Below are 72,089 nucleotides of genomic sequence, written 5' to 3' on the forward strand. Positions count from 1 at the left end.
CTAAAACACAATAGGAGTTTCATAAATTCTTAATGACTATTTGACTCTGAAAAAATACAACTGAGAATTATTATCTCTAGTGATAATCAAAGAAGAAAACAAATGTAGAAAATTAATATGTAAGAAAAAAGATATTTTAAAATACTTGACTATATTAAATACTTCAATAAAATACAATATCAATACAAAAGCAAAGAATTTCTGATTTCAAGTAAAATTAATTCTAATAAAGAAATAGTGATCAGGAAAGAGTACTTACATCTGAAAAGGTACTGAGATAATGTATAGGGCAATAGGGGAGGGTTTTGCCACACCCTGTCCAGGAACAATGGTAAAGTAGATTTGTACCAGGTCCATTGCTATGGAAAGAAACATTGGATTGGGGTTTGGGAGTGGAGTACATGTCTTAGAGTGGTGACTGAGGGGAAAGATCCACAGAGAAAGGGGTTAATCATAGAATAACTAGCCTGCTTCTGAAATAATGTGATACTTGTCCTTCATTCTTGAAAAAGACCAAAATCAAGAAGTTGATGAGACAAGCACATGAATTTTCAGGGATTTGAATGAGAGGGTGCTGTCCTAAAGCACCAGCCTCACTTTCTCCTCCAGAGCCATCTGTGTCCAATGACCAGATATGTATCAGGATGACTAGAGATGGCCCTGGATGTGAGACAATCAGGGCTGAGTGACTTGCCCAAAGTCACAGAGGTATTAAGTATATCAAGTGTCTAAGACCAGACGAACTCCTGTCCTTCGGACTCCAAGGCCAATGCTCTATCCTCTATACCACCTATCCCATACAGCAGTCCAGAAAAGGAAGTCACCAATCAGTACAAATTCCTCTAGGATTCATCTCTGGTATGGATAGCAAAGTGCTTGGTGATTCTATGATGAAGATAAACTGAAATATAAGGAATGGATTGAAAATTCCTGGCATGGAAATTCAGGAAATTGATAATATTTGAACTTTTCTTATTTGTTTTCTCTCTCAAAATGGGGATTTGATATTATATTATGATCTCATCACTTATCAAGAGATAAATTGCTGTCTCTTTAAGAGGATTTTCACTTCCCTTGATTAGTACTTCTAGCAACTAGAATGTATACATTATTTTCTGCTCAATTGAATATAAGCTCATGGAGAGGAGCTAATAAAAGTTGGGGTTAGGTTTTCATCATCCAGTCATATCTGACTCTGATCCATTTTTTGGCATTTTCTAGAATAATTGCCATTTCCTTCTCCAGTTAATTTTACAAATGAGAAAACTGAGGCAAACAAGGTTAAGTAACTTGTCCGGAGTTACACAGTTAGTAAGTATCTGAGAGTGGATTTGAATCCAAGTAGATGAGTCTTCCTAACTTCAGGCACAGGGTTCTATCCACTGAACCACCTAGCTGCCAAAGGTGTCATTTAATGGTTATTAAATCAAATTTCAGTCATTCGCTCCAATTTGAAGCCCAAAGCTGAGTGAAGTGACTGAAGAATGATTAAAAAATGTGTTTGAGCATAAAGTAATAGTTTTTGGTGTGTATTCAGTGTTCAGGGAGGAGTAGCACCTCTGGTGAGAGGGCTTGCTGAGCCCTTTTTAGGACTGCTTACTCACCTTTGGAGTCTACCTGTTATCTATCTCTTATTTGCAGCTCCAAGAAACTGTGGCATGCTCAACAGCCACAATTCAGCAGAACCATTTCAACTGTTGGTTTAAAACAGTTTGAGGTTGCCAGTAAGTTGTCTGCTCCAAGCAAATAGAGATTTCTTCTCACAGAAAAGGCTGAACAGAACAACTTATTCTAATGTCCATGAAGGTGGCTGAAAGAAGCTCTGTTTAGTGTTGAATTTGGTCAGACATCAAAGATGCCAATGTAATTCACTGCCTGTGGCCAGTCAGGCTAGCATTCTTTTTTTCCCCACTGGACTTTAATGACTGGAGGAGAGAGTGGGGCAAACAACTTTGCCTAGTTCTGCCTCACTTAAATCCACTTAAATACTTAAGTCAAGAATATTCCAGGGATGTCATTGGCCTTTCTTGAAAATGAAAGACAAACAATAACTATAGCTTCCATGATATGGAAGACTTCTGTACAGTAAATGATTTCAACAATCATGGCACAGTACAATCAATGGTTACTAAAAGCATAAGATCAAGGAAAAATCTTATCAATGAAACAGTTAACTTTTGAATCTTGAACCTAAAAATATATGGAATTTTACCTAGTATAAATAAATAAGAAATTCAATGCTACAAATCTTTATTGCTGAAAGAGAAAACCCTGAGTGAACAGTGCTCTTGGAGGGACCTCAATTCTAATACATATTATGATCACTTGAAGAAGCCCAAGATATTCAGTTAAAAGATGGAAATGTTCAAGAGATTTGCAAACATTTGAAGAAGTGTTGAAGAAAAATAGACTTGAATGTTTTGCTCAGGAGATCAGACCTCTAAACAGTGAAAGAAAAGGCAGGTTAATGCTTGATATAGGGGGAAAAACAAATAAACCCTTTCTGATATTTGAAGCTAACTAAAAATAAAATAACAGAGGGAAGCATAAGCCTTTTCCTCAATGAAGAACAACCAGCAGAGGCTAGAAGACATCTAGAGAAGGTATGCTAGAGAAAAATCTTAGTCAAATATGGGTTGAGCTAAATAGTTTCCAAAATGCCATTTAATTCTTAGTTTCTGTGATTTAATAACTCTATAATCACTTTAGCCTATCATAGGAACATAAATGTGATGAAAACATTATGAGGAGCTCAGAAAAGAATAAAATTTCATTGTAGTGCTCCTTGGAAGTACATAACAGATGGATCATTGTGCATTTCCTAATTGCTCTTCTCATCTTTAGTCATTAGCTTGTCCTGGCTGGTATTTAGCAGTGACTTATACAATTTTAAATTTGTCAAGCCCCACTTTTGGTACAAAGCATAAATACTTATAAAATATTTTTTGTTTTAATAAGTGCACCTGGTTTTGGTATTACCTCAGACTAAACTTGTGATTATCTGACTGGAAGAACAAGTAAAGTAGTTGCCTAATTAAGTTAATTTTATGAATCTAATGAAATATTTAAAGCTTTCCTAAATTATATCTTTATATGAGAAAGAATGCTAGATTACTATATTAATAATCACAAAATACATAAAATGTCCCTGTTTTCCAATCACATACTGATATTAATCACATTTGAAATGATCAAGAATATAACATCTAAGTTTCTATGTTTGCAATATTGATTATACTCCAAAGGCATAAGGAGAAAGGATGATCTATTACATTTTCATAAGGTATCAAATCATTTTGTTGACAGTGATTCATGTGAAAAATAAATACTATACATTTCTTTAATGGATAAAAGAAAAATTAACCTTGAAAATAAGATATAAAAATCTCATCAATTTTCAATTGCTTTTTCTTTACACTAAATTGTTATGTCAAAAAAAAATAAAAGTCAAGATAGAAAATACTGTAAACCAAGGAATAACAATAAATTTTAAGGATGTGCTTTTCATCAAGGGTCTTGTAGTGTGGAATATACAATCCCAAAGCTAAATAAATATTCCTCTGTACCTTATTTAGGAGCAAAGATCACACTGAGTTTGCCTATTGCAGCATAAATAGTTAATGCTTATTTTCTTCCCTTATTGCCTTAATGGGTGTTCCCAGCAGCCAGAAGGACACAGTTCAAATATCGTGGAGCTTCAGTCAGGATCACACAGGACTTAACAGCTACATTGGAAGCTCATAGGGCTTGGAATATAATATACCGAAAGGCAAAAGACCTTGGAATGCAACCAAGAATCAACTACCCAGCAAGGCTGAATATCCTCTTCCAGGGAAAAAGATGGACTTTCAATGAACCAGGGGAATTTCAAATGTTCCTGTTGGAATGGCCAGAGCTGAACAGAAGGTTTGATCTTCAGATACAGGACTCAGGTGAAGCATAGAGATTGGAGGAGAGGGGGGAAATATGAGGGACTTGATGATGAACTGCATGTATTCCTGCATAGAAAAATGACACTGATAATACTCATATGAACCTTCTCAGTTAATAGAGAAGGTAGAGGGAGCTTTTATAGTTGAAGCACAGGAGAAAGCTGAATTCGAAGATAAAATATGGTGTAAAATGGAGTCAATAGAAAAAAAGGGGAATGTAATGGGAGAAAGAAAAAGGAGAGGGGGAATAGGCCAAGATATTTCATATAATAAGATTTTTCTTTATTATAAGGAGCTATTGCAATGATGTGGAAGGGGAGAAGGCAAGGGGGAATGAGGGAAACTTCTCTCTCCTCAGAGGTGGCTAGGAGAGGAAACAGCATATATACTCAATGGGGTATAGGCATTTGGAGTAAGAAGGAGAGAGGGCAACAGGGGAAAGGGGGGGAATGTGAGTGATGTAGGAGAGGATGGACCATGGGGGGAGAGTGGTCAGATATAACACATTTTCTTTTTTTACTTCTTGCAAGGGGCTGGATTAGATGGCCTGTCCGGGACCACAGGGCCAGGTGGATTCTAGGCCTAAGGAGTGGTATGGGGACTCAGGGCTTCTTGGCCCCAGGACCAGGGATCTGTCTGCTGTGCCACTCAGCGACCCATAATCAGAGAAGGAAACTAAGGGACCCCCATGAGAGGTTGCAGAATAAGGTTTACTAAAATAAGAAAGAGGTTACTTGGGGGCTCATACTCCCCCCATAGTGGGCTAGCTTCACAGGAAGACAAAGCTCATTTAAGGACTGATTGACCTTTTAAGGATATAGGGAAAGGAAGGTGGGGGCAGGTAGATCCTAGAGCAGAGATTAAGCTAATGAAAGATATGTTGATGAGGGGCAGTTACTCAAAGAGCAAAGATGAGGTAATTAGAAATATGCAGACAAAGGATGGTAGTTCAAAGATTTAATCCCTTCAGGTTAAGTCAGGGATTCATTATTTTACTGATAAAGGCTTGTCTTTTACCTGGGTACAAAGTTTACTGAAGTCTTGCCAAGGTGGGGCAAGATACTTTACTAAAAGTTCATTGGCCTCATCTTATAGCTTGGACAATGGGAAGGGGCAGGGTATCCATGTCAATGTAAGGCATATGGTCAGCACAGAGAGAACAGATTAATTGTAGAACATATTTTTCTTAACATTTCCCCTACTTCAGTGGAACTTGTTGACCCATACATATCCTCTATATGTGTACCCTCCACACATATACTCTGACCACACATTTCTCAAGCTGTCTCCATTTTCACACTGATGCCATATGTATTTGAAAGTCTGTTCCAAATTTATAGTGAAACTTATCCATTTCTTTTTCTTACTGCAGTATGCTATTCAATGCCTCTGATTTGTTTGGGCCTTTTGAGCTATTATTTATAAATTAAATAGTCTCCTATACTTGTCACCTCCCCCCCAAAAATACTGCTCACCTTTGGTATTACACTGTTTAAAATTTCCAACTGTGTTATTCAATGTAGACATACCTTTTCTCCTTAAGAGGAAAAGTATATTTTATTATTTCTCATAACTTAGGAGCTGGAGGTTTAAGCTTTGTCCAGAAGTAGTAGAATATTAATAATGATTATTATAATAAAAATTATAATAGCTAATATTTATATAGTAATTACAATGTACCAGGCACTGTGCTAAAGGTGCAACAATTATTATCTCATTTGATCCTCACAACAACTCTAGGAGGTAGGTGATATTATTATCTCCATTTTACAGATGAATAAACTGCTTCAGGGAAAGGTTAAGTTATTTGCCTAACCTCAAATTAGAAGAAAAAACCCCTCAATAGTCTAGCTGTCAACCATGCCATTCATCATTTCCTTTAAGATTCAGTTAAACTCCCATCTTTGTTATGTGACCTTTCCCTGTCCCTCCCCACCTCCAATTTTCATATTAATGTAATCTATTTTGAATATACTTTGTATTTGTCTAGTGTGAACATTGTTTGCCCTCTCAAATATATGTGTGTGTGTGTGTGTGTACATATATATATATATATATATATATATATATATATATATATATACATATGTGGTTAATTTCACTTTTCACATAAAGCCTTCAATAAATGAATTAAATTAATATTTGTAAAAGATGGAACCTTATTAGTCTTCCTCTTCCCAGATCCCATCAAGATAAGACCTACCCCCTATGCTTTATGAAGGTCTTTTAGCATAATTGATAAATCCCAAATCAGTAAGGAGGAGCCCTGATGGACAAGACTCACCAGAAAAACATCAGGAAATTCCTTTGACAAACACCAAAGATACCATCTACTTTAGATCCAGTCTTCTGATTAAGTATAAAAATTCTATCCCCCCAAAATCTCCCTGAGCTCAGTTTTCTGAGCTCCTTTTCATGGATGATTGATTTCAGGTCTAGTAAGTAAATAAACATGTGCTATTAATTTGTTTGTCTTTTATTAAAGTCAAACTCTGGGTAATTTTTCACACTTGTAATTTAAATGTTATCTCCCCATTAGAATATATGCTTCTTGAGGCCATAGCTTGTTTTTGTTATTGTTTTCTTTTCTTTTAATTCCTAATTACATGCTGGGATACTTGATTCTAATCATAATAGCAGGGAACTTTTCTGTCAAGAATGATAGAATTTCTAAAAATCAAGAAGTTTTAAAATAGAGACAACCTGTAAGAGGAGATTCTATAATTACTCACTTTTTTTTTGAATCTGCTTTATTCAGTAAGGAAAATTTATGACTTTATCACAAGTCTCTCACTAATCTGTGGTTAAAAAAAGACCTTTCTAACTGCTATCTAATTAACTTGTTGTTATATTCTGCCCTGAAACCTATATCAGGGAGGTCTACCCTATATATTCCATAGAGTGGTATTGGTTTGACACTTCATTCCCTCCAACTTTCCAACTTCCATTGACTTTCCATAAGAAAAAATGTGGAAGGAGAGGGCAAGGAACAAGCCTTTGCTGGAATGTTAGGATCACATTTCTTTTCACATCCATCCTTTGCTTCAAATTCCTCCCTTTATTATGTATGTATAGGATATCAACAAGCCATTTGAGTTTTGAGTTTCTCATCTTTCTTCTTAGAAATTTGTCTCAATACTGAATAATTAAGTAAAAACTAATTTATGTCAGAAATAGGACTTGAATCCAAATCTTTTCAATTTTGATTTCAAATATCCACTACTACTACTACTACTACTACTACTACTACTACTCCTACTACTACTACTACTACTACTACTATTACTGTGAGGTAATTTTTTAATAGTCTGTTTATCTAAAAACATATCAGATTATCTGATATTCTAACAAATGGGAACCTTTGTTAAGTAAAACCATGATCACTAGTTCATAATAATTATCCTAGCATAATGGAGCAATGCAAGTGAAGAGAACTTCAAGAAAATTTATATCAATACTCTGAATGTTTTAGATGAGAATGTTTACTTAATTTAGAATCTAGTTCCCCTTTAACAACATCATTCTTCTTGGCAGAGAAAATGCAGAGAAAAAAACCTGGATTGGACAACTCTGGCTTCTCTTTCCCTTATAACCTAAATAGTATTCTTATTCTTTTTCTTACTCTCTTCTTTTCCACATGAGAGATTTTTAAAACATCTTCTTTGGTGTTTTTGGCTTTCCTCAGTTCTTCTTGAACTTTAGGAGAATATTCTAACAGTTTTGATACTGTTTTGAATTGTTAAATTAAGAGATTGTATGAACTGTTAAAATGGAAAAAACCCCAAGTCCAATCACAGTTTACAAAGATTATAATTGTATTTATTGCCTGAGATGGAGCTTGCAAGCTGGAAAAGTGTCCATATCTTTTCAAAGGGGTATAGGAAAGAATGAAATATTTATACTTTTCAAAAGAAGGCCTAGAAAGAATGAGGCAGGGAGTCCCATTCCCAAGAGGAAGGGGAGATCCAGGAATCTGGGGAAATGAGGAATTCCAGGTATCAGAACTGTGATGTTTGGATACATAAATCAGAAGGCATTCCTGGTGATAAGCAAGTCATACAGGGAATATCTCCAAAAAGTCATAGTGTGTGGTATGTACCCCACCCAATAAATTTTGGAGATCTCTCTCAAGATATGAAGAAAAAAGGTTTTATTCCATTCCCATGGGAAGTAGGCACCAACTCCACCATGCATATGGTAGAGGGAGGCAATGGGCACAAACAGCAGAAGCAATATATGTGATTTCTAATGTGTCCCACCCCACCCCACTGACCTTATTCTCAGTGACTGAAAATGTGGTCTTACATTCTAGGTGTAAAATTTAATTCAAAGTGGTGAATTGGGAGGGGCAGTTAGGTGGTGCAGTGGAAAGAGCACCAGCCCTGGAGTCAAGAGTACCTGAATTCAAATCCAGCCTCAGACATTTAATAATTACCTATCTGTGTGGCCTTGGACAAGCCACTTAACCCCATTGCCTTGCAAAAACTTAAAAAAAAGAAGTGATGAATTGGGCAGCAAATAAACAAGTTTAAATGAAAACATACTTGCCCCTTGGAGCCCAGCTGTTTAATGGACATATGGCAAGGGGATAAGATAAGATACATTCTGAGAAATATTCCTTCACTTGCTCTCTAAGAATTGTTTGTTCAGTAAGGCAGGAGGAGGGAGAAAGGAGAAGGGCAGGGTGTCAGGGGAGACCCTGTAAGAAATTTCACAGCTTAACCTACTCTGTCCCTCCTCTTTTATTTTGATGAGATTTCTTCAAATTTCTTCAAAATTTCACAATTCAGGATCTTATCAATCTGGTGGTGTTGAGAGGAATCCATCCCTATCCTTTTAGGATTAGCATTTTTGTCTGACTGGATGTTACTGTTACTATTTTATTAAGGCTGTCCTGAGCTACTTGAATTATCAGTTGAATTAAGCAAGGCAAGCATATTGGTAGCAGGATAATTCCACTGAAGAGCTATTAAGGCAAACCAGAGGATCTGTTTGCACCAACTTCGCCCAAACCATGACCATGAAGTGCTGATAGGAGAGTTCCAGGTCTGCACCTGAATATGTGCTAGTTTCCTAATATCTTTGGTGATTTCTTTTACCAACTTCCCATTGTCATCAATCTTAATATAGCAGGTAGATAAATTCAGTTTCCCAGATACTCCTCCTTCATCAGGTAACAAGTAGTCTAACACTAATCTATGTTGCTCAAACTGTTTCTCAGCTCTGAGTGGCTTGGTCAGCCAGGAGCTCTAGTGCCCTAGTGGTTTGTTAGTAATAATTTCTACAACTGCTTGGAGTCTAATTATTCTGTTCAACATAGAAAGAGTGGTCCTATAACTCCAGCTCTCATCTTCCACCCAAGTTGCTGTACCATACATCCAGATAATTCTCTCAGGTGGCCACTCATTTCCCCATCCATTAGCATCTCCTGTCTGAGTGACAGATGTATCTAGACTATGTTTCTCTCTCCTTAGGTCATCATATAACTGTAGAGTCAAATGTTTCCCTCCCTGGTCTGGTAGGAAGAAGAATTTAGGTCTAAGCAATCCTATATAGCAGTTACTGGCCCAGTTCACAGGAAGATGAGTATAAGACTTAAATCCACATATTCAGTAATGGTCCTTTAGTACTGGTTGGTCTCCCAGGATTATAGCTTCCCAGTTTACAACAAATAAATAATACTGTTCATCCTTACTTCTAAGAGGCCCTCCCAAATTGACCATATAATCATCATGACAATAGGTACACTTCCAAAGCTGCTGTACCTCATTCCACTGGCAAGTTTTTATATCAATGTCTTTAGATAGGTCTTCCTTGTTCAAAATTGATTAAAATAAATCCCTGATTTTGTGCCATTGAACCAAGCTCAAGAATAGCTAATATATCTAGTGATGTTCCTTAGATTATTTTTCTTGCAAATAGCCATTTCAGCACTTTTCTTGCAAGTCCACATTAACTCATAATCACAGTTTCCCTTAACAAGTCACCCAATTTGTGCATCTTTATAAGGGATCCAGGTACCATCATTACAGCTTACATGAGTCTCAGTCTTATCTATCTCTTTAAGCTGTACAGTCCAGCTAAATCAGAGATAGGGCGTTCCCTAGACAGGATATAAAGACTCATGTAGGATATAATCATGCTACCCAATAATCTCTCTCCTTTTCTCTCAATGGAGAACATGTTCATCCTGCCTCTCTTCTTCCTTTTCATAAGGAGAAGAGCATAAGTAGGGGTGTCACACTTACAGAATTAAGGGGTGGTTACAGATACAGATCCCCTTAGTATACAATGTATACATAGGTGAGAGATGGTAGAGATAAGCTGGTCCAGTATCTCTCCTCTCTTCTCTTTTCCCCTCCCCTGGAAACATCTGATGTCTTTCTGCATCTTCCAAAAAGAACTCTCCAGCTAGTTGAGACCTTGTCTTCTGGTAAAGAAACTGCTTAACATTTTACTCAGATCAAAAAACATGTTTTCATCTCAAGACAATGAGATTTTGAACTTATTACAATTTACATTTTGCCTTATTGCCATATTGATGCATAAATTTTCATTAGTGTTTTACTACATGAGCAAACTCCTAATGAGAATTATCACATTGACTTAAGCTTGTAACATATACATTCAAGAAATCATCTTAGTTCAAAGAGTACCCTGCATATAGTTTAAAAATAAAACCATCTTAGCCTTTTCCTCTTACTACAATAATGACTCAAATATCCTTAACTAAAATGAATTTTTTCAGTGAATTTTTTCCCAAAATATTCCCATATATACCATAGATTTTCCCTTTCCTGATAAACTTATCTAACTCATTTTCCTTTCCCTAAATCAGACCTTGAAACTGTAATTATCCTAAGAATTTCCCATTCTTCTACTTACCTAAATAAAAATTAAGGAAACTTAATTCCAATCTTAACATGTAGCGGATAGTAGGTATCAGAACCACACCCCAACCTATCTGGCTATTAAATCCAATTCACCTAAAACTTTTTTTCTGTTTTGCTTAGTAGCTATAAAGATCCAGGGCATTAAAAGAAAATTCTTCCATAGATATAAGTATTGGATATCAGTGTCCAGGCAGAGGTCATGTGGGTAGTCAAATGTCTTAAGCCAGATTTATTCTTCCAAGTGAGCCATTATCCAAATGTCATTTTGTGGAAATCGGGTCAAAAGTGTTCAACCTCAGGTCATAGTGAAAAGCTATCCCTTTGGCTGCACATCCCTATCACCTGACATCTTTAGCCCATTGGCTTCTTTGGCTCCAAGAATATGACATTTACTGAGTAGCATTTCCTTTTGCCGAACTTCCTGGTATCTGACATAAAAAAGAGAAAATTGATTAAAAAGTCCCATGATCTAAAATAGTTGGTTACCTAATTAGAACTTCCAATGAATAAAATTCACAAAATTCCAATTATAGTCTTAATGGAATCCCAATTAATGAAACCCCCTACCTAAAATTCTGAGTGTCCTTCCTGGGTCTTTGCTAAAACCAGGTATTCTAACTATGACTGGCTCTACAGGACTCATTTCCTACCTCTTACTAGAGGCATCCCTTTTTATAAACTTAAATTTATTTTTATTAAAGATATTATTTGAGTTTTACATTTTTCCCCCATCTTGCTTCCCCCGCCCCCAGAAAGCACTCTGTCAGTCTTTACTTTGTTTCCATGTTGTACTTTGATCCAAATTGGGTGTGATGAGAGAGAAATCATATCCTTAAAGAGAAGTCTAAGAGGTAACAAGATCAGACACTAAGCTATCTGCTTTTTTTCTAAATTAAAGGGAACAGTCCTTGCACTTTGTTCAAACTCCACAGCTCCTTATCTGGATACAGATGGTACTCTCCTTTGCAGACAGCCCAAAATTGTTCCTGATTGTTGCACTGATGGAATGAGCAAGTCCTTCAAGGTTGAACAACACTCCCATGTTGCTGTTAGGGTGTACAGTGTTTTTTCTGGTTCTGCTCCTCTCACTCAGCATCAGTTCATGCAAATCCCTCCAGGCTTCCCTGAAATCCCGTTCCTCCTGGTTTCTAATAGAACAATGGTGTTCCATGACATACATATACCACAGTTTGCTAAGCCATTCCCCAATTGAAGGACATTTACTGGATTTCCAATTCTTTGCCACCACAAACAGGGCTGCTATAAATATTTTTGTACAAGTAATGTTTATACCCTTTTTTCCTCATCTCTTCAGGGTATAGACCCAGTAGTGGTATTGCTGGGTCAAAGGGTATGCACATTTTTGTTGCCCTTTGGGCATAGTTCCAAATAGCTCTCCAGAAGGGTTGGATGAGTTCATAGCTCCACTAACAGTATAATAGTGTCCCAGATTTCCCACATCCCTTCCAACAATGATCATTATCCTTCCTGGTCATACTGGCCAATCTGAGAGGTGTGAGGTGGTACCTCAGAGAAGCTTTAATTTGCATTTCTCTAATAATTAATGATTTAGAGCATTTTTTCATATGACTATGGATTACTTTGATCTCCTCATCTGTAAATTGCCTTTGCATATCCTTTGACCATTTGTCAATTGGGGAATGGATTTTTGTTTTAAAAATATGACTCAGTTCTCTGTACATTTTAGAAATGAGTCCTTTGTCAGAATCATTAGTTGTAAAGATTGTTTCCAAATTTACAACATTTCTTTTGATCTTGGTTACATTGGTTTTATCTGTGCAAAAGCTTTTTAATTTAATGTAATCAAAATCATCTAATTGGTTTTTGGTGATGTTCTCCAACTCTTCCTTAGTCATAAACTGTTCCCCTTTCCATAGATCTGACAGGTAGACTAGTCCTTGATCTTCTAATTTGCTTATAGTATTTTTTTTATGTCTATGTCCTGTAACCATTTGGATCTTATCTTGGTAAAGGGTGTGAGGTGTTGGTCTAAGCTAAGTTTCTTCCATACTAACTTCCAATTTTCCCCAGCAATTTTTATCAAAGAGGTAGTTTTTATCCCAATGGCCAGACTCTTTGGGTTTATCAAACAGCAGATTATTATAATCATCTCCTGCTTTTACACCTAGTCTATTCCATTGGTCCACCATTCTATTTCTTAGCCAATACCAGACAGTTTTGATGACTGATGCTTTATAATATAATTTTAGATCGGGTAGGGCTAAGCCACCTTCTTTTGCACTTTTTTTTTCATTAAGCTCCTGGCAATTCTTGACTTTTTATTTATCCATATGAATTTACTTACAATTTTTTCTAACTCATTAAAGTAATTTTTTGGAATTTTGATTGGTAGGGCACTAAACAGATAGTTTAGTCTTGGTAGAATTGTCATTTTTATTATATTAGCTCTACCTATCCATGAGCAGTTGATATTTGCCCAGTTATTTAAATCTCATTTAATTTATGTGCGAAGTGTTTTATAATTGTTTTCAAAAAGATTCTGAGTCTGTCTTGGCAAATAGACTCCCAAATATTTTATATTGTCTGAGGTTACTTTGAATGGGATTTCTCTTTCTAGCTCTTCCTGCTGTTTCTTGCTAGATATATATAGAAAAGTTGAGGATTTATGAGGGTTTATTTTATAACCTGCAACTTTGCTAAAATTGTTAATTGTTTCCAGTAGTTTTTTAGATGATTTCTTGGGATTCTCTAGGTAGACCATCATGTCATCTGCAAAGAGTGAGAGTTTTGTCTCTTCCTTCACAATTCTAATTCCTTTAATTTCTTTTTCTTCTCTAATTGCTGATGCTAACATTTCTAATACAATATTGAATAGTAGTGGTGATAATGGGCACCCTTGTTTCACCCCTGATCTTATTAGGAATACCTCTAGCCTCTCCCCAGTGAATACAATGCTTGTTGATGGTTTCAGATAGATACTGCTAATTATTTTAAGTAACAGTCCATTTATTCCTACACTCTCTAGTGTTTTTAATAGGAATGGATGCTGTATTTTGTCAAAGGCCTTTTCAGCATCTATTGATATGATCATATGGTTTCTGATAGGTTTGTTGTTGATATAATTGAGTATACTAACAGGTTTGCTAATACTGAACCAACCCTGCATTCCTGGAATAAATCCTACTTGATCATAATGTATTATCCTGGTGATGACTTGTTGTAATCGTTTTGATAAGATTTTATTTAGGATTTTTGCATCTATATTCATCAGGGAAATAGTTCTATAATTTTCTTTCTCTGTTTTAACTCTTCCTGGTTTAGGTAACAGTACCATATTGGGTTCATAGAAAGAGTTAGGCAGAGTTCCATCTTTCCCTATTTTTCCAAAGAGTTTATATAGTATTGGAACCAATTGTTCCTTAAATGTTTGGTAGAATTCACTTGTGAATCCATCAGGCCCTGGAGAGATTTTTTAGGGAGTTCAGTAATGGCTTGTTAAATTTCTTTTTCTGAGATAGGGTTGTTTAGGTATTTAATCTCTTCATTTAACCTGGGCAACTTATATTTTTGTAAATATTCATCCATTTCAATTAGATTATCAAATTTATTAGCATAGAGTTGGGCAAAATAATTTCAAATTATTACTTTAATTTCCTCCTCATTGGTGGTGAGTTCACCTTTTTTCATTTATGATACTAGCAATTTGGTTTTCTTCTTTCTTTTTTTTAATCAAATTGACCAGAGGTTTATCAATTTTATTGGTTTTTCCTAATACCAACTTTTGGTCTTATTTATTAATTCAACAGTTTTTTTGCTTTCAATTTTAGTAATTTCTCATTTAATTTTTAGAATTTCTAATTTGGTACTTAATTGGGATTTTTGATTTGTTCTTTCTCTATTTTTTTTAGTTGCATGTTTAGTTTATTGATTTCCTCTTTCTCCAATTTATTCATATAAGCATTTAGAGCTATAATATATCCCCTGAGAGTTGCTTTGAATGAATCCCATAAGTTTTGGTATGTTGTTTCATTATTATCATTATCTAGGATAAAATGGCTAATTCTTTCTATAATTTGTTTTTTGGTCCACTCATTTTTTAAAATAAGGTTATTCAGTTTCCAATTTGTTCTGGGTCTATATCTCCTTGGCCCAGTATTGCATATGACTTTTATTGCATCGTGATCTGAGAAAGATGTATTCACTATTTCTGCCTTTCTGCAGTTGATCATTAGGTTTTTATGTCCTAGTACATGGTCAAATTTTGTATATGTTCCATGTACTGCAGAGAAAATAGTATATTCCTTTCTATCCCCATTCAGTTTCCTCCATAAGTCTGCCATATCTAATTTTTCTAACAATCTATTTACCTCCCTAATTTCTTTCTTGTTTGTTTTATGATTCGATTTATCTAGATCTGATAGCGGGAGGTTGAGGTCTCCCACTAGTAGAGTTTCGCGTCTATGTCTTCCTGTAATTGTTTCAGCTTCTCCTCTAAGAATTGGGTGCTGTCCCACTGGGTGCATATATATTCAATATTAAAATGACTTTATTGTCTATGGTACCTTTTAGGAGGATAAAGTTTCCTTCCTTATCTCTTCTAACGCTATCTATTTTTGCTGAAGCTTTGTCTGAGATAAGGTTTGCTACCCCTGCATTTTTACTTCAGCTGAAGCAAACTATATTTTGCTCCAACCTTTTACCTTTACTCTATATATATCTCTCTGGTTCAAATGAGTTTCTTGTAAGCAGCATATTGTAGGATTCTGGGTTTTTAATCCAATCTGCTATTTGCTTAGGTTTTAAGGGAAAGTTCATCCCATTTGCATTCAAGATTATGATTACTAATTCTTTATTGCCCTCCATGCTATCTTCCCTCTTTTTGTATTTCCCCCTTTCCCCCTTTTATCCATATTCCCTAGTCTTTTGTTTCTGAAAACCAACCCCTTCAGTGTGTTTGCCCTCCTATATCATACCCTCCCCTTTCTTTCCCCTTTCCCTTTTTTTCCCTTTTCCCTTCCCTTCTTTTTATTATTTCCGCTTATTTCCCCCCCTCCCCTTTCCCCCTTTTAATACTTGAAAGGTTAGATGTCTTATAAGTTAACTGAGTATGTGTAGGTTCACTTTAAGCCAAGTCTGATGAGAAGAAGATTCAGGTGTTTCTCCTCTGCTTCCTTCTTCCCCACTATTACCATAGGATTTTTGTACCTCTTAGTGTAATGAGATTTAACCCATTCAATCCCATCCCTCTTCCCATCTCTTTCCTGTCCCCCTTTTTAGGGTGGTAGTGTTTGTTTTAGATCATTCTATCTAAGTCATAGAAAATTCTGAGTGTCTGTTCATTCTAGTTCTGTATATTCTATCTAATAGAGTCAAAATTCCTGAGAGTTATTAGAGTCTTTCTCCCAAGTGGGGTTAAAGCCAGTTACATCCCATTAAATAGTAGTCTCATGGATAGATCATGAATGTCCATCATTTCTGGATAGGTGTTTTCTCTCGGTTAGAGTTACATTTCTCAAGGTTTATGAGAATCTTTTTGGTTTTTTACCCCCATGCTGGGATATAGCCAGTTTCAACTTACTGGATTGCATTTTTTTTTCTTTTACTGCCCCCCCCCTTTTTTTTTTACCTTTTCATGTGTCTCTTGAACCTCCTGTTTAATGTCCAAATTTTCTGTTTAGCTCTGGTCTTTTCATCAGAAATTTTTGGAATTCTTCCATTTCGTTAAATGTCCATCTTTTTCCCTGGAAGAGAAGGCTCAGCTTTGCAGGAAAGTAGATTCTTGGCTGCATTCCAAGCACCTGTGCTCTTTGAAATATCTCATTCCAGGCCCTTTGATCCCTTAAAGTTGATGCAGCCAGGTCCTGAGTGATCCTTACTGTGGCTCCTTGATATTTAAATTGTTTCTTTCTGGCTGCTTACAGGATTTTCTCTTTTATCTGATAGTTCTTCAGTTTGGCCACAACATTCCTTGGTGTTTTCAATTTAGGATCTTTTTCTGGTGGGGGATTGATGGACTCTTTCAATAACTACTTTGCCCTCCAATTCCATGATATCAGGGCAGTTTTCCATCACTAGATCCTATAATATTAAGTCCAGGCTTTTTTTTCTCTTCAATGTTTTCAGGAAGTCCTATAATTTTCAGGTTGCTCCTCCTCAATCTATTCTCAAGGTCAGTGGTTTTGTTGATCAGGTATTTTACATTTTCTTCTATTTTTTCTATTTTTTGATTTTGTTTAACTGACTCTTGCTGTCTCGTGGTGTCATTAGTTTCTGTAGACTCCATTATTTTTGGGGGGGAGGAGGCTTCTTCATTAACCTTTTGCAACTCCTTTTCCAATTGGTCAATTCTACTTTTGAAATTGCTTTCCATTTGACCAATTGAGGTTTTGAGAGAATTAATTTCTTTTTGCATTTGCTCATTTGAGGATCTGAGAGATTTAGTCTCCTTTTGTGTTTGTCCAATTGTACTTTCTAAGGTTTTGTTTTCTTGTTGCAAGGTATTAATTGTCTCTCCCAAATTTTTAAGCTCCTTCCTTATTTCTTCAAGGAAGTCTTTCTGTGATGGAGACCAGATTGTATTCTCCTCAGAGGTTCCAGGTCTCTCTGAGTCGGGGTCTTTCCCTTCCAGGAATTTTTCTATGGATCCACCTTTCCACTGCCCCATCTTCATTATGCTAAGACCTTGAGTTGGGGGGGGGGGGAGGGTCTGGTTCACCTGGGCTTGGGATCGGTAAAGGCTTTACTGAGTGGAGTTTCTCTGGCTGGACAGTAGGAGGTGCTTGTTGCCCTCTCTGGAGTGTCTGTGACCTTGGTTGAGAGGCCTTCTCCCTTTGCCCGAAGGGAGGAGTTGGAACTATTGAATTTTTTTGCCTTCATTCAATGGTGGGCTTTACCCTGGCCTGAGGTCATTCCTCAGCTAGGCTGGTTCTTCTGCTCATACACCTGGGCCTAAGGCAGAAGTAGTTTGCATTTATTGCGCAATGGAGGCGTGCCCTCAGAATTTCTCAGACCCGAGGAACCTAGGGATGGTGTCTGCATCTCTTCTGCACCAGAACTCTTCCCCCAGCCTGGTCCCCAAGCTCCAGGGGGACAGCACCAACACCAGTGTCTCTGCTTCCCTGCGGACCCAAGCCCCCCTCATCCAGCCCCACCGCTGATCCAGCAGGTCCGGCTTTCTGGCCCTCAGACTCCCGGTTCCAATTCACCTGTTAATCTGGCTGATCCGGGGCTGATCCTCCCTCTGAGCCTAGACTCATCAGCCTGAATTCACCCAAAGCTATTGCAGGAGACAAATCCTGAGGTAGATGTTCTTTCTCCTGGCTTTTCTTTCTGGGTTTTGTGGGTCGGATTTCTTTTAAGAGGTTTGTTTCACGTGATAGATGGGGAAGAGATCAGGAGACTTTAGAACTGTGCCTGTCTTTTCTCCACCATCTTGGCCAGAAGTCTAGAGGCATCCCTTTGTCTGAAATCATATCTACTTTATCTCTATATAAAGGTAGTATATCAGATTCCCCTTGGCTAAACAAGCCTCCTTCTAACCTGTTGTATTTTACAAGAAATAAACACCTCCTTTTTGCCAGGAGATTGCACAGAAAAAAAATCTCAAATTATCTTGTGTTTATCTTTCTCATAATACAAAGGTGCCTTTACTTCAAAGCAAATACTCACAGCTTTGGAACACACACACACACACACACACACACACACACAAACACACACACACATACATACTCTAAAGTACTCCTAATTCACATATATATACATACATGTATGTATATGTATACCTAGAACTTCTACACATAAACTTGTTTACCTACTAGTTGTGTTTAACATACAAATTATTTTTGTTTATGCAAGGCAATAGGATTAAGTGACTTGCCCAAGGCCACACAGCTAGGCAAATTATTAAATGTCTAAGGTCCAATTTGAACTTAACTAACCTAACTCCAGGGCTGGCTCTCTATCCACCTAGTCACCCCTTCTAACATACAAATTAACTTTCAGACTTATTTAAAACCATTAGAACATCTTAGGTGGCTTTAAATTTCCAACATGTGTTATTAATTTCAACAGCAATAAGAGTAACAGTAACACACAAATTACTAGATTGTACAAAGCAATCCTTCCATTATTACATTATTCATGAACCCACAGATTTATCCCAGGAGGGGTCATAATTTTTGATATTTCCTTTATTATCCTCCAATGCAATCACATGTTAATCCCAGGCTTTAACAATACAGTATTTAAATAACATATATTCACAAGAGATAACTAAATATTGCAAATATAATTTCTTTGCAGTTACATGAGAATATCACAAAACTGATAAATACAACTTTTTTCATCAATAAATTACCTTACAGTGGGAAAGTTTTCATCAGAGCTCCTACATTAGCTGTCTGTCTGCAGTTACCAAGAGACAAGTCCACATTCTTGACTTCTTTAAAATTAAACATACATTATTAATATACATTAAACAAAAGATTCTTAATCATCTCATTCCCCTTTGAACAGCAAAGTGAATATCCCTTAATCTTTACACTTTTCTCTTCCATACCTCTTTACCCAGAATCCAATCTCATACATATGATACATTTAAAATCCCAATGCTATTACAACTAAACTTACCAATAGTTTAGTTTGATAAAAGCTTTAAACTACCTTATACAGAGAATCCAGCATTCATATTCCAAGAACTCCATCCAAGATAAAAAATACAATTGTTAGCATTATTATACTTAACATTAAAACAAATTAGAGCTTTTTCCCAAAAAATAAATCAGTAAATATACCCAACAACATAAGTATTTCTCTTCTTAGTAACACAATACCACTTTTCTTTAACCCAAAGGTGTTACAATAAAGTTTAAAATACCAAACCTCTTAATTCCTTGCAATAATTTCAATAGTGTTAAAATAGTTTATAATCCCAAACTAATTTAACAATCTAGGTTATTTAATTCCTCCCATTCTGTACAAATTTTGACAGAATGTAACAACACTAATATCCCTCTTCGAAAAACCTCAAAACGATTTTTATTTATGCTCTAAATGCTAGGCACTATTAATACATTTTCTTATTTAAAAAAACAGATGTTAAGTATATTTTACTTTTAATTATATGCATATATATGTGTATTTGTGTGTGTGTGTGCGTGCATATATTCCCTTCCATAAACATGTGATAAGGCAAAATTATTACAAACTTTCTTACTTTCCTAACAAAATGCCTTATGGGATTGTTGACAATGTATTATCAATTTAACATCAAAACAGATCAGATTATAAAATTTAGTGCAATTTCTCTTTCCCAAAAGAAATCAGTAAATATATTATATATGATTCAATATTCCCAAATTCCTTGATATACAATTTATCCCAATTGCATTTTCCTTCTTAATAACACACACAAATTCTCAAGATTTGTTATACAACTTTCAAAAGGTGACTAAATTAGCTCCCAGATAGTTTTTTTTCCCCCAAACACAAGGTGATGTCCTTTTCCTATCAAAGACCTTCCTGCCCTCTTTTCAATGAATCTTGAAGGCAAGAAGTCTACATTTACTAAACCTTAAAGTCTCAATTAACCTAAGTTGAATGCAGCCTTCAATGAATATTAGGTTAACAAAAACTTACCTCACAGCTGAAATCATTTCACTAACTTTGCCACTTACAAACTTTCAAATGGTATAAGGGGATAGGCACAGATTCCAACTTCATTAATTACTTAAAATTAGATCCTTTTTAAGCAATTAAATTCAAAACTCAAACTAAAAGGAGTAGCATTTAACTCAGATAACTGTTAACTATTTCAGATCTGAATTACACACACACACATACACATGCAGATACAGAAACAAATAATACAGAAATAACTCTTTTGTATCATTAAATTTTGAAGTAGCCAATCAATAGTTAAAATTGAATGCATTCTTAAGTAACTTTATAACATTCAAATCCAATTACTCTATTACAGAAAGAGATTAATTATTAGCACAGGCTTAATTAAAAGATGAACCCACAAAAAACACACAACAGCAATATTTTATCATTTTCTTCTTATCTTTTCCCCTTATATTTTGGTAATCTATTTTATTTTTCCCTGAGGGGGAGGCTTGGACTGAGCCCTTTCCCATTCTAAATATTGACAAGACCTCTCAGGATCAAGTGCCTATAGATCTAATCATCTTATGCATAATGATAGGGTCACCCTCAACCTTTACTCACAAAAACTGGTCCTGACCCTCCAGGAAACTAGTGCCTTTCAGATTCCAAGATCTAAGCTTACCTTTTGGGTCTCTGTGTACAGACATTGCCAACTGCTGTCCTCACTGACCAGTCAGAGTTTCAGCTGGGATTTACTTTTCTCTTCTCACTGAGTTTCTCTGCTTCAGGTCATTTTCCAAGAAGAGGACCAAAGCTCTCAGACAATGGCAAATTGCTAAACTTGGGCAGGGCACCTTTTTGCTAAATTCTGAGAGAGCAAGGGATCCCCAATGGTCACATGATCCTGAAGCAGGCCCCAACTGTGAGGTATGTACCCCACCCAATATATTTTGGAGATCTTTCAAGATATGAAGAGAAAAGTTTTATTCAATTTCTATGGGAAGCAGGCATCAACTCCACCACGAGTATGGTGGAATGAGGCAATAGGTACAAGCAGCAGAAGTAATATATGTGATTCCTAATGTGCCCCCCCACCCCTGACTTTGTTCTCATTGAGGAAAAGAGTCCTTGTATTCAAGGAGCTCACCCTGTTCTCAACAGTATGCTCTGTAAATACTAGGTGAAGACAACATAAAATATAAAAGTATAAATATTCTCAGAGGGAGGGAAGTGTTCTTAGAGAGGAAGGAACTGGCAATAGTAGCACTGGGAAAGCCTCCTACAGAAGAAGCCATGGAAACTAAGAGGCAGAGTTGAGGAGATAGAGCCCTCCAAGCAAAAGTTTTATATGAAAGGAACAACAACAAGGCTAATGTAGATGATCATTCTGGAAAGGAATAATATATACAAAAAGTGGAAAAGTGACTAGTCAGGAGATGAAATATTTTATTTGAGCAGTAGCTATGATGTCTGTGGTACTGGATGGCATAATGTGTGGGAGGCAAAAGTGGAAGAACACTGAAAAGGTGGGAAAACTCAAGATTCATCACTGTCCTTATTGTTTTCTGCTAGATATTTTATTGTTTATCAGTGTCCTTTGTATACTGTGAAGACAAGAAATGAACCCAGTTCTCCAGATGGGATCTGATGAGGACTAAGCACAATGGTGGACTTATGGAGGGAGAACTTATTGAGATGTGGTTAATATTTCTAGACATTGAACTTAAGTTTTTAGAATTTCAGTCCATCACTCTTTCTGCAACTCTGTACAGATCAAATATCATGTTCCCTTTAAATCTTTTCTTCAGAAGAAAAAAATTACTTCTTTCAATTCATATTCATACACATACAAATTTCATAGCACCAATTTATCAACCATCAGCTTATCGATCTTTTTTCAATCATCCAGCACTTAGCACAGTGCTTTATACATAATTTAATAAATGCTAGCTGATGGCTTAATTTATTGATGTGCCTTTAAGAGTGTTACTCTCAAAATATTTCCAAATGCATTTTTCCAGATGCAACCTGGTTTCCACAGAGCATGGTGACACCATTTCTCCTTTGATCCAAGCACTAAATTTCCATTAATGCAATCTAGGATTAAATTAATTTTTTAATCAAATTAGTTTATTTTTAATCTGATCCACTACTGATCATTTAATTTTGAAAGATTTTTAATTTTTAAAAGTGCCCTTTTTGTGCTTAAAAGTGATGGACTATTGTACAATATTCCTTCTTTGTGGGGCAGTATTCACTCTGGGCATAGTATGAAGCTTATAGGAACTAGTTTATAGTGAATGCAGCAAGAAAAGCAAGATTGTATAGATCTAACAGTTGGTTACCATAATTTTTGACATACGAATGTAAAGAGCAGAGGCTGTTCATATAAGAAAAGATTGCACATTTATTGAGGGGATAAGATAATTTTATTTTTGTCTTTTTCTGAGTATTCCTACTGCCAAGTACAGTGCCTTAGTGTCCTATATAAACTTTGTTCCCAATTGAAGCTGCAGTCCCTTGCTCTGGTTAAAGACCACTATTTTATTGCATTGACTGTGCTTATTAAGGTTGTTAGGGTCAATTGGGAAAGACCTAGAAGGGGAGATAGCTTTGAAACTGTTATATGTGTGTATGAATGTACATATGTGTGTGTACATGTGCACATATATTATGTATAGATGTGTACATTTTATATATATATATATATGTGTGCATATGCGCTTATGGGTAAATTTATATGTATGAATATGTATATATGTATGTGTATATTTAGGGAAAAGTGAGTGGGTGTGTATGTATTTATGTGTATTTTTCTTTTTTAATTTATTTTTTATTCTCATGTTGTACAAATGTTTTTCTTTACATTAATAAAATATACTTGTTTACAAGTAAACAAAATACACCTCCCCCCATGAATATAGATAGACTTGCTTGGGCAAAAAAGTAAAGGGAAGAAAAGAAAATTAAAATTAAAAACAATAAGAGTAATAATTGTAGGTATGGCCAGGTGGCGCAATGGATGAAGCACCAGCCCTGTAGCCACGAGCACCCGAGTCCATATCCAGCCTCGTAAACCCAATAATCACCCAGCCATGTGACACTCAAGCCACCCGATCCCCACTGCCCTACGAAAACCAAAAAGAAAAAAAAAATACCCCAAATAAAATAAAATAGTAATAATAGTAGGGGTGGCTGGGTGGCAGACAGAGCATAGGCCCTTGAGCCAGAAGCACCTGGGTCTGAATCCCACCGCAGACACCCAAAGATCACCCTGCTATGTGGCCCAAGGCAGGCTACCCAGCCCCACTTGCCCTGCACCCTCCCCCAAATAATGTGCTTCAGTCTTTGTTCCAACACCATCAACTCTGTCGTGAGTGGATCACATACTTTATGATAAGTCCATCACAAAAGTTACTTCCATATTTTTCCAACGTTGCCATTGCTGATCGCAACTCCCTCCTTTCTTATTTCTCCACTACCATGTACTAAATTTTCTCTCTCCTTTCACTCTGACTCTACTGTAGGGTCACTGAGTGGCGCAGCAGACAGATCCCTGGTCCTGGGGCCAAGAAGCCCTGAGCCCCCATACCACCCCTTAAGCCCAGAATCCACCTGGCCCTCTGGTCCTGGGCAGGCCTTCCAATCCTAGCCCCTTGCAAGAAGTAAAAAAGAAAATGTGTTATATCTGACCATTGCCCACCATGGTCCATCCTCTCCTCCTTTATTCACATCCCCACCCCTTCCCCCTGCTCCCCCCTCCTTCTTACTCCAGATGTCTATACCCCATTGAGTATATTTGCTGTTTCCTCTCCTAGCCTTCTCTGATGAGAGCAAAGGTTCCCTCATTACCCCTTGCCTCCCCCCTTCCATATCATTGCAATAGCTTATTGTAATAAAAAAAATGTTATTATGTGAGATATCTTGGACTATTCCCCCTCTCCTTTTTCTTTCTCCCTTTCCATTTCCCTTTTTTTCTTATTGACTCCATCTTTACACCATATTTTATCTTCGAATTCAGCTTTCTCCTGTGCTTCAACTATAAAAGTTCCCTCTACCTGCTCTATTAACTAAGATGGTTCATATGAATATTATCAGTATCATTTTTCTATACATGCAGTTCATCCTCATTAAGTCCCTCATATTTCCCCCCTCTCCTCCAATCTCCATGCTTCACCTGAGTCCTGTATCTGAAGATCAAACCTTCTGTTCAGCTCTGGCCATTCCAAAAGGAACCTTTGAAATTCCCCTGGTTCATTGAAAGTCCATCTTTTTCCCTGGAAGAGGACATTCAGCCTTGCTGGGTAGTTCATTCTTGGCTGCATTCTAAGCTTTTTTTCCTTCCGGTATATTGTATTCCAAGCCCTATGAGCTTCCAATGTAGCTGCTGCTAAGTCCTGAGTGATCCTGACTGCAGCTCCACGATATTTGAACTGTGTCCTTCTGGCTGCTTGTAATATTTTCTCTTTGACTTGGGAGTTCTGGAACTTGGCTATAATATTCTTGGGGGTTGTTTTTTTGGGACCTCTTTCTCAGGGGGACCAGTGGATTCTCTCCATTTCTATTTTGCCCTCTGCTTCTGGAATATCAGGGCAATTTTCCTGTAGTAATTTGAAAATGATGTCAAGGCTCTTTTCCTGATCATGACTTTCAGGTATTCCAATAATTTTCAAATTATCTTTCCTAAATCTGTTTTCCATATCAATTGTTTTTTCAATGAGATATTTCACATTTTCTTCTAATTTTTCATTTTTTTGTTTTTGAAGTATTGATTCCTGATTTCTGGTAAATTCATCAATCTCCCTGAATTTTATTCTTTGTCTGAAGGATTTGTTCTCCTCAGACAGTTTTCTTATATCTTTTTCCATCTGGCCAATTTTGCTTTTTAAAGCATTCTTCTCCTCAATAACTTTTTTGAACTGTTTTATCCATTTGACCTAAGCTGTTTTTTAGCATGCTATTTTCTTCAGCATTTTTTTGGATTTCCTTGACTAAGCTGCTGACTTCATTTTCATGTTTTCCCTGCATCTCTCTCCTTTCTTTTCCCAGTTTTTCTTCCAACTCCGTCATTTGATTTTCAAAGTCTTTTTTGAGCTCTATCATAGCCTGAGCCCAATTTCTGTTTTTCTTGGAGTCTTTAGATGCAGGAGCTTGTGCTTCCTCATCTTCAGACTGAGTATTTTGATCCTTCTTGGGGTCATCTGCAAAATATTTCTCAATGGTCTTCCTCTTGTTTCTTTGCTTGTTCATTTTCCCAACCTAAGCCTGTTTTTTGGGGTGCTTCTTGAGCTTTTGGGACACTCCCACAAGTGTCTCAGTGTGTGAAGCTCTGTCCTCCCTCCTGGTCTGTGAATGACCACATGCGCCCCCCCCCCCCTGCCACGGGGCTGAGGTGGGGAGGGGCCCTGCTGTTCTATGGGGGGGGGGGGCCTAGACTGGGATCAGGATCTGAATGTGGTCAGAGCCCCAGAGTCCTGTTCCAGGGGCAGAGGACCTAGCTTGCAGTTTCTCTTCACTCCCCTCCCTCAACTCAATGGGCTCATGCCCTGGGGGCTCCTGCTTACCTGCTCCACCTGCTTCTGTTTCCTGGTCTAGGCTGCTGAAAGACCAAGCTGCTGCCTGTGTGCCCTGAGGGCTGGGTTCCATGTACTCGCTCTGGAAGTGGTTCCCCGGCTGTTCCCCCACTTTGTGCCGGTGCTCCCGTGGTGCAGCTCAGGAGACTCCCCCACTGCTGTGAGCCGTGGCTCCCAGCACCCTAGGGCTACCTCCGGGAGGCTGAAGTTCTTTGGCTCTGGCAGGCCACCCCTCTGGTGGGGCGCCCCTCCGACCCCAGGGAGCAGAGCCTTTCTGCTCTTTTCCAGGTTACCTTGAGTAGGAGAACTGCCTCACTGGGTCCCTTTGTGCATTCTGTCTCTCGAAAGTTTAGTTAGAGTCTTTAGTTTATGAGTTTTTATCAGAGAGCTCCTAAGACTCTATCCCTTCATGTCGCCATCTTGGCTCCACCCCTGTGCGTATTTTTCTTGTCAACTTTAATCCTTGTAAAAGAAGTTTTGGGTTCAAGAATATGAGATTTTTAATCCTCTATTTACAGAATTCTCAGTTGCTTTCAAAAATTATTCACAGTCCCACCATAAAACACTGTATTTCCAGATTCCCTCCAAAATTTCTTATTTATTTTTTGTAATTTCCCAGAACAGAGATAAAAGTATAGCAAAGCAAAAGAAACATTGCTTTGGGGTGGCTAGGTGGCTCACTGGATAGAGCACTGGCCCTGGAGTCAGGAGTACCTGAGTTCAAATCTGGCCTCAGACACTAAATAATTACCTAGCTGTGTGGCCGTGGGCAAGTCACTTAACCCCATTGCCTTGCAAAAAAAAACCTACCAAAAAAAAAGCATTGCTTCTGTGGTTAGAGGACCTGACTTCAAATCTATCTCTAAAATTTAATATCTAAGTGACCTTGGACAAATGACTACATCTCCCTGCACCACAGTTTCCACATCTGTAAAATGAAGATTTGTACTAGATTATTTTTTATTGATCTTTTGGCCCTTTACAATCCTAAAATCCTTTAGACACCAACCTAAGTCAATAACATCATACAAGCCTTAGTTGAGTGAGGCATGATAAAGGTTTTTTCCTACTTGAATGATTTGAAGAAAAAAAAGAAAACGAAATGCTCCAAAAGGAAACGTACCAAAGGTGTAGCTAGGGAGAAAATTGTACATCAAAGGGAATGATTTCTCTAATAGCCCACGTAAAAAAAAAGACAGAAATATTGGGGGAGGGGAAATGAAATGATTGACAGCTCTCCCGGTTTACCAGTTCAGTAAATAATTACATAGAAATAATCTAAGGAAAGATTTGCTCAGGATTCTAAGAGGACATCCACTTTTACAACAGTAGAACTAACTTTTTATAATATGGGGGTGGTGTTAATAACTATAAACTTTCATAGTCCTCTTTTGTGTATTTGTTAGTAGATCCTGTTGTGAACAGCAAAGGAATTGGCAACAGATACATTGAAAATTTAACTTCCCTTCCATAGCTTCCATCGTCAACAATTATATGAATGACCCTATTTGCAATAATAAATTGCCACAGATGAAAACTCTTTGGTTCAAGTGATTGGGTTGAATAAGAGTGAGTATTGTTTAGGGAAAAAAACAACTTCTTTGGGCCTGAAGGGTTTTTTTTCCACTTCTTATTCTTATTTCAACATATTCAGACTATTTACTTTAAATTTAAGCTGCTTTCTGAGTTCTTATACACTATTTGTTTTTTCTGTACTAAATACTGTCATCATTCTTTTTACATTGCATGTATTTATTACAGAATTATAATACTAAAATTAATTTTCCTTTGGATGGTGAAGAGATTGCCCTTATCCTTTAACTAACAAAGAATTTCTCTCTCTCTCTCTCTCTCTCTCTCTCTCTCTCTCTCCACTTCAATTAACACTTCATATGAACCTTCTCTTTTATACTTAAGTTTCAGTTATTTATATATGTGTTTTTTTCTCTCCTACAATATATGAACATATTTTTCATCTTGGTATTCCAAAAACCCAGGATGGGTCCCTGCATATGAGGAACTTAGTAAAAGTTTGTTAAATTGAGTTGAATTACCTTTTATTATTACTTATAACTTCATTCTTGAATATATATATGTATGTATGTATGTATGTATGTATAGTTGAATTGCTTTCACAATTTTGCTATTAAAAAAAAAGAAGAATCAGTGGGACAGAAAGGAAATAGCAACAATCCCAAAGAGGACATCACCCTGTTTCCCTAGGAGTTACCTATAATTGGACCAATTTTTCTAAACTGGACTTTGTCCTGTAGACTTGACTGTGTTAATAGGAAGCAGAACAAGAGAGTCAGGTTAGATATCTTAGTAGCAGAACAGTAGATCTCTTAGGCAGGCTGGTTACCTGGGTGATTTTCTCTGTATATTTGTTTATGTTCTTCTGTGTTTTGTATTTACCTAGGAAGAGCTTTGTATAGTGAGCTGTAAAGAAAGCTTCAAGGTCTTAAAAGACAGCATATATCAGTAATCCTCAACCATTTCAAAGTATAAGGATTATTTTTTAATATCCCAAAATATTGTTAATCTCTGCATGATAATCTACATTATGATACAGAATGACAAAATTTGTAATGAAATCTATGAAAAAAATTGTATTTTATTCATCAGGATATTTTTTCATCATGAAAAATAGCATAATAGGTACTTGATATCCTTATTTAAACAAAAAGTTATGGTTGATCATTTATAATTTGAATCATTTCATCTTTACCTGTTTCATATGTGCAATCTATCCCTCTCCTTACTCTTCACTTTTTCTCTGAGAACTGAAATCAAATCAACCCTGCAAGTGCCTCTGAAAAAGAGTTTCTCAGTTGGTTTCCTATTGTTCTATTTAAAATCGTTATGATTTCCAAGACCATAATCCTTTTCCCTGAATTCTTCCGCACTAGAAAGAAAGTAAGGAACATATTTTTGCATCTTTATTGACAGTGGGGTGTATGGAGTATACAAGGAAGACTGGTATCTCTGGTGTGAAGACTTGCTGAGCACTTTTCAGATACTTTTGGTATCTAACTGGCTGTGGAATGGGAAGATGAGAACAATTTGTTCCAGTGACCAAGAAGATAGTTGAAAGCAGGCAATATGGAGCTCTTTGAGTTTGGTCAGACACCTAAGAAGCTAAGATTATCCCTGAAACCTGGGCTATCATCAGTTGTCTTGACTTACCTTGCTAGTGGACTTTGATGAGTCTGGAAGGGAAATAGAATCTCACAACTTTGTGCAGTTCTACCTCACTTAAATCCCATTCTCTCATGAATCAATCTATCACCCAATGATGTCATTGGTCTTTGTTGCACAGTGGTTCATAATGTGATTAATAAATTATTTTCATTTATTCATTCATAATGAGATAAATGGTGCTATTTTATAGCTTTCAGAGATTAGAAAACTAGAAGTGATACAAGTTGCTGTCTTACATGTAATTTTTTCAAACTTTGCATTAATCCTGTTATCATTCCTAAAGAATTTAGTAACAACATGAACCATCCAACATATACCAAAAGGTATACTGTGTCATAATCATTAGCATTAACTGAATTCATGACTCGCTATTCTGTAATATATAGATGTGCTTATAGATCTTATTTTTCAGAAATACTATGGATTATATTGGGTCCTAGTCAGTATATATTGGAAACTATTCCTTCTTTCCCCTCCTTGAGAAGGCTTGCAGAGGTCAAATGGGACAGAACAAATAGTCGCAAAGAATTCCAGAGTGATGATTGCCTAGTCAGTGGCATTTGTCATGAACATACAGAGAATCTATCAGGCTGTTCATTCTTTGCAATGTTGGTGCTATTCTAGTTATTAGAAGAAGACAATGACTGACATTTCTAGACCAGAGTGAGTCTGTTAGTTTCTGCTATTATTCTCACAGAATTTTTGAAATAAACCTGTTAATGATGATCTTAATCAAAGACAAATGGGCTAGACCCGTTAGAAGGAGGACACCAAATACTGGGTAGTTCTGAGTAGAATTTTCAGTTGACAACCTGCCAAGAATTTAGAGTAGTTTCTTATTTAAGAGTAGCCCATCAAAAATATAATGTGACTATATTTTTATGGGAACTAAGAGAGATATTCATTATTCATCCAAAACTACATGTTTTATTAGCTGAAAACTTTTCAGACTGGGAGGACAATGAATGGAGAAAAATAATTTTTAATTGCTCAGATTAGGACTTAAAGGACTTAAGATTTCTAAGTAGGTAAATTTGGTGTCTTTAATTGGTATTACCATAAAAAATATCATACTGAAAAAAGGAAAAGTGGATGACTCAATGTTTTCAATGTAATGGACTGAATCATCTGGTAAAGTCCTATAACCTGAACATAAATAAGTGTTTAAGAAATAATGGTAGGTTGGTTGGTTCTTGTCCTCCATTATTGAACACCAAAATGACATCACTATGTTTGAGACAAACTACAGTGTATCCAGCTGTGACTAATCAGACCAAAACTAGCTCAGAATGCTCTCCCACAAGTTGGGTACTCTACACTTTCCGATGTCATGTTTCCTTTGAGCTGCTTCAATTCTGTCTTCCTTATAGAATTCATCACCTTTCCTGATGAGGGCACATCCTACTCAGAGGTCCCATGCCAATGTCTCTGATGCTGTGCAATCAATTCTAAAGTTCTTCAATGAGACCTTCAGAGTGTCTTGGTATAACTTCTTCTGACCTCCTTGTGAACACTTGTCCTGTGTGAGTTCTTCATAAAATTGTTTTTTTGGTAAGCGTACCTTTGGCATTCTAACAATGTGTCCAGCTCATCGTAGTTACTCTCTTGTTAGTAATGCTGGAATGCTAGGCAGTCTAGCTTAATAAAGGACCTAAGTGTCTGGCATCTTCTCCTACCATGTGATTTTTAGAATCTTCCTAAGACAATTTAAATGGAAGTGATTCAGTTTCCTGACATGATGCTGGTACACTGTCGTATATAGCAATGAGGTCAGCACTATGGTTCTGTAAACCTTCAGTTTGGTCGTAAGTCTAATACCTCTTATATACCACACTTTCTTTCAGAACCTCCAAAATACTGAGCTAGCTCTGGTAATGTGTGTCAACCTCATTGTCAATGTGTACCTCCTTGGAAAGGACACTGCCAAGGTAAGTGAACTTGTCCACAACACTCAGAAATTTTCCATTTGCTGTAACTGATAGTTCCATATATGGATAGTGTGGTGCTGGCTGATGAAGCACCTGTGTTTTCTTGGTGTTAATTGTTAGACAAAAATTAACATAAACAGCAGAGAATTAATCCATACTTTGTTGCATCTCAGCTTCAGAGGTTGCATTGAGTGCACAATCATCTACAAACAGATCATGCACCAACACTCCCTCTACTTTGGTCTTGTTTTATAGCCTTTTCAAGTTGAAGAATTTGCCAAAGGGGCAGTAGCTGACCTTGAGACCATGCTCTTCCTTAGTGAAGGTAACATGGCTAAAATATCATTATAAAATATCATTATATAAATATAAATAAAAATATAAAATATCATTATAAAAAGTATGGGAGCAAGGTTTACTTGTTTTACTCCATTGGTGACTGGGTAATCTTGATAGCATTGTCCATTATCTAGAACCAGGGAATTCCTGCTGTCATGAAATTGACATACAATACTGATGAACTTCTCTGGGCAATCAAATTTTGACATAATTTTCCATAAACCCACATGACTAATGCTATCAAAGATTGACAAAAGACCCCTGTTCTCTTCCTGGCATTTTTCCCTGGAGTTGTTGGGCAGCAAACACCATATTGACTGTTCCTTTACGCTTTCTAAAACCACACTGGCCCTCGGGAAGGTGACCATCTTCCAGGTGAAGGATCAGCCTACTAAGAAGGACTCTGGCAAGAATAACTAAAAGAGAAATACCCCTGTGATTGTCACAGGACTATGTATTCCCTTTACCTTCATAGAGAAGGACAATGGGGGCATCCTTGAGTTCTTGAGGGATAACCTCTTCATGCCATATTATCTGGAAATTTCAGTCAGTTTTTGGATGAGCAATCTTGTTGATCTCAGCTGGAACAGAATCAGCACCAGGTGCTTTGCCACTTGAAAGGAACCTAATGGCATTCAAAACCTCCTCTTCAGTTGGAACTTCAGCTAGGGACTGATTGACTTCAACTTGAGGAAAATTGTCTATGGCTTCTGCATTGATTGATGATGGTCTGTTAAGAACATTATGGAAATGTTCAGCCCATCTCTCTAGGCTCATATCCCTATCGTTAATAAATGTGAATCCATCAGTACTGAGTAGTTGAGATGCATCATATGTCTTTGACCCATAAATAGCCTTCAGGGCATCATAAAAGCATTTTGGTTTGTTACTGTCTGCATAAAATTGAATTTCATCTGCCTTCATACAGAACTAAGAGTCCTGCATCTCTCTAAGCTTAGCTTGGCCTTTATATTTGATGGAATTAAGTGCTGCTTTCTTGGAAATAGATAAGGCTATCTTGTTAATAAACCCTCTGGAGTTCTCATTTTTCATTTAGCAGCTTCTGTATATTTCCATCATTTTCAGCAAACCAGTCTCCTGTTTGTGAGTGTTCTGGCCCAGATGAGCAATGCAGTGCTATATCTCTGAAAGCTGCCCAGTCCTTTTCTGCTCCACTGTTGTCAACTGTGTGCTGACTCAGTTTTCCCTCCAAGTTAGCAGCAAATTTTTCCTGCTCAGAGAAACACTTTAATCTCATTGACATTAATGCTTCTAGTATTCATTTTGCCTTGGGGCTGCTGCTTTGGTTGAATATGAAAAGTTAGCTTAGAGAGGATAACTCTGTGAACAGTCTAGCACTCTGCACCACACATTGCCTTTGTCACTCTCACATCCTGTCTGTCTCTTCTATTTACAGTCACATAGTCTAATAGATGCCAATGTTTGCTGCAAGGGTGCATAAGAGGAATTTTATTGTGTTTAGGTAAATGGAAGACAGTGTTTGTGCTGAGAAGGTCACGAGATATATGTCTTCAGTAGAAGGTGATCATTATTGTGCTGTTTCCAACTCCTTTCCTCCCAAGGACTTCCTGCCATGTGTGGTAATCTCACCCTACTGTAACATTAAAATCACACAGAATTATAATTTTGGAACATTGGTGATATGGGTCTCCAGTTTTTCATAAAATTCTTCTTTAACTTCATCAGTGTTTATCATGGTGGGAGTATAGGCACTGATGATGGTGGCGTGACATTTTCCTGGAAGTTGCAATATCATTGTCATGAGCCTGTCATTCTCTCCTTTTGGTAGGCATTCAAGAATGTTGACTAGATTAGTTTTTTTTTAAATTTTATTTAAGGCAATGGAGTTAAGTGACTTGCCCAAGGTCACACAACTAGATAATTTTTAATTATCTGAGACCAGATTTGAAATTAGTTGCTCTTGACTCCAGGGCTGGTGCTCTATCCACTATGCCACCTAGCTGCCCCTAGAATAGTTTTGATTGCAAAATCTACCTCAGCTTTATGATGTTCCCTTTCACTGTGGCCATTCCAGAAAAAAATGCATCCAGTTCTGACTTCAGTAAGTTGGCTTTCATCTATCAGCCTTGTTTCAGGGCTGCTATTTGAATACCATACCTGCTGAGTTCTCTCACAACAAGAGCTGTTTGTCTTTCACGTCTATTGGAGCTTGTATTGTCTATGAGTATGCACATGTTCCATGCACCAATGGTGAGTGGAATCTTCTTTGAAGAAGTTTTTGTAGATTTTTTATATCTCTACTACACTGTGGGATTCCCCACCTGCCTTAGTAATCAGGTCAGGGTTAGGTGAGCAGATAACTTTTAGGGCATCTTTTGTATCCCCTTCCTCGAATCAGGAGGTGAACATTGTGCTCCTTAATAGGGCTGCTTAGTAACCAGGAAGCTGCTGAATTCCACTGCTGTTTTCAGTGGAGAAAGGACCCTAGGACCAGCAGGGTTGTGACTACAGTTCCCAGTGTATCTGCACCTGCTCTTCATCACTTGCCTGTTACCACAGGTCTTTGAGGAATGGTTAGGAATGATGTCTTTTGTAATGTGCATAAATTGGATTTAAGTGAGGCAGAGTTGCAAAAAAATCAGCCACCTCACACTCTCTTCCAAAGTCATCAAGATCCAGCATAGAGAGACAGAGTCAAGACAACTGGCGATGGCTCCACAGTGTCTGCTTCATCTGGGTTCGTGGTCATTGGAACAAATTATTCTCCTCAGTCCATTCTACCACTGGAAGACTTCACATGCTTGGAGTAGACATCCTCCCCTACTTACCAATGAGTTTGAGACTCCCTCATTTCCCTCAACCTGGTTTAGCCTGCCTACCAAAATGGTTTACCGAGGTGTGGCCACTGTGCATGCTACAACTTCTTGGAACCACAGGTGAGAATTAAGTGACATCAAAGGTGGAAAGCAGCCCTGAAGAGGGCTCTGCAACCCTCACATCAACAGTGCTGGTCTTCCTTGAACACACTCTACACCCTACACTATGCTCAGACAGACATAGCCCTGGGAGAAACCTGAGAGAAATGATAGGGACAGGATGAAAAGATCCAGGGGAATGATCATCTTATCTTTAATTATATTTGAAGGAGTGATTACCTGGGAATAGGGGTGAGGTCAAGAACAAATAGAAACAATGCTTCATTAATTCTTGGAATTCCAAAATTGTAACCCTTTCTCTGAGCAGGTGTACATATTTTTCATGGGCTGGTTAGACAGCTGAAGTCTAGGAGGAAAATCTTAGAATAAATTATCATTACAAACCCCGACCTTTAAAGAAATTTACAAATTCTTCTTCTGCTTATTATTATTATTATTATTATTATTATTATCATTATTATTATTGGTGTTTAACACATGTATTTTCATTCATTGATTCATATTATGGGCACCATTGTAAATGTAAGGACTTGAAGTAAATGATCCAGAAGCCCTATGAGTTCTAAATCTGATTTTACAACTGGCCTATTATGTCAGCCTTGTTTCTTTTTAGAGTATGGAGCTCCTTCTCAAATACCATATTAGCTATTTTATTTAGAAAACAAACATCAAAACAAAGAAACAAAGAAAAACTTCTACTTCTCTGACCTTAGAATTTTTCATTACAGGGACCCAACATATATTTCTAAAAGAACTACTTTGCCATTTCTTTTTATATCCAATTCTTTCTTATATCTGGCCCTCTTTTCCTTCTTCCATGCTATTTATTATCTTTGTCTGGCTTATAGTTTTAAAGTACCTAGAATAATGGGGTAGCAGATAGAATACTGGATTTTATAAAGGTTAGCAATTTACTCTAATTTTTTCTGAATGTTCCCTCTATCCTACCCCCACTTACCAAACACATGCATCTTACTATCAACATTGTGACTGAGAGAATTTATTGTAATGCAACTTTTCAGTTCTAAAAATGAAAATCTTACTTTTAATTGTTTGAATTATTGGATTATCTTTAGGGGGTTTCATTTTGCTCTTATTTGTATGTGTAAACACACACACATATACATTTAGAAACGCCTACATATACATACTTAACACCTTTACATCTGACAATATCCTTCTCCTTAGTCTACATGTATTATTTTGTTTTGAATTAAAACAACTATGCTTTTTAACTGATCACTAAGTAAGAGAGAACATAAGATACTACTCTGTCTCTTCTATTACAACTGATCTAGTGCAAGCCCTTAATTTTGTAGATTATGCAACTGAAGCCTAAAGAAACTTGCCCAAAGTCATTTTACTTGTTGAAAGTAAAACTGAGACTAGAACTCTGATCTTCTGATTCTAAACCCCATTCTGTTATGTTGTCTCCAAAATCAAACTTCTATTAAAATCAGTATAAAACTACCTCTAATGATACTTAAGCATGAAATTATATTTTGGTTGAGAGAATTTTTTTTCTGAATAGGACCCACACACGGAAATCTCATCCCTTCTCTTCCCTCCAACCCTCCATAGTATTCATGTACCATAACTTGTTTAACCATTCCCAAAATGTTGGGCATCCCTTCAATTTCCAATTATTTACTATTACAAAAAGAGCTGCTACAAATACTTAGGAACATGTGGGACTTTTCCCTTTTTATAAAATTTCTTCAGGATATAGACCTAGAATTTGAATTGCTGGATCAGAGTATGAAACAGTCTTATTGTTCTTTGAGCATAATTCCATATTGCTCTCCCGAAAGGTTGGATCCATTCACAATTCCACCAGTAATGTATCAATGTCCCTACCTTCCCACAACCTCTCCAACACTGATCATTTTATCTTTTTCTCATCTTGGCCAATCTGATAGGTGTGAAATGATACCTCATTGTTGCATGAATTTGCATTTCTCTGAGTAATAATGATCTGGAGTATTTTTCATATGATTATATAAATTTAGCTTTAATTTCTTCATTTGAAAGATATCTATCTATTCACATCCTTTGACTATTTATCAATTGGGAAATGACATATGACCTTATAAATTTGATGCAATCCTCTACATATTTTAGAAATGAAACCTTTATCAGAACTCCTAGGTATGAAGATTAAAACTTGTAATGTTCTTTAATGCTCTTGTCAAATGAAGGACCACTTCTTATACACATAGCTCTTCCTGAATGTCTATTTCTATTTCCTTTCATTTGACCCAAAGAAGATGTAAGACCTGGGAAAAACATAGGCAGGTGTCTACTTTCTCTCCCATGGGGCAGCTAGGTGGTGCAGTGGATAGAGCACTGGCCCTGGAGTCAGGAGGAATCTGAGTTCAAATATGACCTCAGACACTTAATAATTACCTAGCTGTGTGACCTTGGGCAAGTCACTTAATCCCACTGCCTTGAATAAATAAAAAATTTAAAAAACTATAATTTCTCTCCCATTATAATTAACTCTTTTTTCTAATGTTAAAAAGGAAACTGATCTGACTATAAGAAAAATTTTCTACTTTGTGGTGATCTGTGAATAATGTGGAAAACTATTTTGATAAACATACCCTACTTATGGCAGTGTTAATGGTGGACCATTATTCTGGCTTATTTTTTTTAAAATGATTCTAGTTCTACCAGTTTGGGCAGTATCAAAATATCCTTTTTTTTTCTAGTTTCTAAGAAGATCAGACATACATCTGGTATCTTCAGATTCAGCAAAAGAATAGCCAGCAGGGTTTCTTGCAAACTGTAAACTTCAGTTGTCATTACTCAGTCATTTCAGTCATGTCTGTCTCTTTGTGACTCCTTTTGGGTGTGTTCTTAGTTATTGTTGTTGTTATTTTTGTTTTTTGGTAAAGAAGTCAGGGTGGTTTGTCATTTTCTTCTCCAGTTCGTTTAATAGATGAGGGACTGAGACAAAATTAAGTAAGTGACTAGCCCAGAGTCATACAGCTAGTAAGGGTCTGAGGCTAGATTTGAACTCTGGAAAATGAGTTTTCTTGGTCTGCCAAGAAGCTACTAGATATTTACCCAAAAGGATATATAACCCAAAGTGGCCTATAATATCCAAAAGCTTGTCCCAATTCTGTTTTTGACTTGATTCTCAAAGTTACCTTTAAAAACCTTATTTTCTAGTAAATAAAAGTTATGATGAATATCAAATGTAATTCTGTCCTTAACAGGGAGAGATCCAATTTCTTCCACTCTCCTGGATTTTTCCAGTTTCTCCTGGCTCTGTCCCATATATAAAATGATGACTTTTTACTCTGCCATATAACTTGTCTTTGTTTCTTTTTCTTAAATAAGACAGAGTAAACATTCTTACTAATGAAACAGATCCTCTATGTTTTTCCGTCCCTGTCTCCTTGCAATGCAAATATGATGAAACCTGCTTAGGAAACCACATGCATTCATGGACTACTCTCTCAAACAAATTTGCTGGCATTGATTTTATTCCCTGGAGGAGTAAGATATTTGATCCCCAACGGTTTGATACAACTGTGAGCAGCTTAGAAAGTACATCAGTGATAAAATTACCTCCTACAGCAGGAGAATAGTATAAAATGCAATTAACAAAGTCATAGAAAATGGAATCTTTAAGATAAAAACATAGATATACTTGACAAAATAACTTAATTGAATTCTTAACTTAAGTAATGTCAAGTCACAAATTTACCCTAAGAAATTATACTCTATGAACGATATACATTTCTATTTATGATTCGTGTTTTGAAATATGCATTCCTCCCTACTGTGGATTCATAGGTTTTTTCACAAATTATGTTTTTTTATTCACCTGAGACCATTGAGAGATAATGAAAGTATAGTTATTTCTATTTATTGGGGAAAAAATATTGATTTCAGAAAGATTAGACAAGTTATCTCTTTCCCAAGCTAGAGTTTTTTCCATTGAGGCAGTTCCCTACTATAGTATTTCTTTGCCCTTCATAGAAATTTTTACAGCAAACATTCAATCTTAGGCAAGAGTATCACTTCTCTTCAGTTAAATAATTAAGATAGAATAGTCAGTCAAGTAATTATCTATAGCTCCAAAACTGCATCAAAATCTCTTACCTTCAAACTGCCAGGTAGTTGCTTCCTCCCCAAATATTGAATAACAAGCACAAACATTTTAATTAACTGTGTTGTTGTTATATTACTGACCACCTTTTGTTCCAGATGTAGGAAAAGAAAAACATAACAATCAGAACACTTTACTGCTTTTAGGGAAAGGTCTTGTTCTCAGAAAATAGAACATATAATCCAACTCTGAGCAAAGGTTCACAATATGAATCTCCTTAGTGCTCTGAAACTTTGAACCATTTGGTCAATTCATTTTGGGGAGTCTAAGAACACAGACCTTTTTTTCATGATGTACTTTTGTTAGTTTAGTACTTTTATTCTGTAAGAAAATATACATTAGATCACAGATATATTGACATATGTTATTGTAAATAAGCACGCTAGTGGCTTTTTAATCTTGAAAAATTATGTGACATTTAAAATGTACTTATTTCATATAAGAAATTGGGGGGGATCCCCTTGAGAAAAGAAATGCTTGAGAAACTCTCATTCCTTCCCTCCCCAACCAGCCACTCATATCTATATATGCATTTATAATCGAAACATAACTATTTTGGGCACACACATGTGTGTATATGTGGCATATGTGCACAAATCTATAGGTACAGAAATATGTATGTATATATGTTAAATATATATTTACATATTGCACTGATAGATTAATGGAAGGCAAAAAGTATTCAGAAGACTGAGGTTCAAATACTGCCTCAGATATTAATAGCAAAGTCATCAATGAAATTACAAGTCTTGATATACAAAAAAAATACATAGCTTCTCTAGGCATCTTCCTTTTGAAGAAGACGAATTTGAGATGGAACAGTATCAAAATAGCTTATGATATTTTCAGCAAGATAATTTTGCTAATCTTGATTTAATCATGGTTTCAATAAAACCTGAGATTCATTGCTAAAAATCTTGGTCTTTTCTCTTTTGGGGGGAGAGAGATTTAGAGGTTTTATATATGGAATGTACAAAACAAACAAAAGTATTATTGTCTTATTTCCCTGGTATTTGTATGTGAATATCAGTCACATTTAATCTTTTCTTCAACTATCAACAAAATGCTTTCTGACATTATACTCTAATTTTGCAAAATACAGAATCAGCCATTCTAAATGACAGAGGTGGCCTAATTTAATGCCTCATTTTTCTCATTTTTATAGAGGTTGAAACTAAATAGATTTTTTAAAAAATCATATCTCTACATATGAATCTTTGTGAGTGAGAATTATATTGATTTTAACATTTAATTTGCAAAAATGCTTTGGTAGATTTGAAATTGCCCTTCACAATAGTTTTTTTGTGTGTGTCTCCAACAATAAATATCTTTAAAGCGGAGAGTGATATTAGGATTAAGATATATGAAAATTATGATAGAACATACATACTTTTAGCTCTTGGTCATGGTGATGGGTGGGATGCTGGTATCATAGTAGCTAGGGTCACTATCATTGTGACTTAACAGCAAGGAATCTTGACTTTGACCTTTATTCAGCATATCAAATCAGTGATCAAAACACGTTCTCCCTTTCTTCACAGTAATTCTACTTTCTCTCTATTTCTGGTATCCTTGCCCCAGTTTAGGTTTTTATCCTCTCTTACCTGGATTTACTCTTAAATCTTCTTTAATGGATTTCTCACTTTCAGAACAAATGCCTTTAATCCAGATTTCCAAACAAGACTTGCTTGCCACTGCACTATGGAAGGATATGTTACAACCAATTGGTGAAAAGAATTCTGTTAAAATACTGAGGATCAATGAGAAAGATGGAGTTGTGCAAAAAGACTTTGGAAGTGAAAGATATATAATGGAAATGCTCTCATTTTTACCTTGCCTCTTTAGATACTTCAGAGAGAGCATCTCCCCAGTTAGACTAAGGATTTCATCTCATGATCTGTGAGATCTTATGTCAACCCCCCCCCAAAAAAAAAAACTGATTCACTATTCTGTATTTTCTGGTAGTTATAATAATAGATCTTCTTGGATTTTTGTTTGAACAAATATGCTTACTCACATTGAACAAATATGTTTTGTGATTTTTTTTGTGTGTGTACGTTTATGTGTAACCAGTCTTTTCAGGAAGGAAATAAAATGGTATTTGTGAACTCTCAAGAACAATCAGAAAAGTAGACTTTGTTTTAATATACTCAAAATTATATAAATTATAACACTGAAGTCTAAAGATTTCAATATAGTTAGAAAATCTTCTTAAAGCTAGATGAGAGAGAGGTGTTAGTCTTGGTTATTCTATTCCTTTCAAAGTAAAAAATCACAGTCTCGTGGAGAGAGGTTTGGGGAATATTCCAGAGATATACATCAGCCTCTAGAGAGTTTAATCTATATATTTAGATAACTTTGATTTGTCCACGGGTATATGAACTTTATGCATGTAAACAATATTATAAATGTCCTAATCCAAATATTTTTTTCCTCTTCAATCTTTACTGCTAACAAACTTCTGAGTAAAATCATGACCGAGGTGGTATTTATCAGATTCCTATCAATTGCCTCTATATCCCCAGTTTGCTCCCCTTTTTGCCTCAATGAGTTTGATACTCAGTTTAGAACATTTGTCTACTACTCAATTCCTGCTTTATATATTGATACTCCCTCCAATATCTTAAATATTCAGTTCCTCAATGTACTCACTTTTTACAAGCTCCACAAACTGCTCCCTCCAAAGTTATTCATGATCTCTTGATTTACTAATTTCATTATCTTTTCTTAATCCTCATTCCCCTTAACCTTTCTGCAGCCTATCATACTGTTGATCACTCATTCCTCTTTGATGCTCTTTTCTATCTATGTTTTTGAGATAGTGCTCTTTCCTGTTTTTTCCCTACCTAACGACTCCTTCTCTGACTCAATTGCTTGATCATCCTTTAGATCATGCCTTCTAACTATAGACATTCCTTGGGGTTCTGGTCTGGGTCTTCTCTTCCCTCTCTGTTCTACTTCATTTGGTGATTTAATTACCATCTCTATACTAATGGTTCTCAGAGTTATTTATCCTGCCCCAAACTTTCTGCTGACCTCCAATCTCATATCTCCAATTGCCCTTCAGATATCTTAGACTATATGTCCAGTGGTTAAATGTAATATATTCAAACAAGAATTCATTATGTCTCCCCCTATACTTATTCCATCTCCTATTACTGTAGAGGGCAACACAATTCTCCCAGTCCCTCAGGTTTGCAACCTGGTTGTGCTAGATTTCTCACTATTTCTTACCTGTCCTCCTTCCCATATCCAAACTTTCCCCAAGATCTGTCGATTTCACCTTTACATCTTTATACACCCCATTCTCTTCTCTAATACTGTCACCTCTCTGGTGTAATCAATAATCATTTCATACCCATAGGTTGCAATAGTCTGCTAGTGGGTTTTCTTGCCTCAAGTCTTCACCATTCCATCTTCCTCTATTCAGTGATTTTTATTTGAAATTTAGATCTGGTCATATCATATGTATCACATATGTAATCCTTTAGAATTTACTTACCTTTTATTTTTCCAGTTTTCTCTTATCATACTTCCTGATATAAGTATCCACTGACACTAGTAGACTTTTTTATTGGGGGGGGGATTTTGCAAAACAGTGGGGTTAAGTGACTTGCCCAAGGTCACACAGTTAAGTAATTATTAAGTGTCTGAGGTTAGATTTGAACTCAGGCCCCCCTGACTCCAGGGCCACTGCTCTATCCACTGTGCCATCTAGCTGTCCCTCCCATCTACTTTTTACAGGAAACCTCTAATTCCTCTTAATTTTAGTGTGTTCTCTCTGTTAAATATTTCCTATCTACCTATACATACATAAATTATTTCAAATGTATTGCTTTGCTTGTTCTCTTCCCCATTAGATTGTAAACTCCTTGAGAACATGGGCTGCCTTTTGCCTCTTTTTATATTTTCAGTGCTTAATAGAGTGTTTGTACATGATAGTACCTTAATTAGTGTTAATTGATTGATTGAACAAAAATTAAAATTATGTTTTGCATAATACTAGAAATTCAGTACTTTAATTGTATTACCTCAGTCATACAGTAACATTTTTTCTTAATAAATATCAAAGATGCTAAATTAAGATTATTATATCTATTCTCTACTATCATCACCATTGCCATTTGGATGAGGAAATCATGCTATATCTTTTGTTATTCTCTTTTGGAAATTTTGTCCAAGAAAATGTGAGACAAAATTTTTATGCTTTGTATATTTCTTACAAGACAATAGTCTTCTCTAATATAGTGTATTGCTTTGAACTTTCTTGCTACTTTGCTCTATAATTGGCTAGTTATACTTATGTTCTGGTTTTAGCCTCAAAATTCTCTTAGAACAGGAGTTAACAGGGCCACCTGTGTTGACAAAGTGACTAAATTGCTATTGCTCAGTCTCTTGGCAGGAGGGCAAAGAATGAACATTTTTCAGCAGTTGATGTCCTTTTCTTTTTGTTTTCCTGTTCTGGCTTCACTTTTTCTACCCAAGGCAAGAGATAACATTGAAGAAAAATAATAGAATCATAATATTTTAGAGCTAAAAGGGAACGTAGGGGAAAAAATCAAATTGAATACTTTCATTACCTAAAAGAAAACTAGACTTTGAAGTTTAAGCAGTTTGCCTAAAGATACACAAATAACAGGTTAGCAGGACCAGTATTAAACTTCTGATGTTAGAACAGGAATTATGCTCCATGGAACTTTCATGTTGAATGAAGGATTCTTTTCACTTATTTCACTATGCTCTCCATGTCTGTTCTCAAATATATTTCCAAATCTGCCATTCTGCAAATAAATGTCCTCAAACTGTCACTGATATTAAACAATATAGATTTTTTCAGGAAGTATAATATCTGAAAATAAAGCAAAATAGCCCACCCATTGTTTCAGTTACTGTTCCCTTGTTTGTTCATTGACTCATTCAATCATTCTGATAGAAAGATAGTTATCCTTGAAAGGCTACCTTAGCCAGAGCTATTGTTAGGAATTCTGGTACAAATGGAGAATTCAGTTCAATAATGTATTAAAATAAGACTTAATGGTAGTGGCCCAGTGATGGACTAGTTCTTTGTTTTCTGAATGTCAGCTTTAGGAAGTTAATAGATTCATCACCAGGCTGGTTGAAGGGTAAAATACAATAACTCAGAAAGAAGACCTAGCTAGTTGTTAAGTGTCATCAGAATCAGTGAAGGGAGTACCCTGATCACAAATCCTTGCATTATCTAAGTAAATTTCCCTGCTAATAAGCCCATCATCATTTGTTATTATTCATTGATGAAAATATATTTTCATATCCTAGTCCCAAATTGAAAGAGTATAAAGGCAGAAAACTCAGATCACAGACTTTCTGATCAATTCTAAACCTGAACACAATCAATCTTCTTTTCCCTAAATGAAAATTTTTTGAGGATTCATACAAGTGACCTAGTAAAGAGTATTACCTAGCTTCACTTTAAACATTTTTCACAATGAATCGGTAGCAGCAATCATTTCTCCATCAAATTCAATTCTTCTCATGGTAATAATGAAAGATTTTTTTACTTCATATTAATTTCTAGCATTGTAAGAATGACCTATCTGAAAAAGTACCTTCTTGTTTGCAATGGCTTATCATTAATTCATTTTTTGAATCAAATATTTACTAAACATTTACTACCTAAATGACCTCATCCTTTCTTATACATTAGAGTGAACAGCCAATAAAATTAAATATAATAATAAAATATAAATAAAAAAATAAAATAAAAAATAAAACAGTCTATGTACTTCTCAAGTACATGAATTCAGAGTTAGAATCACCAAATTTAGAAATGAGACAGTTAAAAATCAGATGTACTGGACCTAAGTACAATGCTAGAACTAGCTATATAATATTGAACAAATCAGATCACCAATTTAGTCCTCAATTTCTTTCTTTCTCAAATGAATGACAAATGAATGATTATGCTTAGCTGGAGTTCTGTGATTCTATTTGCTTCTGAGGGATATGGACACATCTCTTAGCACCTCCAGGAAGATGAATTTCACTGCTATGGGATGAAATGATTGGCTACCATTGTTGTGAAACAGCTTGTTATGAGAAGATCCACAACTCTGTGATTGGTTCAAAAGGAAAATGATTCTCTTTTCCATTTTCCTTTTTTCCCTTTCTTCCACAGAGAAAATAACTAAACACAGTACTGAGACAAGTAGTTATGCCCCATCCATTATTGGCTTTTTTGGGATAAAAGCACTTCCTATAGTGAATGCTATATGACAAGACATTGACAATTTCTTAGCCTGTGTTGTGGCTAGTGTTTTTTATTTCATCTAGTTGGCAACCAAGGAGAAGGTAGCCACATGATTTGAATGGCTGAGATGCTGAACCAAAGAAGACTTTACTGAGGAAAAAGGGATTTCTTGAGCAGGACAATCCTATAATTTAGTCTTTTAGCCAGATGTAGGAAATTTCTAAGCAACATTCTCCTTACAAATGCTTCCTAGCTTTGAAGAATTCAGGAATCCAGTCTTCTTTCAAGAAAAAGTTGATTTTCTTGGTAATAAACCTCTTGACAAGAGCGGAATATCATATATAGCCTCTGGAACTGGGAGGAGTACAAAATAAACAACTAAAACTATGATATATGGGAAGGAGGGACAGAGGCTTTATCCAGTATTATGCAAAAGGGAGTTGGTTGTTTATCAAGTTGAACAAAGTTTCCCTTCCAGAAGACTCCATTCAGTACCATAAAACTGGATCATTCTATGAATCTCAATAAACTGAAAATAAGACTAATTCTGATGTCAGTGTAACCTGGATAAGAATCTCAGTTGCATTTTCCTTCCACCAAAGGGTGGACAATGAGTTTGCGTAATTGAGCACAACTTGGTGATAAATTGGGCTCATCAAAGTTTTTGAGTGCTGATCCATTAACAATCACAAGTTTTGCTTTCTTTCCAAGGGAAGCCCAAACAACAGAATGGTACATGAGTGGGAGGTAGAATCTGTAGGAAGTAATTGTTTATAGGTCATTTTGTGTCCTTAAGCATTTTCTGCTTTGTCTGTGAGATCTTTTGAGTTCTTGTGTCTTGGGAAATTTTTTGTTAAGTGAAATAATATATATCAGATACATGATATTATTAAAAATTTCAAAGGTTTATTCACAGTTTCCAAACCTTTGTACCTACATCTGTGAAGGCCCATGCATAGGCTGTGTTTAGAGGTTTTACCACAATAAATTCAGAGTCAATCCCATTGAGTTATAAAGAGTGATATTCTTTTGCTGTTCCCAGAACCAGATCCTTATAAGCTTAGAATTTTGTGCCTAGGTCATGACTAAATTGTCTCTAAGATCTGTCTATAAACACGGATTATGTTTGTAAACATGGTTAATTTTTTTCCTAGGAGAGAACAGACATACATACACATTATACAGAGACAGAGAGACAGAGAGAGACAGAGCCAGAGAGAGAGAGAGAGAGAGACAGAGCCAGATTGAGAGAGCCAGAGAGAGAGAGAGAGAGAGACAGAGCCAGATTGAGAGAGCCAGAGAGAGAGAGAGAGAGAGACAGAGCCAGATTGAGAGAGAGAGAGAGAGACAGAGCCAGATTGAGAGAGAGAGAGAGAGAGACAGAGCCAGATTGAGAGAGAGAGAGAGAGAGAGACAGAGCCAGATTGAGAGAGAGAGAGAGAGAGAGAGAGACAGAGCCAGATTGAGAGAGAGAGAGAGAGAGAGAGAGAGAGAGAGAGAGAGACAGAGCCAGATTGAGAGAGAGAGAGAGACAGAGCCAGATTGAGAGAGCGAGAGAGACAGAGCCAGATTGAGAGAGCGAGAGAGACAGAGCCAGATTGAGAGAGAGAGAGAGAGAGAGAGAGAGAGAGAGAATGAGAAATTGCTTGGAAAGCACTCTCTGAAGTAGGTAGTACATGCTGAGTCCCAATTTGGATGTCATATGTCAAGTTCCTTTCTGAATTCCCTCAATCTTTCCCCAGGTGAGCTTTGAAGGGGTGGGAGACAAGGGAGACAAGGAGGAAGAAAAGGAAGACAAGGAAGACGACAAGGAAGACGACAAGGAAGACGACAAGGAAGACGACAAGGAAGACGACAAGGAAGATGACAAGGAAGACGACAAGGAAGACAAGGAAGACAAGGAAGATGACAAGGAAGACAAGGAAGACAAGGAAGATGACAAGGAAGACAAGGAAGACAAGGAAGACAAGGAAGACAAGGAAGACAAGGAAGACAAGGAAGACAAGGAAGACAAGGAAGACAAGGAAGACAAGTTTCTCCCCATACACCAAGATCTCCAAGGTCTCCATTTATTTATCAAAACACCAGTGCTTAAATACTTCTCCCAGTCTCTAATCCACTCCCACTCCCAAGGCACTTAGCAAAATAAGGCTCTGGTACTCAAGGACACCAGGTGAAGATAATTTACAATGCTCCCATACACAACAGTCCCTAACAAGTAAAGGTTAAATGTCCATTTTACAAACAAGTAACAGTTTTTTTGAGGTGAGCAAAGATGTCACGGTCTCTCTTATCAAGATCTCTCACAAAAAAATTCATTTAACCCCACCTTATCTTCCTCCCTACCCTAATCTCCTATTGCTTTGAGGAATCTTGATGTGATATAGGACCTAAACTAGGTGACAATAGGGTTTCAACAAAGTTGGTATTGGAGAATGATTTGAAGACCTAGATAGTTTGGGTTTGGCATCAGGTTGCTTCATAGGAACTGTGACTTGTTGAGCAGCAAGTGCTCTGTACCATTCATCCATCTTACCACATGGGACTTCTAGTTTTCATCTTTATCCTCCTTTACAGAACTACTATTATAATCAATGTCATTTGCCTTATTCCTCTATGGCCTAATATCTGTGAGTTACAATTCTCCAGGCTAGAGACTATAGTACTGTGTATTTGTAAAGACAGTGACTGTATTGACTTATTTTGTGTTTTTTCTTTATGTCTATGACACTTAACCCAGTCCCAAACACAGGAAAACCCTTAATTGACTACATTGATTGATTGATTGGTTGATTGATTTAGATATTAGTTGCCTCAATTACTTATCTTGACTTAAAGAGAAATTAGTTATGGTGGAAGATGACAAGTGTATGTTGTTTGACAAAGATACTTCTCCAAAAAGTCAGGGTTTTGGCACATTTATGCATCTTTACAACCAAAAAAACTATGGGTTTTGAAAAGGGGGATTATTCACATATTTACTGAATATTTATTATGAAGTGACCAAGATCAGTCATTATATACCTTGTTTGCTTTCCTTGTTCTTTTCATTAAAATCATTACAGTCAAGGGTAGGACAATCCCAGTCCTGTACAATTCTCTACTTTAGTTCAGAAATGTCTTCCCATATTTTTCTGAATTCCTACGTTTATTATTTCTTTTTTTACCTCAAGTCAATGGGATTAAGTGACTTGCCCAAGCTCACACAACTAGGTAATTATTATGTGTCAGGTGGGATTTGAACTCAGATCCTCCTGACTCTAGGACCAGTGCTCTATCCACTATACCATACAATTACCTTTATTTATCTTTTTTTTTTGTTTTGGGGTTTTTTTTTTTTTGGTTTGTTTTGCAAGGCAAGTGGGGTGAAGTGGCTTGCCCAAGGCCACACAGCTAGGTAATTATTAAGTGTCTGAGACCAGATTTGAACCCAGGTACTCCTGACTCCAGGGCCAGTGCTTTATCCACTGGGCCACTTAGCTGCCCCCTATTTATCATTTCTTAATGAACAAAAATGTTCTATTACGTTTATATATCAATTGGTTCAGCCTTTCCCTGATTCAGGTTTTTATTAACTCAATTTCTTCCCTGTAAAATGAAAATGATAATAATAATAATGATGATGTTCATTATGATAGGGTCCTCATGTGGCTATTTATGAGGATCATATGAAATAATATTGTGCAGAAGCATCACCTTGCCTATAAAGGTCTAAATAGCAAAAGCTATGATTTTTCCAGGATCAATGTTTGGCTGTGAGAGTTAGATTATAAGGAAAGCTGAGTATTGCATCATTAACACTTGTTAATTGTGGTGCTAACAAAGACTTTTGAGAGGAACTGAGGGAGGCACTTGAAAAGACAATGTTAGAACTTCTCAGTGACTTCTCCAAAACTATTCAGAGTTGGGAATGAACAAATGTAGCAAATGCATCCCAGTCTTTGTGGAGGATGATAATTATTTCATTGAGATAATTTAATTGGGCATGATTAGAGCTGTCCTCCTTGCTTTTATGGTCATGTTCTTTGACATGGCCACTGTTCAATAATTGAGTACATGGGATATTATGAGACCTCTGAATCTGTTGTGGGAGACTCAGCATTAAAGGGCTCCAGAGCTTGGGAGAAGGCCAAGGACTCAACGGGAGAACTGATGACTCATTGGATGTTTTTTTAAAAAGTGATCATGCGCTTCCTATCTTTCTTCCTTTGACCCTGTAGGTGACATCATGTAATTGTGGAATCTCCTGTAAGAAATGGGAGAGAAGTGATCTTTCTCCATGAGAAAAATGAATTGACTGCTCCTATATGATAACTAGAGCAGGAGTTTATTAGGTGAATTTGAATTGGCTTCTATTTCTGTTTTGTATTTCTCTTCTTTATCCTAAAGTTCAAGAGGGACATTAGGAATGACTTTGTGATTAAGAGATTCAGAGATGGGGCAGCTAGGTGGTGCATTGGATAGAGCATGGGCCCTTGAGTCAGAAGGACCTGAGTTCAAATCCAGACTCAGACAATTAATAATTGCTTAGCTGTGTGACCTAGGGCAAGTCACTTAATCCCATTAAATAAGTAAAAAAAATAAAATAAAAAAACCCATTGAGATAAGTTTAATGTTAAGACAATTTTAAAAAAAAAGAGAGATTCAGAGATGCTGAATCCCAACTCAATGATAGGTGTGCTATGAATATAGTGCCCACCACTACCTAATAATTACCAGAAGGCAGAGTCCTTCTTTGGACCAAACAGTGCTAAGGTGAAATGTAATGATACCTATTCAACAGTCTGATAAATTGCCTTACTTTATATTCTGATATTGAGATCTGGACCTTCTGGTATAGTGGTATTATTGCTCCTTGTTTAGCTAAAGGTTTTCTGTAAATTTTTATTTTATCAGAGCCTTTTGTTTTAAGAAAAATTTCTTTGGTCTATAAGATATAAATACCTGTTTCATGCCTGGCTAACATTGCACAGTATATCAAGAATCTATCCCTTTGGAGAAACTAGTTGTATTTGTAAATCAAGAAAAAGAACACTTAAGTTGCTCTAAGTTTGGGGCAGAGGTAGAATGATTCAAATGCAAGATTAGAACCTTAATTCTCTCCTTTTAGGCCAGGCTAACCCAGAGCTGAACACAGTTCACATCCATAGGGTCAATATCACAAGGGTCCCATATGGGAGAGAAGTACACAGTGTCCCAGTCTCTGGGTTCAGCAGTGGTAGTTAAATGCTTGATATATAAACATATATTAGATATAGATGTTTATATTCATTTGAATATTCACATGTGGGCATTTTTTATTGATTTAATCATAGATATATCCATTTTTTTATAAATAAAAAGTCAAAATTCCCTATTAATGTACTCCCCCTCAACACAAACACACACACACACACACACACACACACACACACACACACACACACATAAGGAAAGAAGAAGCTTGACCTAGTAAAAAAAGAAATGTTTGAATTAAGGAAATTTACTTCTGAAACCTCATAGATGTATAAACATAGTCAAATTATGTAAATCGTAGCATTCATATATAGATATGTGTGTATATATATAAGCATACACATACATGTATACTTGAAATATATTAAAGTTTATGTATATTAAACATGCATGTATATATATATATATATAATACTGTTAAGTTTTTATAGTAACATCATATTATAACCTAACCCCAGCGCAATGTAGATCATTCTATAAACTGTTCTTAAGAAACTGATTGTCTCCTCCTGCACTTTTTGCTTAATTCATTTTTGCAACACCAATTAATGACTTTAGGTGGGGTTTGCTTATATCCCCATTTGGAATAAATTGCAAAGATACAAACCCTCTTTAAGAAAGATCTTCCCACTTGCTTTTAAGAATCCAACCCCCTACTAAATCTCCTGTTGTAATTAATCAACCATGATTCTAATCTCTGCAAGTCATTTTGTATATTTATCTTTCTTTGACATTCTTAACAGCTCAGAACTTAGTATCAGCTATGAATTTCATTACTGGGGTTTTACTCCCTATTCCAAATCATTAATATTGATGCTAAATAAATGATAGTGTTATTCAAGCTAAATAAAATTATTCTAAACTGCTTGGCAAATGCAGTACTGACCATTTTTCTTATTGCTCTAAAAAATGAAGAGGAAATGAAAAGTGCTAGGTACTAGCTACAGAAATGCTGCAATTCACTGAATTCTCTCAAACTTTGGCACATTTGTTAAAATGAAAAATATGACCCTATTACCTTGTTTATTTTTACTCATGAAGTGAGGAGAAAAATAACCTGAAAAGTCAGGACAATGACTATTTAAGCTAAATACAACAATATACAAGGGAAAAGCAATGTTATTTTTATAAGGGGGGAAAAAAAGAATGCCTGAATTATATATTAACCTAGGTAGTTGAGTAGTTTGAGTGTTGGACCTGGAGTCAGGAAGGCCTGAGTTCAAATCTAAACTTACTAACTCTGAAATCCTGAGCAAGTGATTTAACCTTTCTCTGCCTCAGTTTTAATCTTTATATACACACACACACACACACACACACACAGAGAGAGATATTATACATAGCTATATGAACTTTCTCAGGGACAAATGTTACTAGTTTTGGCCTTAAGAAAGAAGAAAACAGGTTTAGGTAAATATGCACATTTATTGATATTTCTCCAATTCATGAATTATGCAGGTGTGTGTGTGTGTGTGTGTGTGTGTCTGAAGTCTAGCTGGAGGATCAGACTCCCCAAAATAGAGCCCTATCTTGGGGTTTTTATAGCTTTGACCATCAGAAGGTGGCATCTGAATCAAAACTTCAGCTTTATCCAATCAACCCAGGATGGGGGAGGGGGAACCCAGGAAGAGGTGGGGGAGTCTAACATTAGACAATCCAAAAGACCTTCCAACCATGAACATAGCCATAGAGGCTAGGTTAGTTGTAGTGACATTCAGCATTGCTAATTGTCTTGTGGCTCCTATTATACCTCAAGTAGCTGATTGTCTGCCCCAGTTGTAATGACCACCTTGCCTTTCTCAGAGACTTCTCTCCTTCTTCTGAATTCCTGCTGTGAGACCCCCTGCCCCAGCCCCCTAATCTTGACTACAAATCTGATTAAGCATTTAAGGAATGGCTCATTGACTCATTTTGAAAATGGGAAGAAAAGGGGGTTTAAAGATCAGTTCATTTGAAGGTGAAGAACTCACCAATCTCTGACTCAGGTTGGTAAAAAGGCTTGAATTTTAATTCACAGGTTACTGCAAAAGTTCCCAAGTTATTACAGAAAGGTACCAAGTTAAGTTCTTTTGGAGAAGCAGCAAGTTAGTGAGTTTCTTAAAGGACAGGCTGATTAGCAGAAGTTAAGGTTAAAAACGTTATAGTGCTTAAATGGAAAAGTACTTAAGTCTAAATAAAGAAAAGAAGATTAGATGAAACTAAGACCATATTGGTAGTTACAAGCTGGGAAAGGAGAATAGTCAAGTTAAAAAGGAAAAGGGGAAAGAAAAGAAGCTTAGACAGCCCTGTTTGTGGTGGCAAAGAATTGGAAATTAAGTGAATGTCCTTCAACTGGGGAATGGTTTAACAAACCGTGGTACATGTATTTGATGGAACACTATTGTTCTTTTAGAAACCAGGAGGGATGGAAATTCAGGGAAGCCTGGAAGGATTTGCATGAACTGATGCTGAGTGAGATGAGCAGAACCAGAAATACAATGTATACCCTAACAGCAACATGGGAGTGATGATCAACCTTGATGGATTGGCTCATTCCTTCAGTGCAACAATCAGGGACAATTTGGGGCTGTCTGCGATAGAGAATACCATCTCCATCCAGAGAAAGAATTGTGGAGTTTGAACAAAAACCAAAAATTATTACTTTCAATTTAGGGGAAAAAAGTTATCTTATTATATAATTTTGCTCTCTCTTATACTTTTTTTTCTTCCTTAAAGATATGATTTCTCTCTTATCACATTGAACTGAGATCAATGTATACCATGGAAGCAATGTAAAAACTAACAGAATGCCTTCTGTGGGGGGTGGGGGGAGGGAAGCAAGAATAGGGGAAAAACTTTAGAACATGGAATAAATAAATTCTTCCCCCCCAAAAAAAGAAAAGAAGTTAGAGAACAGAAAAGAGAAACAGATGGCTGGGAGTTCAGGAGAAAAAAGAAGATAGAAAAAGAGAAGCTTAGATCAACATAGATTCAGGGACATAGAGCTGGAGCCATATTGTTCCAGCAGGTTGGCCAGACCATTAGGATCTAGTTTAGGAAAAAAAAGAGAATGGCATTCTGTCCAAGAAAAAAGAGAGAACATTCCACCCTGGAAGAGTTTTGCTGAAATACAATTCTGTGATGGGTGGGTCAAGGGTGGTCTTTGAAGTGAGATTAGCACCTGGCTCCAGGCATTCACCATTGCACATGCCATAGGGGCAGTCTCCAAGGAATAGCTAAGTACCATCCACATATTATATATGTTCTCCTGCTTCAAAGAGCATGACCTAAAGTCCAACTTGGTCTAGGAAGGAGAGTTCACCAAGAGTTAATACAGAATGGAGAACACCCTTCATAGTACAGAAAAGTTTCAACAGATTACATTTGCTGTGTGCCCAGAAATCCCCTGCTTCAAGTTCTAAAGTATTTTTATAAATACTACATTTTAGCACATAATCACTTGGTATAATTGAGATTAGTTAATAAAAGCAACTTCCTTCTTTTTGCTCTATTCCTAACATTATGGTCAATATCTTAGTGTCTTGGTTTCATGGGGACACTTGAACACCATTAAGGACTTTCCCTTAAAGTGTCTATTTTAAATCCATGAGTTTTAATTTTTCATCAGGGAAATATATAATTAAGACTGTTTCTTTCTTGTCATAAATACCATTTATATGTTTGAAGGTCTTCTCCTAAATTATTATTCTTACTGACCAAAAAGAACCATGTTTTTTCCTTGCTGAAGACAAAGTAGTCCAGTAGAAGAACAACTCCCCTGATTCCAGGCCTGAAATTCTATCTACTGTACTACCTAGAAGAGAATAAAAGTACATGAATATGGGGGAAGGAGTTGGGGGACTCAGCATCACATGAACAAAAGATCATTGGACACACATACACAAACTTACACACGCAGACACACACAGAATTTAGGGAATAAGTATACTGAATTCAACAGGGGGAAAAATGAGGAAAAAGAAAGAAGACTAAAAGATGTGATAATTCTGAAAAAGGAATAATCAAAGCAAAAAAAAAAAACTAGTGAAGAGGGAATTGATCACCTGCAGGGGGAACAGGGAACAAACTTGGAATTATGAATTTATTGGAATATTATTTCATCAGAAGAAGAAATTTTGAAAGGAATAATTTTAGAGAATTCTGGGTATTGTGACAAAATGAAATGAGTAGAACCACAAAAACCAATTTATAAAATAGCAATCTTGTAAGGAAAAACAACTTCAAAAGACTTAAGTAATCTGACCAATGAAATAATCAATCATGTCTCTCTGACAGAAAGGTAATAGGCTTAAAGTATAGAAAAAGAAGTTTCTTGTTGTTTTTAAATGACCACTTGTATTGTTTTGTTTCCCTTGATTAGCTTTATCTGCTACAAAATTTGTCCCCCCCCCCCACTGTCCCTTGGTTCAATGGGGATGAGGTTGGAGGAGAAAGGTGAGAACTAAGGGAAAAGATGCCTAATGATAAGAACAAAATGAGACCAAATTGAAAGACAAGAATTCAGATTGATTACTTTTCATTCCCAGTAGAGTAATGATGAACCATGTTTTCTTCCTGTTGGTAGAAAGGTATTAGATTATGTTTGTATTATATATGTAGAATTCCTTCTCTACTTCCAGATAGGGTCAATATTCTATTTGTCAGTGACTTTTGACAAATTTTGACAAAAAAAGGTCCCAAAACACGAAAGTCATGAGTGAGCCATTTGAAACCCGTTTCTGTGAGTAAAAAGAAATGTCTTTATCTCCTTTCTATAATAACTCTTGAAAACAGGATGGATATTCCTGCCCCGTGAAAAGACAAGTCTGTTCTTTATTTATCCTTAAGGACAGAGAAAGGAAGGAAAAATAAGGAGAATTGCAGAAGTTTGGACTGAGTGATAGCCCAACAGAATGAGTAGCTTGAATTCAGATCTTACTTTTACTTGGGCAGGTAGAAAGCTCTGGGGGATTGGATAGAAGAGACAGAGGCAGGGATCAGGGTTCCAGGATCAGCCTCTGCTGCATTGTAGTTAGGCTTAACTTTTGATTTTTCAGAGAACTCATACAGACTCTGAAGTGACTGTCTTTTCTCTCTGACTCTGTGTCAAGAGGGCAGTATTTGATTCTAATATTTACATCATTTTATTTTAATAAGCACAATAAATTTTGCATTAATTTATGATCAACCATAATTACTTCGGTTGCATATTTCATCATTTGTAAATAATGTGATTATTGGTGGAGATACACACATGCCTGCACACCCCAGATGCTCTGATTTGTCAGAATGGAACAATTTTTTCTTTTTCCTTAAACATTCCAACTAGATATACAGGAGCTTTATGAGAAAAAAAAATAGTCATATTGACTTCATTTAAAAAATACTCTCAAAGTGGTATAAATATGGTTCTTGGTCTTCTTCCCTCACAGCTAAAAAAATAGTTCTTTGTAGGGTTCTGGTCTTCTCTATCATCCTTTATCCCTCCCCAGTCCTCTGCTCTGCTACACCCACTCTTATGCACACACACATGCTGCCTTTGTTCTTTTCCATGTGGAAAACATGTGAAAAAAACATGTGGAACATGTGCAGAATCATCTCTTTCAAGGACAATGAATAAAAAATTACATTCATGATGGGAGAATAAGACTGGTGGCATCCATTTGCCAAGTTTTGGGCCAGTGAAAAAAGTAGACACCTCTTCTTTCTGTCATAGTTTTTCAGGTGAATATGTCCACTTTATGCAAACATCCCTCATGGAAGCCTTGATGCAAAATAATAAGACATTTTAACTCAGAAAGAGAATTAGACATGATGGGGAAAACTGAGATTTATAGACATGCCATCCAATTAGAATGAACAAGAGAGAATTCACAGATATGAGGCAAATCTTTGAATTATCTTCTTAAGTGACCTTGAAGAGTACTTTGCAACTTCTTTAGATTCATAGAACTTTTCTAAATTTCTTCCCACTATTCTTTGCAGCATGCAGACCCAGCATTTTAGTACTCAACCATTGTCCTTGTGCAGTAATATCTGACTCTATGTGATTCCATCCATGTCTTTTATTTTTGCAAATATGATGGAATAGTTTGTCATTTCCTCCTCCAGTTCATTTTACAGATAAAGAATTTAGGCATACAGAATTAAGTGACTTGTCCAGGGTTGCATAGTAAGTTTCTAAGGTCAGATTTGAACTCACAAAGATGAAACTTCCTGATTCCATTGGTAGTGTTCTATACATCAGACCACTTGGCTGTCCCTCAATCATCATTTAACAAATCAGCAAAGAATAATACAGTGACCTGGGATAGGGTTCATGATTGGGAGGCATGAGCAGAATCAGAGTCAAGATTTGCACTGTATGAGCCTAATAGAGGTAGCATATACACAACCCCTCCAGTGAGACAGATCTACTGACTGCCTCTCCTGATGGTTTTTCAGGTAGCTGTAATAAAGACCAGTGAAATGCATCATCTAGACATTGGGAAATGAGCATATATAATAAAAGGGTCTACATACATCACACTTAAGAGTGTACACTCAACCTAGTTTGTGAGGGATTGTGTAATCTGAGATAAGGCACAGCTCACCGCTGTTTCACCCCAAATTTTTCTCTGTATTTGAGGCTAAAATATACAAATTCAACTATTTTTCTCTATGAAAATAACTGGAATCATATGGAACTTACACATATAAAAGATTAATATTGATTTTATTTTTTTTAATTTTTCATGATATCAGGGGAGACTCTGCCTCTTCTGATCACATGTCTTTGGCATAATAGAGATTTGTTGTATGAAAGAAATAATTTAAAGACTTTAAAAAAAAAGATATTCACATCCTAGGACAAAAAATCTCAAAAGCTGTCACCTCACTTGATGAAATGATTGTTTGCCTAGCATTTATTTTATGGTTGAAAATTAACATTTATCTTTATGTTTTTATACACAAACTTCATTTAAACCAAAGTTACACAGAATATACACTAATAAATCCTAATATTATATTGAGCCTTATAATATATATGGCCTGACTTTATATATATATATATATATATATATATATATATATATATATATATATATACATATATATGTATATATATGTATATCTATATATAGATAGATATTATTTATGGAATGAAGGGATAGTGACAAAGATGCAACAACAGCAATCAAAAAGAATAATTTCATCAATAACATTTTAAATGTACACAGAAGGGGAAAAAAGGAGAAATTTAGAAAGACATGAATAAGAAGGAAAATTTGGTTGTGTAATTTAAACATTCATTTAGAATTTTACATAAAAGGAAGTTCATAGTTTAATACACGATCTTTTTTATTCTTTGTATAAAGATTTGTGCTAATTGATAGTTGCTGCTGTTTATAATAATAAAATAAATATATTTAAAGGCATAAATGTTATTGTAATACATTGTAAGAGCAATTCTTTAGTATTCTTGTTTTCAGGGCTGTATCATAATATGTATACATTAATCTCCCTTAAATTGGGCTATGAATAATTCATGTGGTCTGAATCTATGATTTCATTGATATAAGGAACTAATGTATAAATTTCTATGGTCAGTGGCAACTCTTCTACAATTTATATCCTTAAAGAGATGTGTGAAACATTACTTGTTAAGTGACTTGTCCATTGCTCAGTTAGTTATGTATCAGAAGTAAGACTTTAAACCAAATCTTCCTGACTCCTCAGTTGCCACTAGATCCATTATATCACAGTGTCTCCTTAAATTTTTCTTCATAAAACTATTTGTCAGTGGTTGACCACTCCATTTCCTAGGCTCTCAGCAAGATTATATTATAATATCTCCCTTGGGGTTTGGGAAGTTGGTGGAGGGGGGCGGGAACTTTCCTCAAATAATTCCCACATGGCTGCCTATTACCAAATAAAGTTGCAGCATTTGAGACTAATACAGGACTTAGTTTTGTCTGGTTTAAAAATTATTCAGTGGTTGAAGATTAGCCAGGGAATTGTTGTACAATTTCAGCAGCAATTGAACAATATATCAGAGACCTCAGCTTTTTTCATGCAAAAATCCAGCTGCAGGCACAACAAAATAGTCCCAAGGATACAATTAAACTCAATTGCTTCCTCATGTATTCTGTACCCCTTACAACTATTACATTTCCACAGTAATACATTACTTAAAGTAGCAATTATCCAGTGATTTGGTTTGGATTGTTTCTCTACCAAATACTACAATGGTAAAAATACTATTTACATATAAACCATAATATCGAGCATTTTAGGTGAAGAGGTAGTGAATTAAACTTGTCCTTAGTCACATGGAAAGTGAACTATGCCTTGTTACACTAGGCACAACCAGATTTTATGTTCTAGATTAAGTGAGATGATACATTCCTTTTGTCAGGGACAGAGTATTGGGTGAAGCAGGACATAGAGAAAAATAATGTAAAAAGCTGTGAGAGGCAGTAAGCTACTGTGTAACAAACCTGGACAGAAAGTCAGGTCTAAGGCCCACTTTCTGCCTGTCAAAATTTAATTCACTCAACTTCTCTTCATTGGTCATATGAAGAGGTCTGACAGATAAGCTGTAAGGTCCCTTAAAACTCCAATATTCTAAGGCTATTGCTACCCATAAAGAGAGTTATTTTTTACTGTCAAGATCATAGGTCTGAAAATTTTTTTTTCATTAAGGGAGGCTACCATTATTTATAATTATTTCTAGGAATGAAGTAGATCATGGCCAAGTAAATACATATGCATATTATAAATATACATTAAGTTGAGCATGTAAAATATTAGTGGATTGAAACTATCCATGCATGAAGTTATATATTATCTTTTATAAATTGCACATTTTTTACTAATTCAAATTTCTTAGAACTCTGGAAAAATCTCTAAATTGGATAATCTTGTGAGTTCTTGCTGTCTCTTACAAATAAACTGACCATAAAATATCTGCAAAAAGTGTTTCTATAGGAAGACAGTATATGATTATAGTCAGCTATGGTACACATGGATCATAAGAGCTCATTGTTTTTATATAGTCATAAATTTAATATACCTTTTCTATTTCTCTTTCTATATATGTTGAGCCATACTGGGAACTGAGGATACTTCTTGTTTACTTTTCATCCCTAGAATCACATCTAATTAGCTATGTGAATTTTTATTGTTCATTTAACTCTACATCTCTCAAAGTATATGACTATCTGATATAAAGTGCTACATGATTACAAACATGTTAAATCTTATCAACTGACATATAGCACAAATATGTAAGAAATTTTTTTCATTCTAATTTACTATTTCTTTTGAATTCTAATGAATGTATGATTTTTTTAAGTCTGAGTGGAGAAAGACTATACAATTTTCAGAAAACAGATTAATTTAATACGACCTGCATGAATTCCCTTCATCCCAATTTCATCATACTGACAGGATGGCAGCTTACTATCTGATTATTAATTTTTCCTTTTTTCTCCATTATGAGTTGAAGTTTGCTCTTTTGCCAACTTATAAACTAATTCCATAAAATGAAATCCTGAGGGGTGACAAAAAGGTTTAGTCAATCAGGTGCTGTCATTTCCAGACAACAATTAATGACATACAATTCTTGGCAACATCTTGCAAGTTCTTTCCTGTCAACAGCTTGTCTGTGCTTGTCTTTTCTGATTTAATTCTCATCATGTTCGTAATTTTTATGAATTTTCAAACACATAAGGTTCTGTTTCACAATTCCCTCCTATAATACTTGCAATTCATTAATATTACTTCTATTTGTTGTATGACTGAGCCTACATACTTGAAATTGTAAAAAAGTTAAATGTCATGGTTCTTACTAAAAAAATATAAAGGAAATAGAATCATTTATGATTGATGTTGTCTTACTCTAGTTCTTCAACTCCCTTAGCAATCTGATTTAATTCTTCAGAGTCCTATGTTACTCTGAGACTTGTTATGGTCCAGGGACTTAGTCATTTACACTGAGGGAGGAAAATTGGGCAGTGAATGCTTGTTTGTAAGTGGAATATTAGTGGACTTGAGAAAGCACAGAGTTTTAAATGCAAAAATCAGAATAAAGAATTCTTAGAATTTCCAAACTATAGGAATTAAACTTGTTGTTGATGCTAGATTTTTGAAAGTCATTCTATTACTATGTGAAAATAGTTTGACAACTGTTATCTGTACTTTGGGTATAGGGTATAGAAATAGAATCAAGTTCAATAGAGTTTCAGGTCCTGAATGAACCTCTTGTGTCAACTGGATCCATTTGAGTCAGGGAGAAACCATGATGATCTGATGATCTCCTTCCATCTTTAAAGCAATGATTGAGATATTTTACTACTGATGTTTCAGACTCCATGAAGGAGATTCTTTTATTCAGTTCCCAAATAGTAGCAACCAAGTAATAAAATTCTGGGAGAACTTCTGTCTTCATTATTAGAAGACTAAGGGCAAAATGAGAGATTTCAGCTCTAATGGGATTTCCAGTTTGGAAAGAAAATGATAACAATGACTAAATTGAAAATATGGTCTATGCCTTTGTTCCATAGCAATAATGCTTATTTCTATTATTTGAATCTGGTGAAATGAGACAATAAGAATAGTTTTTCTCATTGGATGGTGGCTACAAATTATAATCTGAAAAGAGAATTCACAGTAAACCCTAGATCAACTGGAGAGAACAATGAAACTACCTACACAGTAGTGGAACTAAGGAAATAGTAGAAGTCAACCCTCTGGAAATCAGAAAACTTGATATTCTCTTCAAATATCAGGTATGTCAGGGTCATATGCATATGAGTTGGTGGATGAGCATCTGATTGACAAATGCTGGAACCCTCTGCTGAAAAGGGTCTGGTAATGCCCACCAATGCATTCTACCTCTGACATGTCTGGACAATTACAATATCTTTCTAGATGGTTTCCCTATCTCAAGTTTCTCCACTTTCAATCAATCTTCCAATCAACTGCCAAAGTGATTTTCCTAAAGCACAGTTCTGACCTTGTCACCCCTAGAATAAAATAGGATCCAATGGCTTGATATTATTTCCAAGATCAAATATGAAATTCTCCATTTGATATTTAATACCATTCATAACCTGGTCTGTCCTGCCTTTCTAGTCTTATACTTTACATCCCTTCAAGAACTCTACAACTTGGCTACACTGGCTTGTTTACTGTTTCTCAATGTGGTTCTCCATCTCCTAATTCCTATGTCTTTTCACAGGGTACTCCATATGCCTGGAATATTTTTTTTCTTAAGTCATCTTTACCTCTTAGCTTCCATGATTTGCTTGAAGACATAGCTAAAATCTCCCTTTTTAAAAAAAATGTCTTTCTTGGTCATCCCACCCCTATTGATGCAATTACTTTCTATTTACACTGGCACCAAGTAATTTACATGTCATCTGCCCCAGTAGTATGTGAGCTTCTTGAGGACAAGGACTGTATTTTTCTATCCTTTGTATCCCCAGAGGCTAACACAGTGCTTGTACATAGCAAGAACTTAATTTAAAATTAAATTAAATTAATTTATAATTATTATTATGAATTATTATAAATTCATTTTGTTTTCAGAGTTCCTCTAGGGCATTGCAACCACATCAATAATTATTATTATAAATTATAGTTTATTGATCTATTGATTATTAAATGTGTATTACATTGGTGAATAATTTCACATGGAAACTTTAGGAAAATTTAGAATTTCTTTTGTTCACTTAATTCTTAGTCAAAAACAATGATTATACAATGATTATACAATGATTATACAATAAATGCTGGTGATGAATTACCAGGGAGTCAAAGAGTTTCATATACCTAATTATTTCCTTTCATCACTTCTTGTCCAAGTATTAAGAACATTCAGGAAAATGGAAGGAATTCAAGCAGAGAGGAATTTTGCCTACAAATTATCAATGCCAATGCACTGAAATTTTGTGGCAATCACTGTTCATTGGGGATTGGGTCCATGAAACTAAATGTATGGTTTGGTAGGGAGAAAGAAGAAAGAACCTGATCTCCCATTCAATTTTCTCATTTTCTCCAAACTATATTTTCTTCTTTCCTTCCCCTGCTACCCTCACTATCCCCACTCTACTATACATGATAGAACTAAGGGACATTGAAGGAAAATCCTCCTTTAGGAAATATTCCACCTTCCTTGTAGATATGGACAGTTTTCACTTCTCCCAATCATCTGACCCTAGATACCATGGAAGTATAATGAAAATATGTGATACCTTTCCTTCTTCCTTCATCCTACCCCTCCTAGATTTGAGACATTAAAAAACCATAGACTATAACATGGGAGTGGGTTCCAGAAACTTAGAGGATCAAGGTGGACTGTCCTCCATTCTTCATATTGCTCCCACACCTAAAGAACTGTGCCATACCTTTTGTGAAGGATTTATGGTATCAAAATTTATGTTATGGCAAATTAGCTGGCCTTTTCAGTTTTTCTAAAGTGACCAGGTGAGGTTTCCCTACTCATAATGAGTTTATATTTCAAGAGATAAGAAAAAAAAACACAGGTTAGTTTAATTTCAAAGTGAGGAAAAGGAAATAGCAACAATATGATGGTTGATTCATAGCAGGGTTTCATGACTCAAACTTGTCTGAGCTCAGAGAACATCTGATGCTGGGCAAAAAAGTACAATATTTATATGATTTTGCCAGTGGGTGGGTGATCATAGAGATGGTGAGCACAAAAGATTGCCCAGGGCATAGTTTGCTAGCTCTGGAAAATAGGGTGTCTCCTAATATCTTGAATCAGCTTTCTCTGGCAATGGAGATCACAACCTACCTGTGCTTCCCATTCTCTACAACTATGTTTTCCTCAAAGTTTTTCATAGAGTTTTCACCCAACATGGGGAAACCTTCCTCACTTTCTCCCAACATGCTAAGGGTTCCAATAAAACACTCTTGCTTTCCACTTATCATCTCTAGCCCTGTGCCCTGCTCATCTTTACTTTCAAATTTTTTATAATTTCTTGAATGAATAGTAATTAATTTTGTACTTCAGAGTTCCTCCAGGGTTATACATTGCAACCTCATCACATCTACCATGCACCTTCTCCAATGTCCACTATGTGATACCAAATTTTTTGGTTTTCCAGAGGCAGCTGTGCTCTGTGTCTTGCTTCCATATATCAACATCAGTAGAATATTAGTGTTAAAAAATGAACTTTTGTTTTTGTGGGAATCTGGGGTCAATAAAAGATCTTTACATTTCTGAAAAGTTATTGAGGTTTCTTGTTCAAAGCTGGGGCAAACTAATTTTTCTTCTTTGTTGTTTGTTCCAGATATAAACAAATGATTTTTCCTATTGTTATCTTCATTAATATAATTTGTACAATGGTAGACCAATTGGAAGGGACTGATACTCTCCCCAAATAGTAGAGATTGGTATCCTCTCTATCACTGCCTCCAAAGGATATTTTAAAAGTATTTAGGATTTAGTCAGAATTCTTAATTCAAGAACTAACAAATACTCAAATGACTAATTTGAGAGTATAATTGCCCTTCTAACTGTTGGAGATACCACAGAATTCATTGGGGTGGCCTATAGAAGATACTCTAGTGACAAAACCTCTGACAGGAAAGGAATAGCAACATTTTCTTGATTCCCAAAGTGGGAGTCCCTTTGAAGGAAGAAAAGCAGCATCGTAGAAAGAGTGCTGCGTTTTGCCTCAGAAGGTCCCAGGATCAAATCTCAAAGTTGTTAATTTATTAGCTGCATTGAGGCAAATCACTTCATTTCTCTGAATCTCAGTTGAATTATCTCTTGGGTACCTTGCTAACCTAAAAACTCCATATAAATGTGAGATTTATTATTATTATTATTATTATTATTATTATTATTATTAAAATTAAGGTGTTGAACTAAGTGATCTCTAGGCCTTTTTTCAGTTCTGACATTCTATAATTTTATAAGGAAGCATGGTAAAAAAAGAATATTTTTCATTAGCAATGAGTGAGAATCAGTTAATCAATAAACCTTTATTAAATGTCTACTATATGCAGACTCTGTGCTAATTAATCGGGGGTTCAAAAAGAAGCAAAAGACAGTCCCTGTCCTCAAGGAGTGGGGGAGGCAATAAAGAAATATGCACAAACAAATTATATGTAAATAAATTATATGTAAATAAAAAATAAATATGAAAGAAAAGGAAAAGGAAAAGAGGGGTTGAAATAGACTTCCTAAGATAGGATTTTATCTGAGACTTGAAGAAGTTTAAGAACTCCAGAAGAGAAGATGAAAAGGGAGAACATTCTAGGCATAGAAGATAATAAAGAAATAATCTAAGTGAACAGGTGGAATATCTTGTTTAAAAAAAAAAAACCAAAGAGGCCAATGTCATTAAATCACTATTCAGGGTAAGCAATAAGGTATAAGAAGTTTGAAAAGGTAGTTTAGGGAAAGGATGTAGAAGCTAGCTTATGAATGGCTTTAAATGTCAAATGACTTTTTTATTTAATCCTAGTTTATTGAGGATGGGAGGAGATATGTTCAGACCTAACTTTTAGGAAAATCACTTTGGTGGTTGAATAGAGAATGGATTAGAATTAGGAGAACCTTGAGAAACACTATGGCAATAGTTGAAGCATTAATTTTGAGCACAAGGGTGGAGGCAACATCAGCAGAGAGAAGGGGGAAGAATCTGAGAAATGCTGCAAAGGTGAAATCCACAGACCTTTGCAAGAATGATGACAACTGATGCTTTATTATAACTGAAGCTTCTTCACACACCCAGGCTCCTGCTCAGATAAATAAACCCCAACTTAATGATTTCTTCTGAAAGAGGTTGATCTAGGAGCTCCTAGCTTTTAAATTGGTTTGAAATATGAAAGAGATAACAAGATGTTACATTATTGGTTTCTCAAACATTTTCTTATATATATATATATATATATATATATATATATATATATATATGTATATATATATTCACATTACTATAATAGTCTTGTTGTAAAAGTAAATATAATACTCCCTCCCCCCCACAGAAATAGAGAAGCTTCAAGAAAAATAAAGTGAGAGGGGGGAAAAAACTGTATTTCAATCTATATCCAGATATCATCAGCTGTCTCTGGGAAGGATCACATTCTTTATCGTAAGTCCATCAGTGAAGGTGCTCCAACATTTTTTTTCTCACAGTTGTTATTGCTAGTTATATTTCCCTCCATCCTATTCTTCCTTAACAAAATTTATTTTATTTAATCTGTCTCTCCTTTCACCCTGTACTTCTTCAGAAGTGTGTTACTCCCTCTCCTATCACCTGCAACCCCCCCCCCCTCTGCTTCCCAACCCTTTCCTTTTCTGTTCTAGGATAAGATAGATTTCTAAAACCTCTCTGAGACACTTCCAATGAGAGTGAAGGCTCACTCAATCCCTGTCACCTTCCCTCCTTCCACTCCATTGCCAAAGTTTTTTCTTGACTCTTTTACATGAAATGTCTTAGCCCATTCTACCTCTGCTTTCTCTGTCTCCTAGAACATTCCTTTCCCATCAATTAGCAGAACATTCCTTTCTCATCAGTTAGCTGTATCTTTATAATATGTTATGCCTTCATATTCAGCTCCCTCTTGTACCTTGTCTATACATGCTCCTTCTAATTGCTCTAATAAATGAGCAGGTTTGAATGAGTTATCAGTATCATCTTCCCATTCAGGAATACATATAGTTCAACATCATTAAAACCTCAAATTTTGCCCTTCTTGTTCTTCTCTGTATTTCACATGAGTCCTATACTTGAAAATCAAACTTTCTGTTCAGCTCTGGTCATTTCAACAGGAAACCCTCATTCCACTGAATGACCATCCCCCCCCCCCCCCAGAAGAATATAATCAGTTTTGCTAGGTAATTGATTCTCTGACATAATTCAGGCTCTTTTGCCTTCTGAAATATATTCCAAGGCCTATGAGCCCTTATTGTAGATGCTGCTAAATCCTGTGCAATCTTGACTGTAGCTCAATGATATTTGAATTGTTTCTTTCTGTAATATTTTCTCCTTGACTTGGGAGTTCTGGAATTTGGCTATAATATTCCTGGAAGTTTGGTTTTTTTTTTGGAGGGGGGGAATCTCTTTCAAGAGGTTATTGGTGGACTCCCTCAATTTTGATTTTACCCTTTGCTTCTAAACTATCAAGGTACTTTTCCTGGAGAATTTCTTTAAAAATGAAGTCTACCTTCTTTTCTTGGTCAAAACTTTCAGTTAACCCAATAAGTTTTAAATGATCTCTCCTGGATCTGTTTTCTGGGTCGATTGTTTTTCCAATGAGATATTTCACATTTTCTTCTAGTTTTTTCATTCTTTTGATTTTATTTTAGTGTTTCTTAATTTTTCACAAAGTCATCAGCTTCCCTTAACTCCATTCTATATTTGAAGGAATTATTTTCTTCAGGGAGCTTTTTTATCTCCTTTTCCATCTGACTGATTCTTCTTTTTTTAGATGATCTCTTCATTGACCTTTCAGATTCTGTTTCCATTTGTCCTAAACTAGTTTTTAAGATGCTATTTTATTCAATATATTTTTTTAATCTCCTTTACCAAACTACTGGCTTGATTTTCATGACTTTCCTACACCGCTCTTATTTCTTTTTTCCCAATTATTCCTCTACCTCCCTTACTTGCTTTTCAGGTTTTTCTTATATAGCCTGAGCCCAAATAATACTTTTTAGAGGTTTTGGAATACTGAAGCTTTGATTTTGTCATCTTCTAAGTATGTATTTTGATCCTCCTTGGGATTCTTTTTCTTCTGTTTTTTGCTCATTTCCCCAGCCTATGACTTGATTTTAACTCTTTGTTAAGGTAACTCTGCTTCTGGGGTGGAAGGTGCAATATCCCAAGCTATTGAAGGCTTTTGGGATACCCCCTGCCCCAGGAACCTCAATTCCTTCAAGTTCTAATGAGAAGTTATGATTGCTCTCTTTGTCCGTGTTCTGGTCTGTAGATGACCACAAATACTCCCCTCTGCTCTGGAACTGTGAGGAGGGTCCCTGCTCCTCCACTATGGCAGAATGGGGACCCAGACTGTGACCTGGATCTGAAGATGAGCAAAGCAGCAGTGTCCTGCCCCAGAGATAGCAGAGAGAGACCTCTACAGTCTCCCCAACCCTCTTAATATCTGTGGGCTAAGTGCTCTTGAAACAGCTACTAAGTGGCTCCACAGGTCCTGTGACTGGGGCTGTGCTGAGGCCTGGACTGGACCAAGTTCTGTGCTTACTCTTGTGCAGCAAAGATTCCCTGCTGACCTTCCATGTTGTCCTTAGCAATACCTGAGCTGAGATGTCTGGAAACTACTCCTGCTGTCACAGAGCCAGGTGCTCCCAGGGACCTAGGTGCCCAGTGACTGTTCCTGGATGGCTGGAGTGGGTTTGCTCCAGCATGGCCTGGGCTGCTCTGCAACCCTTTCCAACTCCAGTGGAACAGAGCCTTCCTGTGGATCTTTCAAGTTGACTTAGGCTGGAAAATTGGGTTCGTTCACTCTAGAATTTGGCTAGAATCATAATTTTCAGACATCTGGAGTAGTTTAGGGAAGAGCCTCTGGGCTTCACTCAGTCATCTTGATTCCATCCCCTCTAAAACATTTTCAAAGTGGAACTTCTGTGTTTTCCTACATATCTGTATCATTACTCACAGTCAATCACAATATACTATTATTTAAGGCATTTTTTTAAGAGAGAATTTTGAGCAGTGTTCTGAATATGCATTTTAATTTTTATAAAATCATGCTATAGAAATGAATGTGACTTTCAGTGCATACCATGGGGGCAGCTAGGTGGCACAGTGGATAGAATGCAGGGACTTATTTTCTTAAATTCAAATTTAGCCTTACACATTTTAGCTGTGTGATCCTGGGTAAGTCTCTTAACTTGTTTCATTTTCCTCATCTGTAAAATGTACTAGAGAAGGAAAAGGCAAACCATTCAAGTATCTTTGCCAAGAAAATCCAAGATGGGGTCACAAAGAATCAAAACTTAAAATGATGGAACAACAAAAGCAATAAAATACTAATTGAACTAATGAATGAGTAGAAAAGCATTTATGAAGTGTTTACAATGCTACTGATACTAAGCACAAACACAAAAACAAATGAATCAACAAAACAAACTCCAGGAGGGTGATAGTAATTTGCTTTCTTCTAAAGTTATTTTGGTACCCTCTTTAATAAAGAATCTATTATAAGAGGGGAAAGACTGGGTTATTTTGTTTTGGAGCAGCTAGATGATGGTGAGTGTAGTCATTTTGTTATCAGTCAAAAGCTCTTTTTTGAGAAATGGTTGTGTTAATTGGATTATTTACTCCTAAGCAAGGTGGGAAGGAGATGAGGAAGCAGCATGATAGGAAAATCACAAGAATACAGTGTGGTAGGTCTAGGAACTGCTATATATGTTGAACTCTTTTAGCAAAAGATTTCAGCCCTTTGGTGGGAGATAGAGGACAAGATCCAGTCAGAAGGTGGAGATGGTAATAGCAACATCAATAATAACTAGTTGAGAGGCATGGCAGGAAAATGACTGGAATCCTATCTTCTTATACTTCCATTCTTTTATAAAAAATATTTTGAGGATTAAAAATTGTTCAAAAAAATGTTCAGAAAAAAATGAGGTCTTTGTTCACATTTCTGTTTCTATTATTGTTTTCTACTATTTTTCTTATTGTCATGTAAACTACATTGCCTCTTTCAAGAAAATAGGTAGTCATTAGTGTCCTAATTTCAAAGAGAAACAGATAAAAAAATGAAAATTCACATAATCAAATGTAAAGATCAAACAGACCTGTATTTTACTGATTCATAAGGTTCATTGTACTCTATAACAATCCTATATTAGTTAAATTCAAGTTTTAGAAATTACTCATGTTTATTAACTTTTTTACCAAACCTACATTTCTATTCCTTTCATTATTCTTTAAAAAGAATAACAATATGTCAAATTTAATGTCAAGACCTTGACTTAAGTGGTAGGAAGAGAAGTTTATGCCTTTAATTGCTTAATGTACAATTATTTTTTTACTATATTTACAGTTTCTAGAAACTTATTCCTATAAGGATGAGTCCCCAGAAGATAAAAGGAAATGATTACTCTCTTATGCTCTGCAGTGTACATGGAAATATTCTTTTTTATTTTTTATTTTATACTTAAATTTAAAATGAATACAAATTTAAAGTAACAGAAAAAAATAAAAAGGTAACAAGAAAATCTTTAAGGCAGGAGGAACTAAGCACCATATAAGTACTATCAATCTTTTACCCAGAGGTATATTAGAAATAGAAGAAGGTGACTATGCTAAAGACCTTTCAGGAGACAGTGGGTTAGAAAGTCAAGGAAGACAATGTGGCATATTAGTTAGAGAGGTGAATTTAGAATTAAGACAACTTTGGTTCAAAATCTATCTCAACCACTCCTGGGATGTGATCCTGGGGAAGCTACTTAACTTCTCTCTGTTTTGGTTCTCACATGTATAAAATGAAGGGCTTAATTAGGATGGCTTCAATGTTTCTTCCTGCCTGTAAAGCTAGGATGCATGATCCTAGAAATTCAAACTAAAACTAGTGCTGAATATAGATGACTAACCTGGCACATGATCTCTATTAGGAATAAAACTTAGATTCTGTTCAGACTTCACACAAATGCCAGTATCAGTCATCAGAACTGGCTATTGAATTTGCTACAGAAGAGTCAACAAGGACAAAAAAGGAATGAATTAAGAGCTTTAAAGGGTCATATTCACTCAGCTAAAAAGAATCTCTTGAGAACAGCATAGAAAAGACCTTTTCTCACTGTAAGGGCCATTAATTGTGGAATACTTTCTGAGAGTCAAGGAACAATGAAGCCACAAAACTGGATAAAAAGCAGCTAGGAAGAAATTTTATCCTGAGATGTACTGTCATAAATATACATAGGAAAAAGGGTCACATACATAGAGATCACTAGCAGAGAGGCACACAAATAGAGAGCACACACACAGCTGAGGCATTTTACACCTTTGGGACAAGTTGGATGTCTTTCTCCTCTTGACTCAAATCTCTGATTGGAAGGCTGCTTATCTGACCTCTCTACACCTTCTCTTCACTGATCAATTCAGCTCCATTCTTTGCCAACTCTTCTCAATTCAAAAATGAGACTTTGACACTGTCAGGTGGGGGGAAAAAAACTCCAACCTTTTGAAAAACTGACTAGTTTTTTAAAGGCCATCAACAGTGTGACTGATTTTCCCAGCAACCAATGCTTACCTTCTTTAGAATTCAAACTAGTCAAAGAACTTCTTCATATCTCCTAAAGACATAATAAAGTATGAACACTCTGCACTTGTTTTAAAAACTGAATGAGAGAGGCAGTTAGATGGTGCAGTGGATAGAGCACTGGCCCTGGAGTGGGAGTATCTGAGTTCAAATCCAGCCTCAGATACTTAATAATTACCTAGCTGTGTGGCCTTGGAAAAGCCAATTAACCCCATTGCCTTGCAAAAATTAAAACAAAAAAACTGAATAAGTTACTGCAATTTTCACCTTCTTAATAATCTGTACATAGGCCACACAATATGAACAAATCATATCCTTTACATGGTATAAACTGATTCAATAAAAATATAAAAAGATATACCCTTTTTACATAGGGAAAATATAACTAACTTAACATCTTATTTTTTTTTTTACATGCACCTTTTCACATTCTGAGATCCCATGTGGTCTAGAAAAAATTCAACTGAACAGGATCACCTGATCAATCTTTACCCCCTAATCTTTTCACTCAATTAAACATTTGTTGTCCCAAGAAATCAATTGGGGGCGGGGTGCAGTTAGTTAGGTGGCAGAGTGGATAGAACACTGGCACTGGAGTTAGGAGGACCTGATTTCAAATCCAACCTCAGACACTTAATAATTGTCTAGCTATGTGACCTTGGGCAAATTACTTAATCTCATTACCTTAAATAGATAAAATTAAAAAAAAAGAATTCACTTGAGGTACTTTGGGCTTATGTGATTGTATTCAGACTTCTTACTTAGCTCTCTTGGGATTTTAGTATTCTGCTATCTTCTTCCTGTGCCTTATACTAAAAAGCCTCTGCAAAGTCTATCATGCATTTTTCTTGTACAATTCAAAAGTTAATATTTTTACATAAAGATCTAGACCTAAGATAATTTGGTGATCACACATTTATTCTTAAGTATATGCGATTACATACCACTACAACAATAGCAAAATAAAAACATCATTCAATGAAAATTTCATAGATTACTACCTGACATGATATGTACCTGTATAAAGTTCTGTTATTACCCAACAATTAGAAAGGAAAATAAGTTTGTGAAAATAACCTCCTTCCAATAGAAAAAGGAAAAAGAAAAAAGAAAAAGGGGAAAGAAAAAGAGAAGGGAAAGAAGTGGGGGGATAAAGAGCTTTCCCTTTTAGAGGGGAAACCACTTCATAAAAAGTGCTCCATGAGCAATGTATGTGTGACACTCCTTGCCAAGATCAATTTGAAAGGGAGTTACCTTCTCCAGTTCCATCCATCCCCCTTTCAAGTGAGGAATTCAATTGCTATGCTTGAACATTTTTCTGATCATTCTTAACCTGGAGTCTGCAAATCCTTCAAAAGGCAAGCAGAAAGATTTTACAGGATTGGTGAACTGAATGGAAAACAAACTTTCATTTCAATGTAATTGGTTTCTTTTGTAATCTTATGTATTTTATGCATCTGAAAACATAATTCTGAGATCACATCCATAAACTTCACCAGACAGTGAAAATGAAGGGTCATACACAAAAATCAAGAATTCTTGCTTTAATGGGTCCTTACATACAGATGAGGCATGTGGAATTTCTCTAATGGATTCCAGAAACACATAAGGCATTCCAACTATGTACATCCACCACCATTACCCTTCCCCCACCCAAACAACATATAGCAACAACAACAACATTTTTACAGGTTTTCTACAATATATAAAAAATCAGCACAATGTCTACTCCTTCATTTTAAACAACCCTGCCCCCTCCACTCTTTGCTGCTCACACTGTCCCACGACTCGTCCTCAAACCCAGGTGAGGCCAGTAGTGTCCAGAAGTCACATTAGAGTCTTGCTCATGGAAAACAGAGGAACAGTATGGAACCTAAATAACGTTCTAAAGAAGAACAGAAAAAAGA

At 36.0% G+C, this 72,089-nt stretch overlaps 1 long non-coding RNA gene across 2 annotated transcripts; it reads left to right on the forward strand.

The window, feature by feature from the left end:
* The first annotated feature begins 3,718 nt into the window (after window positions 1-3,718).
* LOC141500952 (uncharacterized) lies at window positions 3,719-34,868 on the forward strand. 2 transcript variants are annotated; one of them, XR_012472093.1, is made up of 5 exons: window positions 3,719-3,932; window positions 21,205-21,343; window positions 30,561-30,713; window positions 31,035-31,118; window positions 32,941-34,868. It is a non-coding gene; the product is annotated as an uncharacterized LOC141500952 (long non-coding RNA). The 2 variants fall into 2 exon arrangements; XR_012472092.1 differs by lacking the exon at window positions 21,205-21,343.
* Window positions 34,869-72,089: the final 37,221 nt, after the last annotated feature.

The sequence above is a fragment of the Macrotis lagotis genome, chromosome X (genome assembly GCF_037893015.1).
Source record: "Macrotis lagotis isolate mMagLag1 chromosome X, bilby.v1.9.chrom.fasta, whole genome shotgun sequence".
Lineage (NCBI taxonomy): Eukaryota > Metazoa > Chordata > Mammalia > Peramelemorphia > Peramelidae > Macrotis > Macrotis lagotis.